The sequence below is a fragment of the Felis catus genome, chromosome A2 (genome assembly GCF_018350175.1).
Source record: "Felis catus isolate Fca126 chromosome A2, F.catus_Fca126_mat1.0, whole genome shotgun sequence".
Lineage (NCBI taxonomy): Eukaryota > Metazoa > Chordata > Mammalia > Carnivora > Felidae > Felis > Felis catus.
Genome location: NC_058369.1, coordinates 116,597,948 through 116,661,413, shown reverse-complemented (window position 1 = coordinate 116,661,413; position 63,466 = coordinate 116,597,948). Strand labels below are relative to the sequence as shown.

Sequence of the window (63,466 nt, the reverse complement as noted above, 5' to 3'; positions counted from 1 at the left end):
TTGTTGCATCATCTCCTCCCACTTCCTAAGTAAAAATATTTCCACTAAGAAGGAAGAGATTTTTGAGGGAGACAGTGTAGAAAAAGAGACCGTTGCTTCTCTCAAGAATGTCATGACCCTTAGGACTCTATCTTCAGTGCTTCCACATCTGTATCTACAGTTCTACCCTCCCCTGAGGCATGTTTTCAACTTCCTGTTGAATGTCTCCATCTGGATAAGCCATTCATGCTCAAATTAACATGTCTAAAATAAAATGCATTGCTTCTGCCTCCCTACTCAATCCACTCCCTGTGGGTTTCTCTTACACCTCCCTTTCTTCACCTCTCTTTACCTTCTCCAGAACAGACACAGTCCGCACCCAGGTCCCTTGAAGTTCTTCTTCTCAATGTCACTGCCATAGATTCTCTTGGCCATTTCCTCTGACACTACAGAGTTGTCTTGCCCAATCTCATGTGCAACTGAATGCTAGCCATATCATCCCAGCCTCCTGTGGGACTCCTTTCACAAGGTCATTCACAGCGATCTTCAAGGCTCCCCATCTGCAGATAGTATACATCCATCATATTTTGCACCTTCATATTTTCACCCCTCTGTTTTTTGCAGGAATGCCTTCCCTCATCTCTGCTGGTCAAACAGAAACTTTTATGCCCCTCTCACATCCCCCTCTTCCATTAAACCTTTCCTGCCCCACCCCAAAAAAAGGCAATTGCTTTTTTTAAAATTTCTGTAACTTTTTGATTATTTCTCATGGCCCTTTTCCTATTCTGCTTCATAATAGCATCATTTATGTTTCTGAATATCTACCTTAGCACTCTTTTTCACCACCATCGGTAGTCTCTTCTTGTTTGCAAATAAGAATCCAGCATACTGTGTACAGGAATGCCTGTGGAACTTGGCACAATATTGCGCATAGTAGCGGCTCATTTATGGAGACAGATAAATTCATTAGTTGGTGAGCTTCTAAAATTAAAGAAAATTAAGTGGCAAAAATGTTGCTAATTAGAATTGAACTCTTGTTCTTTAATAGGCAAGTTATGGCTCTATGCAGGGACAATTCGATTTCAGGAAGGGACCCTAACACAGCTACTTTATCCTATCAGTAGCTAACCTCTACATAGGGTTTAATTAACCCTATGGGGTTCTCCTTTAAAATTAACCTGTAAATTGCATGTGTCCAATTTATATATGAGCTGAGAAAAAATAGCCCTCGTACTCAGGTATCAAAAGAAGATTTAGAAAGATATGAAAACAGGGGAAAAAATTAAATATATGTAAACATGTAAACACACACACACACACACGTGTCTTCACTAGAGAAGCAGAGGCGGCCGTTCTGAGGAGTTTTATGTCATTATAGTTAAAAAGAGTATCTGAATAGCAATTAACCACAAAAGCAAATGATAAAACTCTCTGAGTTTGATGCTCCTCCAGAAGACCAGAGAGCAGGCATGAAGGTAAAACCAAGTCATGAGCTTGCATAATAGGCACTTAAGACATTTTTTGTTATATAAATGAATGTAAGATGGTCAGGACCAGAGGAGATGGAACAAAGATACAAGCAGGTGTATATGTGTCTGCATATGGGGTGGTCAGGGCAAGCTGTTTTGGCTGTTAAAAAGTCCAAGAACTTAATGGCCCATTCTAAAGTGATGTCATCTTCATGTTAGACAGTACAGGGCACTTTAATCCTTCTTAAGATAGCAGCTGCTTACAAATACGAAAGCCCAGATCTTTAAAAAAAAAAAAATCCTGTTTCGGTAATAATAGTGAATAATGACAACTACTTATTGAGCTCACACTTTGTGGCAGATAGTGTTTTATGTCTTTTATATTCCACATGAATCATTATCACCACCACTCTATGAACGAGGAAACAAGCAAAGAAGAGTTAAGTTAACCTGCCCAAGCCTTCAGAACTAGGAAGTGTTCAAGTCAGTTCAAATGCAAAGCTCCTGATCATTCTCACACCTCATACACAGAGTGCTTTGTAACTCTCAGATCCATACAACTGGAATGAATTGTAATACAAGTCCTTACAATTAAGGGTTCTCTGTAACATGCCATTTAACTCAGATTCATCACCATGATTTTCAGACTTACCATACGTGTGTATTTGCACAATGTAGAATTTGTGGAAAGGCTATTTTTATTGTTGTTATTATAGTATAATAGAAAAGTGCAAATTTTTCTGGACTACACCTTTCAAGAAAAAAAAGAATAATAAAATCATAAATAAATGACATAATAAAAAAACTAAGAAAAGTTTCTTCTATTCATTTAGAAGTGCATAGCCATTGTTTAGCTGTCAACACATCAAAATGAAGATGGTTTTATAGTACAGGTACTTACCAAGTAAGAAAGGAAAGAGGAACATCAATTCAGCTTCACGATGTGTAAGTCCACTTCTTCATCAAGAAAGAATGACACTAGCATTAAGTGAAATACTTTTTAAACACAATTTATGTAAATTATCAATAGCAGTGCATTACAGAAACTATTACTGTAGTTTTTTTTTTTTTTTCTCATTGCCTGTTAACTTGACCATCCTTAGAGAATGCCTTGGATGTAGAGACACACTCCCCAAATCTACTTTAAGGAAAGACTTGTTACTCCAGCTGCAGTAACTGTCAGAAGAAAGGCCCCTGCTCCTGTGAGCCCTTCAGGGATCACCTGAGCTGTAGAAAGACCACATGCTCAAACTCACTGCCCAAGCCCTTTCCAGGGCGATCCACATTAAATGACTGATGGAGAGGGTAGGGGATCTAAAGGTCCATCTGTTGAGAGGCCATTTTAGCTTGAGTTCCCTATGGGGTCAGCTGAGACTGTTGTTCAGGCCTGCATTCCACATTGATTTCCCCCCTGACCCAATCTTGCTACCTTCTCCTTCCTTCCAAAGGTGTTCATCCAAGTGCACCTACCGAACTACACACTGAACTCTGTCTCCCCCTCAGGAAGTCTGCCCCTCAGGGTATGCAACAGGTGACAAAGAAAGGGCACATTTTGATTCATACATCACATTTTCTTTACCTTAAGGAGAAAACATAGTCAAGTCCTATGTGCTAATTCAATTGTTTCAAGGGAGATTCATCACTGACTTTGAATCTATTTAATTTTTTTGTATATATATATATATATATATATATACATATATATATATACATATATATGTATATATATATATATATACATGTATAATTTTTATTTATGCATTGCTTGAATATCTTCTATCCACATGGATAATTGCTTTGCTGGTTGTTATAAGGGATACAACTAAGTGAAAGAAACTTTATTGACTTAGAAGAGCTTACAATTTATGATGGATGCCTGTTATTTTTATCTAACCAATGTCCTTTTCCTTATGTTCTGACAGTTGCAGCCTCTTTTTCTTTGGGGAAATGTTTCTTCCACTACTCATTGCATTAAATTCTGGCTGCTAATCATGGTATCCTCCTCATCCTTTCAAGTCATAGGAGTGGCCATGTGACACATAGCCAATCAGAGGACTCCATTCCCTCAGCCACAGTGACTGGTGCAAGAGGTAGGCATGTAACCTAAATGAAGAAAAGTTGGAATTTTTATAAAACTACAGTAAGGATAAAGGTAATGTTTTTTCTTTCCTTTAATCAACATTTGGGAGAAATTCAGAAAAGGAAGATTTAGTCATTCCTGAGGCCAGCCCTGGACTTTTCTGGTTACACAAGTTCACAAGACCTTTTTATTTATTTATATTTATATTTATATTTATTTATTTGGGTTGGGGGAGAGAAAAAAGTGGGCGAGGAGCAGAGGGAGCGGGAGAGAATCTTAAGCAGGCTCCACACTCAGCACAGAGCCCAATGTGGGACTGAATCTCATGACCATGAGATCATGACCTGAGCTGAAATCAAGAGTCATACACTTTACTCACTGAGCCACACAGGCATCCCTCATAAGACCCTTTTTAACTTAAGCTAATTTGAATTGGATTTCTATCATTTGTCACTAACAGAGTTCTGACTTATAGACAATTTATTTGGGGGAGAAGTTATATATTTATGAAATGTTAACTCATATACAATTAAGATATTATTATATTATAGGCAATTATGAAGATACAGACATATTGCAGGTACTTAACGTTTATTTGATTAACTCATTCCAATTTTTTTAAATTAAGAAGTAACGATTAATTCATTTCATTCTAAATCAGTATATAATTCTTTCAAGTTGAATACATACTTAAAAGGCATTCAAGTGTATCATTGCAACATATGGCAGTTGCCCAATCAGAGATATCCATTTATATATTTCAGAATTAAGTCAAGATGGTATTTATATAAGGCAGGTAATATGGTACGAAAGAAGAGTTTTAGAATCAGAGAACTCTAGGTTCTCTTTAAGGATGACTTCTTATGAGTTGGGTAACCTTGGGCAAGTTATTCAATATATGAAAACCTTTCTTTTTTTCATCTGCAAAATAGGTATAATGGTCCTGCCTTGCAGGATATTTCAGGATTATAAATTAAACCTGTAAAATGCTTGCTCAGAGCAGAGAGAAATTATTGACTATTATTAGTTTCACAGTAGTTGTAAAAGGGCAAATGGCCATTTGCTAATTATCTTTAGTGCATAATTATGAGCCAAGAATGCTCTTAATTAAATAATCTTTCCTCTCCAAGAAGACTAAGTTTCCATTATATCTACTATTGTTAAACATTGATCTGGAATTTCTAGCCAGTGCAATATGATAAGACAGAGAAGAGATATGATATTAATATTGGGAAGGAGAGACAAAGTTACCATTACTTACAAATGATGAAATCGTATCTCTAGATGAATAAAGATAATCAACTAAAAGAACTAATAGAATAAAAAAGATTTGGAAGATAATCAGATCTGATCAAAATGTATAAAATGTAATTCATTTTCCATAGACATAATAATAAGATAGAAATTTCGACTGAAAAAGCAAATATCCCATTCAAAATAGCAACAAAAATGTGCCATACCAGAAACTGAAATATAAAACCAAAGTAGTTGAAACATACAGTATAGGAGAAAGAGTAGATGGATAGATTTCTAGAGCAAAACAGTCAAGAAATAGATCTATGTATATATGGAAATTTGCAAGTACAGAAGTTATTATTTATAATAACTAGAGTAAGTTTGGATACCCAAAAAGATGGTGCGAAGATAATTGGCAAAACATTTTTAAAATACTATCCAAAACATAAATTCCAGATGAAGAGTTAAATCTAAAAGATTAAACCGTTTAAGAAACTAAAGAAAATCTGCCATTATACCAGGATGGAAACCAATCAAAAGACTAAAAACTGGTTACACAAAATTATTTGGAGCAAAAGATGCCATAAGCAAAGCTTAAAATCAAACGATAAATTTAGAAATTCAAGTGAAATCCATGACAAAGTGTTGAGTTGTCATTTATAAAGAATATCTAAAAATTAGTATAAATATTAAAATGACCAGATATAGTTTAAATTAACAAATGACACATGTAAGCTTGGATTAATTGATATTCTTTAGGATTCACCTTTTACACTTGAAAATTTATGAAAGTTAGTGAAAATATCAGTAGAATCCAGTTGCTCAAATTATTCTTTAAATTTTAAACAGGGGCGCCTGGGTGACTCAACCGGTTAAGCATCCAACTTTGGCTCAGGTCATGATCTTGCAGTTCGTGAGTTCAAGCCCTATGTCGGGCTCTGTGCTCTCCCTCTCTCTCCCCCCTCTCTGTCCCTCCCCTGCTCATGCTCTGTCTCTCTCTCTCTCAAAAATAAACATTAAAATTAAAAAAAAATAAATTTAAAACAAACTATCAGGAAGTCTTTTTTTTTTTTTTTTTAAGAGAGGATTACTTGAGTGAATTTGATTCTCAAAGTATAGGCATCCTACTTGTTTTAATTAAAGCTTTTTGCATGGTACCTAGCAGGATGCTTTACACAGATGGGAGTTTAATGATGATGATGCAGTCTATAATAATGTTCACACAATATGTGAAATATTTTGTAATCATGTGGACTTCTTTATGACAGCAAACATGACTGATTAGATCAATATCATTTGCATTTCATTATGGCCTGATGGTTTTTTTATTCTCTTCTTACATTTTAATGAGGTCTTAGTATGCTTAAAGAATATTAGCAGGATTACGGCAATTTTTTCATATTGTATCCTCTCTGGGATTCTTTGGATAGACAAGGTGGTAAGGTCTTATGAGTTGTTACTATATAAACAATTTGAGTACAAATTGTTTCGAGATACTGTCCTATGATTTTTTTTTATCCCAACTAGAGTGTAGGCTACTTTTTGACAAAAGATTTGATTTCCACTTCTTTCCTCGTAGTTATTTGCACTGGGTAGGTGCTGACTAAATTAACCATTTCAACGAATATTTATTTCAAGCACCTAACATATACCTCAGATAGTATGTTAGGAACCTTAGTACAAGGGTAACTTTGTTACAAGGGTAACTAAGAAGGCATCATTTTTGTCCTCATGGAGCTCACAGTATAGACAGGAGACAATTAAACAAGCAAATGTATTAGATTCAATATAGGTGAGTCAATAGGGAAAGCCCAGCTGCTGTGGAAGCACATAACAGGGAGTACCAAGTTCACTTATTATTCTAGCACAGCAGAATTGTTTTCAAACCCTAGCAAATTATTTAAATTATGAATACCAACTATGTCCCCAGGGGAGAGGGAGAGAAATTGTAATTATCTCTAGTTTATGGGTGAGGAAGCTGTAAGTCAGATTGTTAAAGGGGTTTACTAAAGATAATATAGTGCAGTGTTAAGACATGGTGAATCTTGGCTCTGCCGTTGATGAACTGAGTGGTCAAATTTCTTTTTTTTTTTATTTAAAAAAAAGTTAAAAATATTTATTTAATTTTGAGAGAGAGACAGAGACAGAGCGCAAGCAGGGGAGGGGCAGACAGAGAGAGACACAGAATCCTAAGCAGGCTCCATCCAGGCTCTGAGTTGTCTCCAGGCTCTGAGCTGTTAGCATGGAGCCAGACTTGGGGCTCAAACTTACGAACTGCCAGATCATGACCTGAGCCAAAGTCGGGTGCTTAGCCGACTGAGCCACCTAGGTGCCCCACAAATTTTTAAATATTTTTGGGAATCAGGATTTTCCATCTATAAAAATGGAGATAATGGTGAGCATAATTGAATTAATACATATGAAAATAACTTAGTACAGTGCAAGCCACTTGGTAAAGGCTAAATAAATGGTAGCAAAAAAAAATATTGGGGCACCTGGGTGGCTCAGTCGGTTACGCATCCAACTTCAGCTCAGGTCATGTTCTCATGGTTCGTGAGTTTGAGCCCCATGTCAGGCTCTGTGCTGATAGCTCAGAGCCTGGAGCCTGCTTCAGTTTCTGTGTCTCCCTCTCTCTCTGCCCCTCCCTGACCTGTGCTCTCTCTCTCTCTTTCTCTTTCTCTCCCCCCAAAATAATAAAAACATTAATAATTATAGTAATAATAATAACTAAAAATATGAAAAGGCCACACAGTTATTTATTAAATAACCCAAACAGTTATTATTTATTTGATACCCAGTGTGTATCAGCAGAAGCATCATGTTGATTATATACTGAAAGAAAGTCCATATGGTCTACAAGCTTTTCAGGGCTATGAAAATATCTGAGAACTGAAAAACTTCATTGTTGGTTCCCCCCACCAAAAAAAAAAAAAAAAAAAGAGAGAGAGAGAGAGAGAGAGAAAGAAAAGAAAAAGCATAATGAAATTTAAAATAATAACTATTTTATGAAATATTTGCAAAATATTGATATTAATTTAGTATTTCATTTTTTAAAAATAATTTCTAGGTCAGGTTTACTATTTTGAGAGGATGGGGAGTCTGCTTAATGACTGTCTAGAAATCATAGTCCTTTAAGAATTAAACCAGTTATTTATAGCTAAATAATTTTAAAAGCAAAATTATAAAATTATTTTGTAATACCATAGCAAAAAAGTTATATGAATTATGGGATGTGAGTTTATTTTAACATATTCAGTATGAGGTGTGAAGTGTGGTACTGTCTAGAGGAGTTAGGGTGAAAAAGTTTCTATCTGTTAGGTGTTGGTCATGTCTAGTGTGGGATCTCAATCCTCAATGAACTCAGAGTCTGGTAGAGAAACAGACATACACATAATCATACTACAGTTTTATAAAGGATGTAGTTATGTTTTATACCAAGCATAGTAGTGACAAAAAAGGAGGTAAGATCAATTGTAAATAATTCAGAGAAAATTTCTTAGAGTTGGAGATGCTTTGGCTGGGCCTTAGGTAATACAGCAAGGAGTGAGGTGAACAAGGTTGGGGAAAGAAAAGGATATTTGCCATAGGGCCCAGAAATGGAAGTCAGGGAGGTATGAAGATGTGTTCTGAGGAGTGCTCAGGAAACATCTAGAAGGGGAGACAGAGAACACAAGTCTGTAAAGGCAGACAGAGGGCAATAAATGGAACACCTTCTGCAGGCTTTGTCCTATGAGCAATAGTAAGATATTAGTTGCTTTTTTAAAAAATCAGATTTCTGATCAGAAAGGATGCTTTTTTGTACCTGTTAGGAAACACTGATCAAACTAAAGAACAAAAAAATAAGTAGGGGAAGGAAACCAATATTTGTTGAAGACCTACTCAGTGGAGCACCATGCTGAGCCTCTCACACACACTATCTCATTAACACTCAAAGTATGGCTGTGAGATGGACTTGACTCCCATGTTACAGAAAAGGAATCCTATGAAATGTCAGGGAATTGTTCAATGTCAGGCCATTAATAAGTAGTGGATGTGAGTCAAGCACAGGTCCCTCTGATACCAAGTCATTGGTGTGGGTTTTTTCTGTACCATGTTGGTTTTCCAGGGGACAGATCGCAAGGGCTCAAATTAAGGCAGTGACAACAATGATGAAAAGAATGGACAGGTTTGAGAGACATTGTGATGGCATGGTGTCCCAGATTTAGTATCTGGATGGAGGGAATGGGGAAGGAGTTTGGGATGACTCCCAAATATGGGAAAAACATGGAAGGATGTAGAGGAGGGATTTCAGAAAGCATAGTGGAAATGACTGGGAGAGTAGCAGACCCTGCAAAGCAGTCTTTGAAGAGCATGTGGACTGAAGATTATGCTCTTGGGGGCTTCCATCTAGATAAGCATGATGGGGATTAGAGGCATGGGGTATTAATTGCTTTAAAGTTTGACTTGCTATAATTTCTGGTTTGAAAATAAATATAAATCTCAGAAGCGGGAATTTGGTTTGCTACTTAAAAAGAAAAAAAAAAAACAACAACAGTTTCTAGCTCAGAGGAGAGTTTGACATTCCATTCAACACAGAGGTTATCTACAAAGTAGTTACAAGCAGGAAAGAATGCCTCTCCCAGTACTAAAGCAGAATCAGACCGGGGCCAATGATTTCAGGAGCATCTTGGATGTTCAGGAAGCCATGGAGATCTTCTGAAAAACCCGGCATCTAGTCAAGGTCTTCCTTACTTTTAAGTACCCTGAAAGAAACTGAGTGGTCATTTCTGAGTGGGGGAAAAGGTATAATAGCAAAAATTTGCCCAGAGTCTTAAGCTTATCTTAATGTGTCAGATTAATGAAACTTACTACATTAGAAAAAGGGTGAATACATCCTTTAAATTGGTTGTTACATTAAGGAATTCCAGTGTTCTCATCTATTGTTATAGACTAGAGCAGCCTCAAACTGCACCTAAGAACTTGTTAGAAATGCAAATTCTTGGGACCTACCCAAGGTCACTAGATTAGACTCTGGTAGCTGTGGGGGAAGAAGAGACAGTAATATGCATGCTTCAAAGGACTACCTACCCCTCCTCTCTGTTGCTAACCTCTCTCCCCACCTTGTTCTTGCTGAAAATTGTATTACTTCTCTCAAATCTAGGAGATATTCAGAATGTGTACAAGACATTTTGTGATGTTATTCTTTAAAGTTAGAGCAAATCAGAAGGTAACAGATGTTGAGGTGGGAGAGGGCTCTCTAAGCTACAAACTAGAACAGAAGTTATAAAATGAAATTATTGATAAATATGACCACATAATATTTAAAAACTCCTCGAGGTCAAACTCAGTAAAAAAATCAAAATGCAAGTTATAAACTGTGAAAAAAAAGCTGTATCATATAGGGCAGACAATAAATCATCACATATTTTATTTAAAAGGAAAAAAAAGTCCTTAAGCAAGAGAGAAGATAACCAACCACCCTACTAGAAAAAGGGCAAAAGAATAGACATGAAAAGGCAATTCACAAAAGATGAACTACAGAGACCAATGAATACTTGGCCTCAAGAGAAATCAAAAAAACATATTAAAACAAGAAACCAATTTTCACCTACAAATTAGTTTAAACATTTTAATAATAAGTACCTAATGTTGAGGGTTTGGGAAGAGACATTATCATAAACTGCTTTTAAAAATACAAGCTGGTATACATCATTCTGGGGAACAATTTGGTAATCATCAAGTGTCTTGAAAATATGCATGATCTTTAACCCATAAAGAGAATCACATTGATCTGAAAAGAATTCATCCAAATAACCACACACACACACACAAATGTGTCTATAAAAACATTTGTCGTAGTGTGTTTATAAGAACAAAAACTGAAAACAACCTGAGCTCCAAGCAATAAGTTGAAGGTTTATTAGATATATAGATCATGTCTCTAAAATAAATTACTGCTGTGCAGCTTTTAACAACTATGGTGCGGATGAAAGTGTAATAAAATAAACTCATGTTTATAACATACTGTTAAATAAAAAGTCAACTAACAAAAGAATATATGTAGGAGTATCCCAACCTTACACAAATATGCATGTATATTTGTATATTTCTCTTTATCTCTATCATCTATAAGAATGAAGAAATAGAATGTCTTTGAAGGCAGAGGTTTCGACTACCTAATACACAGTGTAGCCCCAAAGCTTAGAATAGTTACTGGGCACTTAGCAGATACTCAAGACTATTTGACTGTCAAAATGTTGGCAGTCTTATTTCCTACTGATGAATTTAAGGTACTTAAATATTTTTCTTTATGTTTCTCTAGATTTTCAAAACTTTCCACAATAAATCTGTATTCCTTGTTCAGAGAAAGAATACAGTCTAATTTTGAGAACATGTTAATGGATAAAATTTGCTATCTACAGGCAGAACTTGAAGAGCTAATGGGGCTCATGAAATTTAAAACATCCAATTCTTTCAAGGTGAAGCAGGCAGCATGGTAGGAAGGTTGACAAATGTGTGATTATAATTTGGGAAACAGTTCTATTAAAGTGTTCCATGTTGCCCTTGGACTAGGATTTTAAAACTTTTCCACCATGTACCCTAAAAGAAAGATCTCAAGATTTTTACTTTAAGGGTGAAATTTCTTTGAGCCTTGTCCTTTACAGTTCATTCAGATTTTTCATTGTGCTTCATAGTATATCCAGTTCATTTCATGTACAATATTTGAAATTGTTTGCCATCAAATAATACCGATTCATTGGAATATTTTCTATGTTCTTCTATGGCTTATGTGCTGCCCAGTGCTCCATGGCTAACTTCAGGAGCATTGGTTAGGCAAGGGTGGGAAGACAGCATTAGCAAGCAGGATTAGCAGAGTCTGGTAAAGTGGAGTCAGAGAGAAAATTTATTGGCATGTGTTTACAAGAACCGTAGGTTGACTAATTGGCATCATTATGCCATCTGCCTGGCAGGTATATCTCTCTCGGCAGTGAAAAGTCTCACAGGGTGAGGATTAAATGAGATATAAAGTTTTGAGTACAATGCCTGACATGCAATAAGCTCTCAATAAATGCTAGCTGTTATTAATTATTATTACCTGAGAGAGTTTTCACACCCAGATGTCACTCCCACTTACATTATCAAACTAATTACTGTTTCTCTGATTCAATGTGTGCCAAGCCACATTCTCATGCAACTACCTGGGCAGATTTTTCCCACAAGGAGGGAATGATCAAAAGGGCTTCATGTAGCCATATTTGTCTTTCGAAATAAATAAATGAATCAGTCCTCAGATACTGGCCATCTTTTCATGGGCAGCACAATCAAATTTCTTTACCAATGAAACACAGTGATTTTCTTAAGGCATGGCTACCCCGTGAGGCATATCTGGACCATAATTCTTTCCTAATCAAAAATACAGCTTATTTCCCTACCATTGACAACAGTGTAATTTTCAAGTCAGTTCCTTGTTCCCCAAAACAGAAGATTTCATGGCTTATAGTAAAAAATAAATTTTATAATGTGACCTAGAATATACATTGAATGTTTCATGAAACAGTACCTACTCTTATTACCTTAATTACCTAAAACCAGAAATGTAGGCAAACAGCCACTGTCTTGGGATTTACAGATGAAACTGAGTATGCTTCCCCACTTAGTCTCTATTTCCTTCCCTCCCTGTTTATTTTATTGCCCAGTCTGAACTGCATTGGTCTGTGCCTTATACACATTCTCCTCCTTTGCATATGAGCTCTGGCCAGCCATCATCTCTCAACATCAAGGTGAGCTCACCTATTGCTTGTGTCTATAGCAACAGTTATTCTTGCCTGGATTTTGAAGGACAATTTTAATACTTTATTCCACGATCCCTGGCTTTGGTTTAAAATATATGTCCTTTGGCCCAAGTCTTCCTGTTTGCCATGACCCCTTAAATATTGACCTCAGCTTCACACAGAGGACTTGTAGTGACTGAGGACATTTTTTTCTATGTTAAATGTCTTCACACACTCATTTATTGTGCCAGACACTGTTCTCTAGGCCACCAGCTCTAACTTGCCCACGCTTTATCAATTCCAGCCCGCCTCCATCTCCAAATAGAACTGTCTCTGTCCATTCTTACAGGGAGTAGGCCCTTATGCTTAGTTATTACAGCGTGTGAAGGAGCTACTTTATGAAGGACTGATGAATGCTTTCCTGGCAGTCACAGACTTTCTTCTTGTTATTTTTTTCATCCTCATGATTGCTTTCCTGTAGACACAGAAAAAATAATTTCTGGAGTCAGAGAACTATGAACTGAAATCTTCATTCTACCACTTACTGGCCTTGTGAAATTGAACATTATCTCCTCATTTGTAACCTCATAAACATTTTGCAAAGATTAAATAAAACAAGATCTTATACTATTTAAATGCTTGCTGAAGCATCTAACAAATAATAGGTGGTAAATAAATGTTAATCTGTTCCAGTCACCATTTTTTTTAAGTTAGTAATACATAAAGAAAAGATACAGTGTGGTAGCAGGGTAATGTTAGCACGTCTTACACACAAACTGTGCTAAAAACTTCATGTGCCTTATCCGATCTAATCTTGGAACAACTCAATGGGATTTCTTATCATGAAGAAAGTTGAGGCTTAAGGAGATTAAGGAACATAGCCAAGGCCACAAAATTAGTAAGGTGCAGAGCTGGGTTTGAACCCCCTAATTAGAGAAGTGTTCCCTAATTTGAACCCCCTAATTAGAGTGTTCACACTCCTGACCCCATTTATGGTATAAAATCCATTGAGTGTGGGGCGGGGGGAGTCAGGTTTCTCTACAGGTTAGATTCAGATTGCTCATTGTATATACTTGAATGATTACATTCCTTGCGTCTCCCCAAGATGAGGATTGTAGGCCTCTTCCCATTACCCTCCATCCTCCATTAGGGAACATTTTCCATTGGACCATTTGGGAAAATCTTTGGCATGAAGTAGTTAGAAGAAGCAGCTAAAGCTCATGATAAAAAACATTTATGAATCACTTGACCATCTTTTTCACTCACATTTTTCACAGTTCTGTGGTTGTCAGTATTAAAGGTTCTGAATAACTGACTTAGCCCGAGGCCAAGCAATTGGGGGCTCTGTGTGGGCATTTATTCCAAAGGCGATTGGGCTAGTACATGCCTAACTGTGCTGCATCTGTTTGTTTTGGATAATAGCGAGTGCTTTTCCAGCTGTTCATTTTTCTATCTTCCTTCTTTGTTTCCCTATGGCTTGAGCTTTTGAGTTCTTAGTATTCATGATCTTTTTCAAGCCGCTAGACCAAACCTAGAATTATCATTCTAGCATTTCAGAGGACTTGGCTTTGTCCATTTTCAGACTTATGCTAAATCCTGAAAGCACAGCTTGCTATAGAGTACCCTTGGGGGGAAACACACACACACACACACACACACACACACATCAGAATTTAACACCTGGAAAAATATAGTTTTAATTACTTCCATTTAACACATGCGTCTATATATTTTCTTCTTTTCATTGAATTTTTTGAATATGTAAAACATGTACATGATTCCAAAGCAAAAAACCATATGAGAAGACAGATCCAGAGAAGTCTTACTTTCTATCCCGTCTTCTCCACCTGTTCTTTCCCTCCTTTCAGAGGGAGCATGGGGCTTCATGAATTCTTATAAACTGAAAATACCCATGTACTCACCACCCACATGCAGAAACAGAAAGTTTCTAGCACCCCAGAAATTGTCCTTTGCCCTTTCCACTGCTATGCCACTCTTCTCTGCAGAGAAAACTGCTCTCCTGAGTTCAGACACTATAGTTTTGCCAGATGTAGGACTGTATATAAGTGGAATAATACAGTATGTATTCTTTTTTTTAATGATTTTTTAAAATGTTAATTTATTTGAGAGAGAGAGAGCACACATGAGCAGGAGAAAGGGAGAGAGAGGGAGAGAGAGAATCCCAAACAGACTCCATGCTTGATCCCACGAACCTCTAGATCATGACTTGAACTGAAATCAAGAGTCAGACACTTAAGCAACTGAGTCACTCAGACATCCCATCCAGTATGGATTCTTTTGTGTTATGCTTCTTTCATTCAACAGTGCATTTATAAGAGGCATCTGTGTTATTGTGTGAAATAGAAGTGTTCACTCTTTTTCATTGCTGTTAATGTATTTTAATGTGTTGCATATACAGCATACCATCATTTATCCATTTTGCTGTTGTTGGAGATAAGGGTTTCTAGTTTGGGGCTTTAACCAATAGTGCTTCTTAGACATTCCTGTATGTGTCTTTTAATGTACATACGTATTTCTTGTGGGTATATTCCCAGGAGTAGAATTGCTGGGTCATATGGTATGTGTGTGTTCAGGCTTTAGCAGATATTGCCAAAGAGTTTCTATAAGTGGCTGTTCCAATTTACACTTCTTCCAGCAGTGTATAAAAGTTCCATTTGTTCCTCCTCTTTGCCAACACTTGACAATTTCTGTCTTAGTAATATTATCCATTATGGTAAGTATCTCACTGTGCTTTTATTTTGCTTTCCTTGATGACTAATCATTTGTACTAGCTTCTTATTCTTCAATTATTTATTTTTGCAAAAAAACAAATATATATATACATCTACATATACATGTATATATACATATACTACTTTATCACACAAACAGTAACACTATATATACTGTTTTCCGTTTTGCACATTGCTTTTTTCACTTAAATTATATATTCTGGAGATCTCTTAGAATATACAGTAGCCAGGATACAAGACACTAGCAAAATTTTTTTAAAGTGAAAAATCTTTGAAAGTAAAATTTTTGATTATCTACCATGCTATAAACTCATACACATTTTAATATTTCTCAAATATGTATATATTTAAATTGAGCTAATGTAATATATATTCTTATATATTCATATAAAATATGATTTTTAATGATAGCATATAAATCAAGGATCTTCTAGTTGTGAGTTTAAGGGGAAAAAAGGCATTTATTGATTCATATAACTGGGAAATCCAAAGGTAGTCCTGCTAACTTCAGGTTCAGTGAGATCCAGGGACTCAAACAATGGTAATAAGAATCATCCTCTCTCTTCATCTCTCACCTCTTCTTTCCTCTGGCTCCTTTATTGGCAAGCTTAGAGCTTGTTTCTCATTGCTCATACAGCTTACAGTCTTATAAAGCATGAGGCTTTCTCTTGTCAAACACTCTCATCTGTCTCTCCAACCCCCGAAAAGGATGCTGGCCCTGAATGAGTCATGAACACCAGAAACAGAATACTTCTCCTATGTTAGAGGCAGGTTTGTGTGTGATGGGGGGGAGGTGTCCTTTGAGTGACAGTACTGTCAGAGACAAACAGAAAAAAGGAAGCTGAGTGCCCAAAGGAAAGGTTGTGGAGCAGCCCCCAAAAGAACAGATATCATGTGTAGCTGTAAATTCTGTTGTCTGAATACATGGTAGTTAATTAGCCCCTTGATAGTCTCTTCGTATTTAGGCTGTTTCTAGGTCTTGCTGGTATATATTATGTTGTGATAAATATTCTTATATTCTACACTTTTATTCCTTAGGATATATCTCTGTATGTGGGGTACTGAGTGAAAGCATAGGGATATTTGACATATATGGTCAAATCTTTACAAGGTGTTTGTTGTAGTATACATTCTCAACAGCAGCTCATGAAACTGCTGTTGTACCAGACCCCAGGGAATATTATGCATTTTAATTTGATAGGGGTTATCACATTGCTTCATGCGTAATTTGCACAAAACAATAAATATGTGTTCTCTTTAGAGCAGGTATTCAATATACGGCTCTTCTCTTGATTAATATCTCGTATTTTCTGTCCTCTCCTAAAAAATTTCTACTTGTTCTTTTCCCAATTAAAAAAGTATAAAGAGAGAATGAATCTGTTAAGTATAAAAATGTCAAATTCTTAAGTTTTCTCCTTTAGATTTAGGATCTTTGAGATGACCTGAGCGATTAGCTAGGCATAGCTTATCACCAAGAGGTGGTTTGGGAGTTGGGCAACTGGTCAACATTTCTCACCCATTACAGCTTCTGCAAATAAACATGCAATCTAAAGGCAGTGTGCTTGCTATGGAAACTGGCAAGGCAAATCCCCTCTCCTTCCAACCAGATTGTTACCCATAAACTCCTTTTATATAGAAATTCTGGAGCTGTCACTAACTTTGTCCATCACCATGGTTCTCACAGTACACACACAGAACCAGCAGCCATCAGAATTACCTAAGGACTTGTTAGCAATGTAAATTCTCAGACTCCATCTCAGACCTACTATATCAGTAACTTGGCATAGAGTCTGGCAATCTGGCCATGCGTATGTGTGTGTGTTTTAATTCTAGTAAAATACACATAACATTAAATTTACCATCTTAACCAATTTAAGTGTACAGTTCAGTCGTGTTAAGTACATTCACACTGTTGTGTAACCATCACCACCATCCATTTCCAGAGCTCTTTTCATCTTGTAAAACTGAAACTGTAAACCCATTAAACAACAACTCTCCATTTTACCTCTCCTCAGCCCCTGGCGGCCACCACTCTACTTTCCGTTTTTGTAAATTTGACTGTTCCATGTACCGCATATAAGTGGAATCCTTCCAGTATTTGTCTTTTTGTGACTGGCTTAGCATGATGTCCTCAAGATTCATCCATCTGTCAGAATTTCCTTCCTTTTTAAGACTGAATAATATTCCATTGTATGTATATGCCACATTTTGTTTATCCATTCATCCATCAATGGATACTTGGATTGCTTCCACCTGGCTATGTGTGTTTTGACAACCCCTCCAGGTGATTCTCATGCACACTTAAGTTTCAGAACCCCTAGTTAATAGGAAATAAAATACAGTGATTAATGTCACCTTGAATCATCTAGAACTCTTTTTTTAGAATGTTCTAAGCTATATTTGATACAGCAAGTTAATCTGTATGAAGCATGTGACTCAGGGCAAAGAAGCACCATACCTCATTGTTTTGCACTAATCTCACAAGGCTGCAGTATGAAATGTCATGGTGCCAAATGATGAGTGTTTAGTAATATTTGAAATAAAAACTGTGTTGCATTAAAGCAAGAATATGTATGATGATAAAGTGTTATAAATCAGGCTAATCTGATCTTTGAATGATGGAAGAAACTGCACAGGAATGGGAACTTACCAAATTAAAAAGGTGAGGTAGATAAAAGAAAAAAATAGTGATGTCAAAGAGCACATGTCATAAATAACATAAAGGTGAATGGAAGCATTCTATTTTATGCTCCCTATGGAATTTAGTGAGCTGTTCATGGAGTTACTGTTATGACAATTCTGAATGAGCTGCATTTTATTGCAGTTACTAGGGAACATCTGTGGTTATGTAAACTACCATGACAAGGATAGACAAATCTCATGAAACAGAATATTAACCGATAGCCCGAGGTAGTCAGTGAGGGCCCCATGGTCATGTGCAGCATTGCATAGTGGGCTAAATAAGTTTTGGGATGGGGTGATTCAACTTTCCCATAAGAATCCCCAACTGGAGAATCCTGCTGAAAACAGAATGTAGTACTAAACAGGCTGATGATCTGATCTGATCAAAAATATTAATATTTACTCAAGAAGTGAACATATGTATTTGATTCTAATATATTTTATTTGAAGGAAATGATCCAAATGGTGGCATATCTGATGTATGGCCCAGAGTAGGTACTCATATACAGGTGATCTGAATGAAAGAATGAGTGAATAAATAAAATAATTAATTAATTTCACAGCTATTTATTGAGTACCTATAACGTGCAGGCAAAAGGGAGGCCCTAGTGGTACACAAAGATAAATAAGTTAGCGGACTCTTTTTTTTTTTTTCAACGTTTTTATTTTTGGGACAGAGAGAGACAGAGCATGAACGGGGGAGGGGCAGAGAGAGAGGGAGGCACAGAATCGGAAACAGGCTCCAGGCTCCGAGCCATCGGCCCAGAGCCTGACGCGGGGCTCGAACTCACGAACCGCGAGATCGTGACCTGGCTGAAGTCGGACACTTAACCGACTGCGCCACCCAGGCGCCCCTAGCGGACTCTTTTAAATAAATGAATAATATTCTCTATTTGTGTTGCATCTCTAGTTATCATACTAAATTAACTACATGACCTTGGGCAAGTTATGAAGGCCCTGAATGTCAGTTTATTCATCTTCAAATTGGGTGCACGGAGGTGTCATGAGATGTTAAAATGGATGATCTTTAAGCCTTATTACAGTTTTTGAATTGTTTCTTAGGCTCTATTTGGGGGGCATGGGAGGGTGCTCTTATTTATTAATACATTCAACAATGTGTATTGAGTGTATGCAAGGCACGGTGCTATAATTTTTCTATTGCTTATTAAAGTCACTTTCCTTTCTCATCACTATAAAATAGCACTGCTAAATGTCAGGGAGGAAAGTTTTCATAAATGGATCACTATAAAACTCACGCCAAATAGTAAGCACTCTTTGGATCCTGGCACAGCCCTGATCAGGAATTAGGTTCTCTCCTACCTTCCCAGATTTTCCAAATCCCAAGAAGTGATCCTCAGAACACCTGCGATTGGTGCCACCCCATCCTGATGCCCTCACAAAACATTCTTTGGTAAAAGTTCTGCACAGGTGTCTAGGCCTTTCCACTGATCAGCAATATTGTGCAAAAGGTTAAATCATTTCAGAGACATTTGGCTATTTAAAAGTGTGGGTCTTTATAAACACATTCATCCCCGAGTGATAGAGAAATGGGACTGGCAGATGTTGCTTCATTTTTCTTTTTACCTAGGGATTTCATGGTATCTGTTTTTCAATTTCCAATTAAGTATTAAATGCTTGTATAATTTAAGCGTTTCATTTAATTAAGCTTGAAAATGTATTTAAACTTTAGATCAGCCTAGATAACTTGAAAATGGAAACAATTGGGGCAATTCTGCTGGTTCAGGCTTGATCTACAGTGCATTCCATTTCAAATGAGTTAGGCATTAATAAGTACAGTTCTAGAGGTTTCTGGGCAAGTCATCTCCAAATTCTTGAGTCTGTCCAGGCTATGTTTATATTAGTGAAGCTATCACATGCTATCTCTGCTTCTCATAGTGTTAAAATTAGCCCATTTGTTGGGCCTGCAATGGGTGAGAAATGAGTCTTTGCTTAAAATTACAAACTGGTGCCCAGTCAGTAGCATGACATACCTAAAAAACATTTTTATTATAGCAGAAGAATGCCTTGACATCCACAATAAATATATTCCTAAAGTTCTGTCTACATACCTAGTTTGAACATCTTGTCCCATTTTTATGGGTTATTACTCTACCACTTGAAATATAATTGAATCTAGCAGTTTTTATTTGGCACAAATGTATAAAGTAGATTACTTATTGTTCACTATAGTGAGCGATGTCCACCAACTAGACTTAGAAGAGAAAAATAAAGTGTGGTTTACACACACATCTACACTGATGATCTTCCTCAGAGATGCTAAGGGCAAGATTTGACAATCACAGATTTGTACAGTATGAGAGTTTTTTTTAATGAACATGTGTTCCAAACAACATTTTCTCCTTATGGGACTAGTAAACTTATACTCCAAATCATATAATTATGATAGTGATGGTAATAATTTAAGACATTTAGCAATGTGTTCTTGCCTCCTGCAGAATCCAAGCAGCCTACTTCTTTCTGCTTTTCTTTCCTTTCCAAGAGGTAGGCTCTGAGAGCCTTCACAGACCCAACAGCAGGAAGTAAGAATTTACTCAAATCCTCTGTTCTCTCTTCTCCATCCCTGCCAGCTCAATGCAAGCTTTGATGAATATCTTTTTTTTAAGTTTTTATTTAAATTCCAGTTAGTTAACATACAGTATAATATTAGTTTCAGATGTAAAATTTAGTGATTCATCACTAATACATAACACCTTGTGTTCATCGTGACAAGTATACCCCTTGATTTCCCCCATCCACCTACACTCTGGTAACCCTCAGTTTGTTCTCTATATTAAGAGTCTATTTCCTGATTTTCCTCTCTTTCCACATTGCTATGTTTGTTGTTTTGTTTCTTAAATTACACATATGAGTGAAATCATATGGTATTTGTCTTTCTCTGGTCGACTTATTTTGCTTGGTATAATACTCTCTAGCTCCATTCATGTCTTTGTAAATGGCAAGATTTCATTCCTTTTTTATGGCTGAGTAATATTCCATTGTGTGTGTGTATGTGTGTGTGTGTGTGTGTGTGTGTGCATACATACATATATACCACATCTTTTTTTTCAGATAACACTTAAATTTTAATTAAAAACATAAACCTTTCAACATACTTACTGTTATATTCTTTAACACTGCTTATGCCTTAGCTGCCCAATGGTCTTCCTGAGTCAGGATTTGCTCAAGTCCACACTTCATGGACTAGAAGATCAGAAGACAGCTCTTCAGAAATGCAGATTTCTATCATGTCACAGCCCTGCATGAAATCCAAGTCGTTCTCATCACATTCAGGAGACAGTTAAAATTTCTTAGCATGTCCTTAAAGGCAGATTGTCACCTGGCCCCTCCTGTCCATGTAGCCTCATTTCCTACCCCTTGTTCACCTGTTCTCTCCTTTAGTCTTCCCTGGATCACAGTTCTCAAGTTCACTCATGTTGCTCTTTCTGCTTGGGGGACACTTTCCTAGCTTTTTTTGCTTGACATATGCAAATGAATCCCTCAGTTCTGATGGGAAGCTTCACTGATCTCCATGCTGAGTCAGGTGCCTTCTCACTCTGCTCCCACAGTCCTGGACAGTCCTCCCAATGTCCTGGACAGGACATTATTATAACACTTACCATACCTATTTATGCAACTATTCTTCTGTCTCTTCCATTAAACAAGGAGCCATATCATTTCTGTAACCACAGTCATGAAACCTTACCCCTTACATACTATGTCTCCAGAAATGACAGCAGTGCCTGATGTGTGGTTGTTTTTCAATAAAGACAGGTTGCAAGAATTAATTCATTCATTAACTCATTCATTCATATTTTGGTTAATTTTACTTTAAAGAGAATTTTGTTACCAGAGAAACTGTTTAATAATATATGATATTGATATAGTATAATATATATGTATGATATAATATATGATATTAATGATATAGTAACACTATATCTATGGTATCTGTTTCAAAATAATTCTGTGCCTAATTGGTGCCACTTATAGGATTTCATATTAGCATTAATATCCTATAACATCACTTGAGCAACAATACTTTACACAGCATGGCAGCTTATGCCAAAATATAATGATGAGAACAGATTCTGAAAGCTCAAGCAAAAATTTCAGAAAGATCCACTATATATTTAGTCACTTATAAAGCATTTCTCAAGGTCTGTCTTTTCATAGACTCTCCCACAGAATAGGCACTGTTTGAACAGGACTTACATCTGCACTGTGCAATTTAAAGGTTAAATCAAATGCTTCTACCTGCATTGTTTAAAATACAGTCTTGTTTTCCAAAGAACTTGTGCCTGTAATGTGTTCACATGAGCACTTTCTTCATTATTAGCTGGCAAGCAAAATGAAAGAGCCATCGAACCCCGGGCTGCAAACACCAGCTTTGACTTTGAAGAGTGTGTGCTTAGAAAATAGATTTTCCTAGTGTGCAAATTAGCTGTGCCCAAGGCTTATCTTTCTCTTTTTAAAGATTTCTCTTTGGCCCACACAGAACTCTGTGCTACAGTAGCTCTTATACTAGAATAGTAGTTCTCAAACAGAGCAATTTTACCCCTCAGGGCACATTTGGCAATGTTTGGAAACACTTTTGGTTGCTGTAACAGGGGGAGAGTGGTGACTAATAATAGCGTTTGGTTTGTAGAGCCTGGAGATGCTGCTAAACCTTCTACAGTGCACAGAATAGCTCCCTACACACAAAGTTATCCAGCCTGCAGTGCCCATGGCACCAAAACAGAGAAGCCTTGTACTGGGATGAAACAAGGAAAGGTGAAACTAGAAGCTGAAAGTGAGAGCTGGTGATGCCTACAGTTAGTTTTTCATCCATGGCATGCTGCTCCTTCCAAGGTGTGCTTCCTAGAGGCAGTTCACAGCCTGGTTGTTTGCTCCTTCAGGGCCAGCTGGAGAGTCTCTCTAGCTCTCATCTGCTAAAGGCTGAGCACTATGTAACATAAGTATGGGAGTGATATTCATCACCTTTGCTGTATTCTATTGATTAGAAGCAAGTCACAAGTCCCACCTGTACCAGGTGAAGGGTGTTATACAAAGGCGTGGACACCAGAGTGGGGAATCATGAGGGCCACCCTGGAATCCATCAGCACCACATATTGTTGCAGATGTGGTGTTTTGTGCTGCGTCAACCTGGTTAAGCTCATGCGGTTGGAAGGCAGAAGTGAAGGAATGGTCAGTTCTCTCTGCTGGTCATCATAGATCAGTGATGGACAGACACACAGGTGCCCGGCCAGTTCCAGCTGTTCCATGCCTAGCTCCTCTTCCCAACTGCTGACAAACAGCTGCCCCAGGCCCACCACCTGAGGCCCACCTGCAGAAGCCAGAGCTGCACAAAGGCAATGGCTTCCTGTCACCCTCCCCTCAGCTCCCCTTCTTGGCCTGGAGTCTGGGTTTCTCACACTGACTGGCTGGTGACTCCAATGCAAGACCTTCCTTTCCTAGCTCATCATAACTGTGTGAAGTCAATTCTAGAAGAAGTCCCTTCCATAATACTCAGGGAACTGTTCTCCCCTCACCAACAATGACTGGTACAGATAATGTTCCATATTATAATCAGGAGAAGTAAGCATATCCTGTGTGCCTTTTACTGTGCTAGGTGCTACAGCCAGTAAAAGCTAATATAACAATATAGTCCCATTAGAGTGTAACCTGTTTTTTTTTGTTAGTTTATTTATTTATTTTGAGAGATACAGCAAGTGCAGGGGAGGGGGCAGAGAGAGAGGGAGAGAGAGAATCCCAAGCAAGCTCTACACTGTTGGCACAGAGCCCCACGCGGGGCTCAAACTCACGAACCATGGGATCATGACCTGAGCCAAAATCAAGACTTGGACAATTCACCAACTGAGCCACCCAGGAGCCCCTAACTTGTTTTGTTTACTGAAAAAAAAATCCCAGGGTTGAGGATGGTACCTAGCATAGAGTAGATAGTCATAAATATTATCTTCATGAATGATGAATGATACTTCTATAATTTGGGTAATATACATATGTACACGTGTATAAGTATGTATACATACATGTATGTATATGTACACATACGTGTGTGTGTGTGTGTGTGTGTGTATCAAATATCCTTTTTTATTGTTTATTTTAGTATTTAGACACCTTTGGTCTCTATCTTACCCCCAACTATTTTCCTATTGGGAAAAGCAGGGTCGACTATTATCTAAGCAGTGCACCAATTTTTTTAAATTTTTATTTAAATTCCAGTTGGTTAATACATAGTGTAATATTAGTTTCAGGTGTGCAATATAGTGATTCCACATTTCTATACAATATCCAGAGTTCATCACAAGTGCACTCATTAATCCCCATCACCTATTTAATCCATCCCCCCACCCACTTCCCCTCTGGTAACCATTGGTTTGTTGTCTATAGTTAAGAGTCTGTTTCCTTGTTTGCCTCTCTCTTTTTTCCCCTATGATTATTTTGTTTCTTAAATTCCACATACAAGTGATATCATATGGTATTTGTCTTTCTCTGACTTATTTTAGCATAGTACTCTCTAGCTCCATGCACGTCATTGCAAATGGCCAGATTTCATTCTTTTTTTATGGCTGAGTAATATTCCATTGTACATGCATACCACATCTTTAAAAAATGCTTATTTATTTATTTTGAGAGAGAGAAAGTGGAGGGGGGGGGCAGAAAGGGAGAAAGAGAGAATTCTAAGTAGGCTTAGCACTGTTAGCACAGAGCCCAACATCAGGCTCGAACTTACAAATCATGAGATCATGACCTGAGCCAAGATCAAGAATCAGATGCTCAACCAGCTGAGCCACCTGGGCACCCCTATACCATATCTTCCTTATCCATTCATCAGTCGATGGATGTTTGGGCTCTTTCCATAATTTGGCTATTGTAGATAATGCTGCTATAAACATCAGGGTGCACATACCCTTTGAATTGGTATTTTTGTATTTTTTGGGTAAATACCTAGTAGTAAAATTGCTGAATTATAAGGTAATTCTATTTTTAACTTTTTGAGGAATCTCTATACTGTTTTACAAAGTGGCTGCACCAGTTTGCATTCCTACCAACAGTGTAAGAGTGTTCCCCTTTTGCCAAAACCTGTTGTTTCTCGTGTTGTTAATTTTAGTCATTCTGACAGGTGTGAAGTGGTATTTCACTGTAGTTTTAATTTGCATTTCCCTGATGATGAGTGATGTTGAGCATCTTTTAATGTGTCTGTTGGCCATCTGGATGTCTTTGGAGAAATGTCTGTTCATGTCTTCTGCCCATTTTTAAATTAGATTATTTTTGAGGGTGTGTTGAGTTTTGTAAGTCCTTAATATATTTTGGACACTAGCCCTTTATCAGATATGTCATTTGCAAATATCTTCTCCCATTATGAACGCTGCCTTTTAGTTTTGTTGATTGTTTCCTTCTCTGTGCAGAAGCTTTTTATCTTGATGAAGTCCCAATAGTTCATATTTCGCTTTGTTTCCCTTGTCTCCAGAGACATGTCTTGTAAGAAGTGCTGCAGCTGATGTCAAAGAGGTTGCTGCCTGTGTTCTCCTCTAGGATTTTAATGGTTTCCTGTCTCACATTTAAGTCTTTTATCCATTTTTAATTTATTTTTGTGTATGGTGAAATAAAGTGGTCTAGTTTCATTCTTTTGCATGCTGCTGTTTAGTTTTCCCAACACCATTCATTGAAGAGACTGTTTTTTTCCATTGGGTATTCTTTCCTTCTTTGGTGAAGATTAACTGACCATATAGTTGTGTGTTCATTTCTGGGTTTTTATTCTGTTCTATTGATCTATGTGTCTATTTTTGTGCCATGCTCTGATTTCTAATGCCCAAGGAAAGGTCTCCAAAGTTCCTATTGCCATTTGCCTAGGAGATTATCTCTATCCATCTATCTATTCATCTCCTAAGCAAAGTGGTTTCTTAGTCAAAGATTATTTTCAGAGCCCTCAGTGTATATATGTTTCACACCTCCTCCAAAGCCTCCATCACACAATCATCTATTCTGCCCGCTCTTTGTTATTTGTTTCCATCACTTCCCATTTCAGATGCTCAGTGCCTGTAACTTTAACGGTTAAAAATTATAATTAGACTTATTTTATACTTTAAAAACTATTTTTATTATATTTTCCAGTTCTAAAGGATAGCACATGATGAATTTTTCAAAAATCCATTGATTTATTATAAATTTAAAGTCAAGCATGTTTCCTGTTTGTATTCAGTGTTATCTCAGTCATTTATAAAAAAATTTCTATAATTGATAAACAAGTAAGGGACATTAGGAACCTTGGAGACTTTCTACAGCTGTTATAAATGACAATGTACTACTTAGACAGTACTCTACCTTGCTTTCCACATAGGAGGTTCTGAGTTGGGAAATGGTCAGGGGCCAAGTTAGTCACCAAAGGTATTTAAATGCTAAAATGAGCAAAAAGGAAGGGGATATAACATGTGGACTATAAGTAAATATACAAAGTTCATATAAAATGAAGATAAAAATTAGGAAAGAAGGCTAATGAGTATATTTATAGATTTTGACCATAGGCATCAAACGTAATGGGAAAGCATTAGCATATAACCTTGGGAGGGACAAAATTTTTTGTGTACATTGCTTTCTTAGGAAGAGTGTATCTATTTGGGTGCAGAAATTATCATTTGCCCTTAATTTTTTGTCACTTAAATTTAATCAGCTGACAATCTGGAAAAATTATTAGAAGACAACTTAGTGCTCACCTGGTCCCATCCTTTTATTTTGCAGCTGAAGTAACTGGGGCCCAGAGAATTTACGTACTTTTTCAGGTCATGCTAACATATAGGGTAGAATCTAGAAGCTGAAAAAAGTCTTATTATTTCTAAACATTCTCTTTGAGTCAAAATACCTGAGGTGGCCCATTCCATCTTTGATCAATTCATTAATTCATAGCCTTTTAAATTTTTGGAGCCCATTGTTAGAAGTGAAGGATGTTATCTAATAAGAAAAACTGGTCTTTCTGGTGGTTCTGTCCCTTCATTGAGTAATGTATTTGGTTTCAGTGGGACTTATTTATTCATTTTTATTATTTCTGAGAGAGAGAGTGTGCATGTGTGCTCCAGTGGGGGAGCGGCAGAGAGAGATTGGGAGACACAATCCGAAGCAGGCTCCAGGCTCTGAGCTGTCAGCACAGAGCCCGATGCAGGGCTGGAACTCACAAACCACGCAATCATGACCTGAGCCGAAGTTGGCCACTTAACCCACTGAGCCATCCAGGTGCCCCATCAGTGGGTTTTATTTTAATTTTTTATGAGAGTACACATTTTTGGACACTAAATGATCATATAACATTTTATAATAACTCTAAAACATCATTCTACTTCTTATATATACCTTGCTTTTCTTCTATACAATAGTTGAAAGCAAACAAGAAAACCAACCCATTTATAATAGCACCAAAAAATACTTAGAAATAAATTTAACACAAGAAGTATACATCTTAAATGCTGAAAACTTCAAAATATTGTTGAAATAAACTGAAGAAGACCTAAGTGGAATGACATTCCATGTTCTTAGAACAAAAGACTCAATAATTTTGTTAAGACAGCATTATTCACAAATTGATCTACACTTCTATGTCACTACTCCCACAATTCAGGATGACCTTTTGCAGAAATGAAAACAGATCCTAAGATTTACATGAAAATGCAAAGGACCCAGAATATCTAAACAATCCTGAAAAAGAAGAACAAAGCTGAAAAAAATCACACTCCCTGATTTCAAAACTTATTACAAAACTACATAGTCAAGATACTGTGATATTGGCATAAGGACAGACATACAGATTAATGGAAAAGAATAGAGAGTACTGATATAATCTCTCACATTTATGGTCAGTTTGTTTTCAACAAGTGTACCGAGACAATTCAATAGTGAAAAATAGTCCTTTCAACAAATGGTAGTAGGAGAACTGGATATCCACATGTTAAAGAATGAGGTTGTGTCCCTTCCTTACACCATACACAAAAATTAACTCAAAATGGATCAAAGACCTAAATGTAAGACTAAACAAATAGAAAACTCTTAGAAAATATAGGAGTAAAACTTTGTAACCTTGAGTCAAGCAAAATCTTCTTAAATATGACACCAAAAGCCCAAAGAAAGAATAAATTGAACTCCATCATAATTAAAATCTTTCATACTTCCAAGGATGCCATCAAGAAAGTAAAAAGAGAGGCTTCTGGGAAGATGGTGGTGTAGGAGGACGCTGGGCTCACTGTGTCCTGCGGATCACTTAGATTCCACCCACACCTGCCTAAATAACCCAGAAAACTGCCAGAAGACTAGCAGAACCGATTCTCCAGAGCCAAGCATAGACGAGAGGCCCACAAAAGAGGGTAGGAAGGGCAGAGAGGCGGTGCACACTACACGGACTGGCGGGAGGGAGCCGGGGCGGAGGGGCAACCCACTGGCAAAGCAGAGCCCGGAGTCTGGCTTGCAAAAGTGGAGGGGCCGGATGGAGTGTGTTTGGACAGCAAGTGGGACTTAACATCTGGAAGGTTATAAGTTAACAGATCTGCTCGGAGAGCGGGAGGGCTGGAGGACAATGGGAGGGAGAGTTGTTGAGCCCCGGGATGACAGAGCTCAGCTTGGCGGGGAACAAAGGCACTCGCCAGCACCATCTCCCTCGCCCATCCCCCAGCCAAAATCCCAAAGGGAACCAGTTCCTGTCAGGGAACTTGCTTGCACCGTGCAAACACCCAATGCTGTGCTTCTGCTGATCCATCCCTCCGGTGGCAGGTCTGACTCCCTCCTGAAACAAATCACTGAAGGATAAGTGAGCTGAGCCTGCCCCTCCCACCCCTGTGCACCTTGCTGATCCACCCCAGCTAATATGCCAGATCCCCAGCACCACAAGCCTGGCAGTATGCAAGTAGCCCAGATGGGCCACGCCACTCCACAGTGAATCCCGCCCTGAGAAGAGGGGAAGAGAAGGCACACACCAGTCTGACTGTGGCCCCAGCGGTGGGCTGGGGGCAGACATCAGGTCAGACTGCAGCCCCGCCCACCAACGCAAGTTATTCAAGACAGCACAGGGAAATGACCTGCAGTTCTGCACCACTCCAGGGACTATCCAAAATGACAAAACGGAAGAATTCCCCTCAAAAAAACCTCCAGGAAATAACGACAACTAACGAACTGATCAAAAACACTTTAAACAACATAACAGAAAGTGAATTTAGAATAATAGTCATAAAATTAATCGCTGGGCTTGAAAACAGTATAAAGGACAGCAGAGAATCTCTTGCTACAGAGATCAAGGGACTAAGGAACAGCCAGGAGGAGCTAAAAAATGCTATTAATGAACTGCAAAATAAAATGGAGACGACCACATCTCGGATTGAAGAGGTGGAGGAGAGAATAGGTGAACTAGAAGATAAAATTATGGAAAATGAAGAAGCTGAGAAAAAGACAGATAAAAAAATCCAGGATTATGAGGGGAAAATTAGAGAACTAAGTGATGCACTAAAGAGAAATAATCTACGCATAATTGGTATTCCAGAGGAGGAAGAGAGAGGGAAAGGTGCTGAAGGTATACTTGAAGAAATAATAGCTGAGAACTTCCTGGATCTGGGGGAGGAAAAAGGCATTGAAATCCAAGAGGCACAGAGAACTCCCTTCAGATGTAAGTAACTTGAATCGATCTTCTGCACAACCTATCATAGTGGAACTGGCAAAATACAAGGATAAAGAGAAAATTCTGAAAGCAGCTAGGGATAAACGTGCTCTAACATATTAAGGGAGACCGATAAGACTTGTGACAGATCTCTCTACTGAAATTTGGCAGGCCAGAAAGGAATGGCAGGAAATCTTCAATGTGATGAACAGAAAAAAATATGCAGCCAAGAATCCTCTATCCAGCAAGTCTGTCATTTAGAATAAAAGGAGAGATAAAGGTCTTCCCAAACAAACAAAAACTGAAGGAATTCGTCACCACTAAACCAGCCCTACAAGAGATCCTAAGGGGGATCCTGTGAGACAGGGTACCAGAGACATCGCTACAAGCATGAAACCTACGGACATCACAATTACTCTAAACCCATATCTTTCTATAATAACACTGAATGTAAATGGACTAAATGCGCCAACCAAAAGACATAGGGTATCAGAATGGATAAAAAAACAAGATCCATCTATTTGCTGTCTACAAGAGACTCATTTTAGACCTGAGGACACTTTCAGATTGAAAGTGAGGGGATGGAGAACTATTTATCATGCTACTGGAAGTCAAGAGAGAGCTGGAGTAGCCACACTTATATCATACAAACTAGACTTTAAATTATAGGCTGTAATAAGAGATAAAGAAGAGCATTATATAATAATTACAGGGTCTATCCATCAAGAAGAACTAACAATTATAAATGTCTATGCAGCAAATACGGGAGCCCCCAAATACATAAAACAATTACTCACAAACATAAGCAACCTTATTGACAAGAATGTGGTAATTGCAGGGGACTTTAATACCCCACTTACAACAATGGATAGATCATCTAGACACATGGTCAATAAAGAAACAAGGGCCATGAATGATACATTGGATCAGATGGACTTGACAGATATATTTAGAACTCTGCATCCCAAAGCAACAGAATATACTTTCTTCCTGAGTGCACATGGAACATTCTCCAAGATAGATCACATACTGGGCCACAAAACAGCCCTTCATAAGTATACAAGAATTGAGATCATACCATGCATACTTTTGGACCACAATGCGATGAAGCTTGAAATCAACCACAGGAAAAAGTCTGGAAAACCTCCAAAAGCATGGAGGTTAAAGAACACCCTACTAAAGAATGAATGGGTCAACCAGGCAATTAGAGAAGAAATTAAAAATTATATGGAAACAAACGAAAATGAAAATACAACAATCCAAACGCTTTGGGATGCAGCAAAGGCAGTCCGGAGAGGAAAATACATTGCAATCCAGGCCTATCTCAAGAAACAAGAAAAATCCCAAATACAAAATCTAACAGCACACCTAAAGGAAATAGAAGCAGAGCAGCAAAGATACCCTAAACCCAGCAGAAGAAGAGAAATAATAAAGATCAGAGCAGAAGTAAACAATATAGAATCTAAAAAATCTATAGAGCAGATCAATGAAACCAAGAGTTGGTTTTTTGAAAAAATAAACAAAATTGATAAACCTCTAGCCAGGCTTCTCAAAAAGAAAAGGGAGATGACCCAAATAGATAAAATCATGACTGAAAATGGAATTTTTACAACCAATCCCTCAGAAATACAAGCAATTATTAGGGAATAGTATGAAAAATTATATGCCAACAAACTGGACAACCTGGAAGAAATGGGCAAATTCCTAAACACCCACACACTTCCAAAACTCAAATAGGAGGAAATAGAAAGCTTGAACAGACCCATGACCAGCGAAGAAATTGAATCAGTTATCAAAAATCTCCCAACAAATAAGAGTCCAGGACCAGATGGCTTCCCAGGGGAGTTCTACCAGGCATTTAAAGCAGAGATAATACCTATCCTTCTCAAGCTATTCCAAAAAATAAAAAGGGAAGGAAAACTTCCAGACTCATTCTATGAAGCCAGTATTACTTTGATTCCTAAACCAGACAGAGACCCAGTAAAAAAAGAGAACTACAGGCCAATATCCCTGATGAATACGGATGCAAAATTTCTCAATAAGATACTAGCAAGTCGAATTCAACAGCTTATAAAAAGAATTATTCACCATGATCAAGTGGGATTCATTCCTGGGAGGCAGGGCTGGTTCAGCATTCACAAATCAATCAACGTGATACATCACATTAATAAAAGAAAATATAAGAACCATATGATCCTGTCAATCGATGCAGAAAAAGCATTTGACAAAATTCAGCATCGTTGCTTAATAAAAACCCTTGAGAAAGTCGGGATAGAAGGAACATACTTAAACATCATAAAAGCCATTTATGAAAAGCCCTCAGCTAACATCATCCTCAATGGGGAAAAACTGACAGCTTTCCCCCTGAGATCAGTAACACGACAGGGATGTCCACTCTCACCGCTGTTGTTTAACATAGTGTTGGAAGTGCTAGCATCATCAATCAGAGAACAAAAGGAAATCAAAGGCATCAAAATTGGCAAAGATGAAGTCAAGCTTTCACTTTTTGTAGGTGACATGATAATATACATGGAGAACCCGATAGACTCCACCAAAAGTCTGCTAGAACTGATACATGAATTCAGCAAAGTTGCAGGATACAAAATCAATGTACAGAAATCAGTTGCATTCTTATACACTAATAATGAGGCAACAGAAAGACAAATAAAGAAACTGATCCCATTCACAATTGCACCAAGAAACATAAAATGCCTAGGAATAAATCTAACCAAAGATGTACAAGATCTGTATGCTGAAAACTATAGAAAGCTTATGAAGGAAATTGAAGAAGATATAAAGAAATGGAAAAACATTCCATGCTCATGGGTTGGAAGAATAAATATTGTTAAAATGTCAACACTACCCAAAGCTATCTACACATTCAATGCAATCCCAATCAAAATTGCACCAGCATTCTTCTCAAAGCTAGAACAAGCAATCCTAAAATTCATATGGAACCACAAAAGGCCCTGAATAGCCAAAGTAATTTTGAAGAAGAAGACCAAAGCAGGAGGCATCGCAATCCCAGACTTTAGCCTCTACTACAAAGCTGTAATCATCAAGACAGCATGGTATTGGCACAAAAACAGACACATAGACCAATGGAATAGAATAGAAACCCCAGAATTAGACCCACAAAAGTATGGCCAACTAATCTTTGACAAAGCAGGAAAGGATATCCAATGGAAAAAAGACAGTCTCTTTAACAAATGGTGCTGGGAGAACTGGACAGCAACATGCAGAAGAATGAAACTAGACCACTTTCTCACACCATTCACAAAAATAAACTCAAAATGGATAAAGGACCTGAATGTGAGACAGGAAACCATCAAAACCCTAGAGGAGAAAGAAGGAAAAGACCTCTCTGACCTCAACTGCAGCAATTTCTTACTTGACACATCCCCAAAGGCAAGGGAATTAAAAGCAAAAATGAACTGTTGGGACCTCATGAAGATAAAAAGCTTCTGCAATGCAAAGGAAACAATCAACAAAACTAAAAGGCAACCAACGGAATGGGAAAAGATATTTGCAAATGACATATCGGTCAAAGGGCTAGTATCCAAAATCTATAAAGAGCTCACCAAACTCCACACCCCCCAAAAAACAAATAATCCAGTGAAGAAATGGGCAGAAAACATGAATGGACACTTCTCTAAAGAAGACATCTGGATGGCCAACAGGCACATGAAAAGATGCTCAACATCACTCCTCATCAGAGAAATACAAATCAAAACCACACTCAGATATCATCTCATGCCAGTCAGAGTGGCCAAAATGAACAAATCAGGAGACTATAGATGCTGGAGAGGATGTGGAGAAACGGGAACCCTCTTGCATGGTTGGTGGGAATGCAAACTGGTGCAGATGCTCTGGAAAACAGTGTGGAGGTTCCTCAGAAAATTAAAAATAGACTTACCTTATGACCCAGCAGTAGCACTGCTAGGAATTTACCGAAGGGATACAGAAGTACTGATGCATAGGGGCACTTGTACCCCAATGTTTATAGCAGCACTCTCAACAGTAGCCAAATTGTGGAAAAAGCCTAAATGTCTATCAACTGATGAATGGATAAAGAAATTGTGGTTTATATACACAATGGAGTACTACATGGCAATGAGAAGGAATGAAATATGGCCCTTTGTAGCAACGTGGATGGAACTGGAGAGTGTGATGCTAAGTGAAATAAGACATACAGAGAAAGACAGATACCATATGTTTTCACTCTTATGTGGATCCTGAGAAACTTAACAGAAACCCATGGGGGAGGGGAAGGAAAAAAAATAAGGTTAGAGTGGGAGAGAGCCAAAGCATAAGAGACTCTTAAAAACTGAGAACAAACTGAGGGTTGATTGGAGGGTGGGAGGGAGCGAAGGGTAGGTGATGGGCATTGAAGAGGGTATCTTTTGGGATGAGCACTGGGTGTTTTATGGAAACCAATTTGACAATAAATTTCATATATTAAAAAAAAAGAAAAAAAAGAAAGTAAAAAGAATGGAAGAAAATATTTGCAAATAATGTAGCTGATAAGGGACCTGTATTCAGAATAAAGAACTCTTACATCTCAATAATGCAAAACAAACAAACAAAACTCTATATAATTGAATAGGCAATGAATCTGAACAGATATTTCTCCCAAAAGATATGCAAATGGCCGATAAACAAATTAAAAGATGTTCAACATTGTTAGCCATCTAGAGGAAAAACTAATCAAAACCAAAGACACCACTGTATACTTGTACTACGATGGCTATTATCAAAAGCCAACTCATACCAAATGTTGGTGAGGATGTGGAAAAACTGGAACTCTCAGGCACTGCTGGTGGGAATATAACCCTCATACAGTGCTGGTGGTTGGTGTAGTCACTTTGGAAAAGACTGGAAGTTGCTCAAAAGGTTAAGCATAAAGTTACCATATTCCCTAGCAATTCCATTCCTAGCTATATATCCAAGAGATTTTAAAATCATACAGCCATACAAAAATATGTACATTAGTGTTCAGAGCAACATTGTTCATAATAGCCAAAAAGGGGAACCACTGAAATGTCTGTAAACTGATGAAGGGACAAATATAATGTGGCATTTCCAAGCAGCGGAATATTATTCAGCTGTAAAAAGAATGCAGTTCTGATACATGCTACTGCATGGATGGACCTTGAAACATTGTGCTGAAAGAAAGCAGCCAGGCACACACACACACAAAACACATATTGTATGATTCTATTTATATGAAATGTCCAGAATGGGCAAATCTCTAGAGACAGAAAGTCAATTAATTGTTGCCTAAGGGTGGGGGATTGGAGCTTAAGGGGGAGTGGCCACTAATCTATACAGGGTTGCTGTGTAGGATGATGAAAATGTTCCAAAATTGTGGTAGTGGTTGCACGACTCTATGAAGATATTGAAGACTTAAAATTATATATTTTTATTTTTATTTTTTTATTAAAAATTTTAATGTTTATTATTTATTTTTGAGATAGAGAGAGTGAGCACAATCAGGGGAGGGGCAGAGAGAGAGAGAGGAAGACACAGAACCTGAAGCAGGCTCCAGCCTCTGAGCTGTGAGCACAGAGCTCAATGCAAGGCTTGAACCCACAAACTGTGAGATCATGACCTGAGCTGAAGTTGGATGCTTAACCAACTGAGCCATCCAGGAGACCCTCAAATTATATACTTTAAATAGATGAATTGTATCTTGATAAAGCTGTTACTTTATCTATATAGGGTATACATATACATATGTATGCTTTATATATACTTTAATTACACAAATTATACATATTTTTATATTAAAAACTGATGCACAGTAAAGTACAGTAAAAAACGGTCCTGAAACAATTGCCATGTGCTTGCTGGATAGTCATATGAATATAAAGACCATACGTCCCAACCCTTTCTGCTTTGGAATGCACAGTTTCGTGAGCGGATTCACAGCTTTTTATGAGAGCTGTAGGTGAAGCCATATGCAACAAAGACCCGTGGCTGCTGTATCCCCAGCATACCTAGCAATCTTGTGCTAGAGGTGAATCAGACTCAACATTTACCTTGAAGTGCCTTACTTTCCTCCTTTACTCCTTTTATCTGTACCATATTGAAATATGGTACAGACCGCAAGGTTTCCCTTGCTATCCCAAAGTTTATGCTCCTTCACTTTTACAAAAGAACTACATTAGTACCTTTTTCCTACCACTAACTGAAAGAAATCCCAAGAAGATTTTCGCTTTTACAAAATGGTAATTGTTTCTTCATTTAAACCATTCTGTCTTGTGAAAGTTTTCATAGGAACACTCCGCTTTTGGATGGTGGGGGAAACCTGCATATTAAGTGGCTAAGCTCATCATAAACTTAAAAAAAAAAAAGAGCAAACAAATAAAAAGCAATGCTGAAGTCTATGATTCTCAGCAGTAAACATAGGTAAAATTTTTGTAAAAGGAGGAATTTGTTCTTTTATTCTGGCTAGTTTTCTTCACAGCCTTTTGGTCAATGTGACACTAAACATTGAGTCATGAACAGATGAAAAATATTATTTAGTCCTAATCCATAATTTAGATCTAGATTAAAAAAAGATATGTCATAGTTGAACCCTGCTTGTTTCTTGTATGGCATCTTCAATAATACTGTCTCATTCATTGTTACAGAAGTATGTGCTGAGCACTGTGCTGGAGTTAAAGATCCACTAAAGAGCCCAATCCCTGGTCTCAGAGAATGTCCAACTAAGTGAGGAAGAAAGACATTTTAGAAGTTACTGTGAAGAAAAATTGCTAGATGCTGTGGGAACTGCCAACCTATAGAAGCAAAAGTATCTTATGTGAGGAAATAACTTTTACGTTGAAAACTGGATGTTGAGTAGTTGGGTGAAGGTATGAAGAGGGTGTTGGGGGTGGTAAAGGTAAGGTATTGTTGGCTGGAGAGAAGTGTTGCAGGCTGGGGAGGAGCATGTGAGATGATTTTACTGGAGGAAAGTCTAAAAGCAGAACTTTTTTATGTCTAGCTGTGAGGACTGAGGAGAAAGGGTATAAGATGAGACCAATGAATTTGTCAGGCAAGGCTTTAAAGATTGGGTTGAGAGGTTCAGAGTTTATTGTAGGCCAAATGGGAAACCATTGAAAAGTTTTAAGCAGTGTAGCTGTGATCAGATTTTTAAACAGATCCCTGTGGCTGCTGTGTGAAAAACTTCTCAAATCTGCATATCATGACAAAAAATTTTTTAACTCAATTACACATCTTCACTCCAAAATTTTCTTAATTTCCAAAACTCAGAGGAAGCTTAAGATCTTTTGTGAGAAATGACAAGTAAAACACCATATTCAAATGATCCTATTCAATCATCGGGTTATTCAGGGACAAAGCATAGAAAGTTTGTTTTCAGCAGTATTTTTCCTCATTCCAAACATTTGAATTTTAAAATCCAATAAAAACACGAACAAAGACACTTCTTAATTTCTAAGACAAATGCCACAAAAACAAACGAATGGGGTATCAAAGAAATTATTTGAACCCAATGAGTAGGGTGGGCAGTGGATGGCAGTTTGTAGGTGTTGGTATGTGGAAAATCCAAGCCCTTCTCTGCTGGCTTTGAGATAAACTGAGCAGGACTTAATGCCTAAGTCCTAGTGGATGTGTGGCAACACCTCAGAAAATCACCAACTCTAGGCAAATGCAAAATTAGAATAGTGTTAGAAAAAAAGAGAAGATTAATTTCTCTGAGTGGCTTAAAGACATTACTCCTGAATTCCAGTCTTCTAATTAATTCAACAGATACTTAACTGAAAAGTCTGGGTGTTTTTTTTTTTTTTTTTGTAAGGAACGGTACTAAGTGCTGAGGGATATAGGCAATGATGATGAGCAACAGTTGTCTGTAGATATTTCATCAGTTCCACATAAGTCACTTTTTAAAAAAGTTTTTTTTTTTTTTTTTTTTTGAGAGAGACAGAGACAGCACGGGTGGGGAGGGGCAGAGAGAGGGAGAGAGAATCCTAAGCAGGCTTTGCACTGTCAGCACAGAGCCCAACTCCGGGCTGGAGCCTACAAACTGTGAGATCATGACCTGAGCCCAAATCAAAAGTCAGATGCCACCCAGCGCCCCAAGTCCCTTTTGAAAAAAGTTCAGAGAGAGGGAGGGAGGGAGAGCATGTGAGTGGGGGAGGGGCAGAGAGAGAGAGGGACAGAGTATCTGACGTGGGCTCTGTGGTGACAGCAGAGAGTCAGCTGCAGGGCTCAACCTCAGGGACCACAAAATCATGACCTGAACTTAAGTTGGATGCTTAACCAACTGAGCCACCCAAGCACTTCCCACATAAGACACTTATTACAGAGAAGTCCCATAGGTTATTTGGAGGACTTAATAGAACATCTCTAATCTTATTCTCCTAAAAAACAAAAAACCAAGACAATATTCTTCATAAGTTATTAATATAACAATTAGTCTATAACTCCTGTAAACCGTGTTCTCAGAAATGAAATTTAGGACGTATGGTATAAAAGATATATTCATGGGACAATAGGACAAAATATTTGAAATCACAACCATCCCTGGAAATTTGAGGATGCATTGTCATTTATCTGAATGACTATATTATTAGCATTACAAAAGTACTCTGTTGTGATTTGCTAAAGACAGAGTGACTCTGAGACACACAACTTTGATCTACACAGCACATGTCTGTCTACCCACCCATCAATCACCTCCTGCATTCAAGAAACGAAGTGACACATGCTACATATGGAAACTGATTTTCACTTTCTATTACAATTTATATTATTAAAAAAATTTTTTTTAATAATCTTTACACCCATTAGTGGGGCTTGAACTCACAACCCTGAGATCAAGAGTCACATGCTCTACCAACTGAGCCAGCCAGGTGTCTCTATGATTTATATTATTCCCATTCCACTGTAGTTTCTTTGGAAGAGTTGGTTAATACTTGTATTTTCTGCCAATTAAATTTTGCTCCTTTCCTTACCCTTTCCTCATGTCTCAACTACAGTAGAGAACAAAAATAGAAGTTTCAACATAAAAAAAAAGATCACAGAATATATGACCTTTAATCAACACTGTAATCATATGCTTCTTTTTAAAATAAGGTTTATAACTGACAAATGTCAATAAATCCAGTAATTTGTATTTTTTCCTTGTATAAATAAAATTTGAGAAATTCATTGAAACTGAAGATGATTAAGATTTGATAAAACTTATTAAATTTCTTTAAAGTAAATGACTAAACCTAGAGTGCTGGGATACCTCAGTAAGTTAAGCATCCAGCTTCAGCTCAGGTCCTGATCTCATGGTTCGTGGGTTTGAGCCTTATGTCAGGTTCTCACTTCAGATCCTCTGTCCCCCTCTCTCTGTCCCTCCCCTGATTGCTCTCTCTCTTTCTCTCAAATATAGAGAAACATAAAATTTTTTTTAAGTAAATGACTAAATCTTAAGATTAACTCAAGATATTCATTGAATTCAAAGCATCCATTTTGATTAAACCTTATTTCAATAATATTGGACCTCAATATATTTCTGACTTACAGACTTCTTTTTTCTTTAAATGGGAATTTTATTTTTTAATTTTTTTAATGTTTATTTATTTTTGAGAAGGGACAGACAGAGTGCAAGTGGGGGAGGGGCAGAGAGAGAGGGAGACACAGAATCCAAAGCTGGCTCCAGGCTCTGAGCTGTTGGCACAGAGCCCGACATGGGGCTCAAACTCACGACCATGAGATCATGACCTGAGCCGAAGTCGGACGCTTAACTGAGCCACTCAGGCGCCCCCCCATTCCTTGTTTTTAATAGGAAGCAAGCATTTAACAGGTGTTTGTTAGGTGCCAGGTACAGCTTTACATTCTGAAATACAAAGTTAGAAAGTCACTTTTTGTTTTAAGAAGCTTGCTTTTTAGTGAGGGAAGTAGCATGTTAAAAAAAAAAAAAAAGAGCCAGTAAAGATGTGGAAAGTGCTAACATATAATGAAAATAGAGTAGGAATTCTGAAGATAGTATCTTGAGGAAGTAACATTGAGCCGGTACCCTTACTAGATAAAAAGGAATTTGTGAGGTGAAGGAGGAAAGGGGAAACATTTCAGGTAGAAGAAACAGCATGTGCAAGTGTCCATGAAAAGGCCTGGTGTCTTGGAGAATGTTGGCTTGAGCACAAGGTTCAGAGGGAATGCAAATGGGCTCACAGTAAACAGTACAAGACAGTAAGTGAAAAGTCACAACACCCCACTGAATTCTTCCAGACATTTGCTATGCATATTCAAATGATCTTCCTTCCTCCTTCCCTCCCTCCCTCCCTCTCTTCTTTCTTCCTTTCTTTTTTTTCTTTCTTCTTTCTTTTTTTCTTTCTTTCTTTATTTCTTTCTTTCTTTCTTCTTTTCTTTCTTTCTTTTCTTCTACCTCCCTACCAACTGATCTACCTTCTACCTTCCTACCTACCTATCTACCTACCTACTATCTTCTATCTATCTATCTATCTATCTATCTATCATCATCATCTCTTCACCTGTCTTTCTCTTCAAGTCGTATCTCACTATACATAGCTATTCTGCAACTTACCTTTTCTTAGTACATCTTGAATACAATACAAATCAGCAGATGAAGATTAGGATGCTTGCAGTTCTTTGCTATTGCAAATGATGCTGCTCAAACACCCTTATGCATCTATTTGCATAGATGTAAGGGAATACATCTATAGGATAATTGATGGTCATAGAGCATGGCAAAGATTTGACTGATATTGCCAAATGTCTTTTAAGTTATAGGAGAATGTTGTTTCCTCATCCTTCACCAAAACTCACACAGTATTATGTTGATCACAGTAGTACTTAACTTATTTTTATGAAATTTCTTATATAAGCAATTATGGTTTTGAAGAAAAAATTAGAAAATGAAAATAGAAAATTAGAAAAGAATTATCACCCTAAATCTCATTGCCCAGGGGCATCTTTCATTACCATTTGGTCTGTAGCCTTTATACTCTTCACTGTGTCCTGGTTAGACCATAACTAAGCTCTAGACACAGCTGATGGGTGAAACAGAGAGATTTCTCTCTACTCCAAATTTCTGGTATTCAGCTCTATTGAGATAAGGGGGCTAGGGAGACTGCTAGGGAAAGAATTCAAAGGGTTTCTACAATGGCATTCAGATACATCCTGTGTGGTAGACCAAAAAAAAAAAAAAAAAAAAAAAAAAAAAAAAAAAAAAAAGAAAAGAAAAAAAAGAAAAAAGAAAAAGGTAATCTAAAGCCAAATCAAAATAAGTGACTGAAGTTCCCTGAGAAAGAGTCACTTGATGGTAGAAGAAAGGAATGTCTAGACCCCACTGTGGATTCTAAATATTAGAGTCCACTCCTTTTGGGGACATAATGGTAGCTGTTAGTTGAAACTTTTCTGACCCAGCCACTGTGTGGTGGGAAGGTTTCCCAGGGACAGAATGGCTATGTGTGCCAACAAAGAAAGCAGTCTTACTAAACTCTGACATCTTTGCCCAGGCCACCCAACACATAACACATAGGGGAGAACTCTTCTTTCTTATTTCACAATACTGTCCAGCAAAAGAGATACTGTAATGTTGAATGCATCATACCTTTATATATTCAACAGGGATGTGTGACCCAGAGCAGATGGTAACATTTACAGATCTTTAGCACAGTTGCCAGCAACCATGGGGGGGCCTCAACATGGCAGAGGCTAGTAATGGTGGCAAAAGCAAGTGATAAACTGTACCCAGCCATGTCGCCCTATTCAATATACTTGAAAAATCCTTGGGTGTCAGTAGGAGAGGAGGTTCTGTTTTTCAGAATCTGTAACTATGTGGATACAGGGGTACTTAGTGCTAATGAAAACTTTTTAATGGTTTCTCATTGCCATAGAATAAAATCCCAATTCCTTGATGGTTTTCAAGAATTTTTATGATCAGGACCCTTCTTATATTGCCAAATGTTTGCTTGCTGTTCTGTGAATGAGCCTCCTGGCCTTTGTGTCAATAGACCTCTCTTTCTGCAACACAGCTACTGCACTCCACCTGCATAACTCTTCTCATTCCTTGCAATTCGGTTTGCATATTTTCTGCTACAGACTTTTCTGATCATCCAAGACGAGGTTCATTGTCTTCCCCCATACTATAGTTATCTTGTTCATATTCCCATTTTGTAACACTTACGTTTTATTGTACTACACAGCACCATTGTCTGGCTCCATCACAATGCTAGAAGAATCTTGAAGGCAGTATCCACATCTTGTTGATTATTGTATCCCCATTGTCTCCTACGGTGTCCATCACATAGTGCACACTCACTATATATTTGCTGAATAGATAATGAATGAATTAGTCTCCTTATCAAACAAGATGGAGAATAACAAGAAGTACAAATTTGTAGGAAAAGATCATGTGCCTAATTGTGGGCCTCTTCAATTTAAATATCTGTAGATATCTGAGAGGCTATGTCCAGTTGTGAACATTGAAAGAGTCTGAGGGGAAAGTAAGACTGAAGATATAAATTTAGAATCACTAAACTCCATTATTTTTCTTTCTCCACTTTCCTATTTGTTATTTTTTCCTAAAATTCAGTGACATTTTTCTGACTTTAAAAATAGAAAATTTTGGAAATGCAGAAAAGTATATACAGAACAAATTACTAACAATATCATTCTTCTGCCTTCCCCAGATGTTAACATATGTGGATATTTCCTTCTGGTTTTCTTAACCACCCCCCTCTCTCAACACAACTTGATCATGTATTTATGTACTCCTTTTTAAGTTCATCATTATATCATAAGCCATTTTCCTTGCTTCCAAATATTCTTCAAATATCTGACTTTTAGTAGCCTTAAAGTGTTTTATGTCATCAGTAATTATTTTAATCATCCTTATTATTGGGTACTCAGGCTGTTTCATTCTTTCACATTAAGTATGATATATATCTCTGGGTGTTCCATAGATGTCCTTTGTCAGGTTGTAGAGGTTCCCTTCTACTTCTTTTTTTTTTTTTTTAATTTTTTTTTCAACGCTTATTTATTTTTGGGACAGAGAGAGACAGAGCATGAACGGGGGAGGGACAGAGAGAGAGGGAGACACAGAATCGGAAACAGGCTCCAGGCTCTGAGCCATCAGCCCAGAGCCTGACGCGGGGCTCGAACTCACGGACCGCGAGATCGTGACCTGGCTGAAGTCGGACGCTTAACCGACTGCGCCACCCAGGCGCCCCGGTTCCCTTCTACTTCTAATTTGCAGAGAGTTTTTATCAGAAATGAGTTTTGGATTTTGTCCATATGTTTGTTCCACATATTTTGAGATAATTTAAAAATATTTAAGTTTGTTAATATGGTGAATTACACTTATTTTTTTAAAAATGTTAAGCCAACCTAGCATACCTGGGATAAGCCCCATTGGGTCATGACCTATTATCCTTTTTTTAATACTGTTGAATTTAATTTACTAAACTTTTGCTTCTATGTTCATGAGGGATATTGGCCTATAGCTTTCTTTTCTTGTACTGTATTTGATTTTGGTATTAATGCAATGTTTTCTGGAAGAGTTTCTGTAGAATTAGTATTATTTCTTCCTTAAATGTTTGGTAAATATCACCAGGGAAGCCATCTGGGCTTAAAGTTTTCTTTATGGGAATTTTTTTGTTTTTGTTTTTGTTTTTTAATTTTTAAAAATATTTATGTATTTTTGAAAGAGAGAGACAGAGCTCAAGCAGGGGACGGGCAGAGAGAGAGGGAGACACAAAATCTGAAGCAGGCTCCAGGCTCTGAGCTGTCAGCACAGAGCAGTGGGCCAGAACCCACAGAGCCGAAGTCAGGTGCTTAACTAACTGAGCCACCCAGGTGTCCCATGTGGGAATATTTTTAAACTACAATTTCAGTTTCTTTCACAGATACAGAGCAATTCAGTTCATCTATTTCTTCCTGAGTAAGCTTTGATAGTTTGTGTCTATCAAGGAATTTGTCTATTTAAACTAAGTTATTGAATTTGTTGGTATAAAATTGTTCATTATTTTCTCCTATTATTCTTAGTATTTGTAGAATTTGTAGAGTAATGCCACCCTTCTCATTCTGGATATGAGAAATTTGTAACTTCTGTGTTTTTTCTGATCAGCCTGGCTAGGGATTAATCAGTTATTGATCTCAAATAACTAGCTTTTAGTTTTATTGTTTTATCACTATTATTTTTCCACTTTTTATTTCATTAATTTCTGCTTTGATATTTATTATTTCCTTTCTTTTTCTTGCTTTGGGTTACATTTGCACTTTTTCTTGTTGCTTAAGGTTGAAGCTAAGGTCACTGACGTGAGACATTTCTTTTCTAGATACAGGTATAAACTTTCCCTAAACATTACTACCAATCGTCAACTTCTGCTTTAGTGGCATCTCACAAATTCTGGAAGGTTGTATTTTCATTTTCATTCAGTTGAAAATACTTATGTAGTTTCCTTTTGATTTCTTATTTGGCCCAATGAATTCTTTAGAAGTTAGTTGTCTAGTTTCCATGTACTGTATTTGGAGATTTTCCAGGGATGTATTGTTGTTTTCTAATTTAATTCCCTTGTGGCCAGAGAATGAAGTATGACTTGAGCTCTTCTAAACTTGTTAAGATTTTTTTTATGGTCTAGAAAATGGTATAATTTGGAAGATTTTGGAATCAAATTTGGAAAAATTTGTTTTTGTATTTGTTCTTGTTACATGAAGTATTTTCTAAATGTCAGTTAGCTCAAGTTGGTTGACAGTATTGTTCAAATCTTTCATATTCTTACTGATTTTCTTTAACTTACCACAGGCTAAATTCAAGTGATATTATGACCCTTCAGATAGAGGGTGAGAAACAATATTATTGTTCTATTTTTTCCCTTCCAACCTTTGTGTTATTGTTGTCATACATTTTACCTGTACAGATGGGATAAAACCATGCTGCATTGTTACCATTTTTGTTTAAACAGCCTATATCTTTTAAAGACATTTAAATATTGAAAACAGTCCCTTACATTTATCCACATAGTTCCCATTTTGGATTTCCTCATTCTATTGTGTTCCAGTTTGATATTACTTTTTGTCTGAGGACTTTCATAACTTTTATTGTAGTTATTTACTGCTGCCACCGATTAATTCCTTTTGCTTTTGTGTCTTTTGCATGTCTAGAACAGCCTTTCATTTGCTTTCATTTTTGAAAGATATTTTCCCTGGGTATAGAGTTCTAGGTTAACAATATTTTTCTTTCAGTATTTTGAAGGTGTCCTACTCCCTTCCACTAGCATTTTTTCCCAGTGACCTGTCTGCTGTCATACTAAATTTTTTTCTTCTGCATGTGACATATATTCTTTCTCTGGCTGATATTAAACATTTTTTTCTTTATCACTGGTTTTGGACAACTTTATTATGATATGCCTCATTGTAACTTTATATTTCTTGTGTTGGGGGTTAGTTGGTGTTCTTAGATCTGTAGGTTTATAGTCATCAAGTTTGAAAAAAAATTTAATGATTGTTCCAACAAATATTTTCCTGCCTCTCCCTCCTCCTTAAGGGACTCCAGTCTCAGGTATATTTGGCCCCTTGAAGTTGTCCCTTAGTTCTCTGGTGTTCTGTTTATTTTTCTGATTCTTTTTTCTCTCAGTATATGTGAGATAGTTTCTATTGCTGTATCTTCAAATTCACTAATATTTTTCTTCTGCAATGTCTAATTTGCCATTAGTTCTCATCCAGTGTATTTTTAGTCCTACCTATTGTAGTTTTCATCTTCAAGTTTGATGTGAGTCTTTTATCCATGTCTTCTATGTCTCTAACTTTTAAAATATATGGAGTATATTTATACAATAACTGCTGTATTGTCTTTAGTTGCTAATTCTAACACTATTTTTTTTATTAAAAATTTTTTTTAATGTTTACTTATTTTTGACAGAGAGAGAGACAGAGCATGAGTGGGGGAGGGGCAGGGAGAGCGAGAGAGAGACACAGAATCCAAAGCAGGCTCCAGGCTCTGAGCTGTCCGCACAGAGCCCGACGTGGGGCTCGAACTCACAGACTGCGAGATAATGCCCTGAGCCGAAGTCGGACGCTCAACCGACTGAGCCACCCAGGAGCTCTGCTAATTCTAACACTATTAATCACCAGTGTGATTGATTTATTTCCTTGTTGTGTCTTATTTTCTTTTTAAGTTTATTTTATTTTATTTTATTTTATTTTATTTTATTTTTTGAGAGAGAGAGGGAGTACAAGTTAGGGAGGGACAGAGAGAGCGGGAGAGAGAGAATCCCAAGCAGACTCCATGCTGTCAGAGCAGAGCCCAATGAGGGGCTCAATCCCATGAACTGTGAGATCATGACCTGAGCCAAAATCAAGAGTTGGATGCTTAACTAACTGAGCCACCCTTATTTTCTTTCTTTTTCATGAGCCTGTTTGATTTTTCTTTGGATTCCAGTCATTGTGAATCTTACCTTGTTGGGTGCTGAATACTTTTCTTTTTTTTTTTTTTTTTTTTTTTTGTCACCTGGGCTGTGTTCTGGGATGCAGATAAATTATTTGGAAACAGCTCGATCCTTTTGGTTCTACGCTTTTAGGATTTGTTAGGTGGGATCACTGTTCATTCAAGGACCAATTTCCTGCGAGTGAGGTAAGATTCTTTTGAGTATTCCACCATGAACCCACCTGTGAATCATGAGATTTTTCAGTCTGGCTGGTAGGACAGGCCCTGAGTGAGTGCCAGGCAGTGTCTACCTCAATCCTCCTGGGGGTTCTTTCCCTGGACTCTGGTGCTTTCCTCACATGCATGTGCTGATCAGTTCTCAGTCAAAGATTGAACAGGGACGTCCCCGTCTGCAGATTTCTGGGGTTCTATGTGCAGTTTTTTCCTTCTCAATCTTCTATCCTGCAAATTTTAGATACCTTGGTCTCCCTGGACTCTCTGCTCCATCTTTTCAACTCAGGGAGCCCCCCTGGGCTCTGCCTGAGTCCCCTTCCTGTGCCACAGCCTGGAAAGTGTCTCAAGGCAGAAGCTGGGCAATCCATGTAGCTCACCTCCTTTTTTCCCCCATCTTTCAGGAATCAATTTCCTTATTGACTGATGTCTGGTGTCTTGCAAATCACTATTTCTTACAGTTTGTTTAGTTGTCAGTTGTTTCAGTGTGAGGACAAATCTGGTCATTGTTAATCCATTTGGTTGGAAGCAGAAGTCAAGTCCACGCTGAAATTTTACCCTATTCAGTTCCTAGTCAGGTTGAAACCCCCATCCCAATATTTGTTAATGACTTTAATTTCTCCTATGAATTGTCTGTTATTGTTGTTTATTTTTATTAGAAATGTAATATTGTTCCTTAACAATTTGTTAGAGCACATTATGTATTGTTTCTTGGCCCACATTATTCAGTCTAGACAGTGAGACAACAACTTGCTATTAGAAATTTATTTTGCTGTGAAAGCCTCACATGAAGGGTTATATAAATCCGTGTTTGGTTCTTATTCTTTTCTTGGCCCTAATTCATTTGAAAGGTACAATCCACTCTCATTGGTAACAGTGGCTCCAGCAGTAATTCTCCAGAGAGGAAAGCCACCCTCTTTTACCTGCCCCTGCTCAGAAGGTGTACCAGTTTCTCCGCAGGGGCTCGAGGAAGTGCATAGCTTGACTCCCCTGAGGGGGTTTTGATAAACCTGATTAAGGTGGTTGCCTCCTCCCTGTTAAGATACACTGATATAAACACTAATTATTAGAGTCATGATTCCTTATTAGAACCCAGGAAGGTAGCAGTGCAGGTGCCTAAGCTATTTGCAGTGTCTCTAAAAGCCTAATGCATTTTTAGTGTTTTTAAATGTCTAAAGGCATTTATAGATGAAAAAACTGACAGATAAATGTGAACATCAATTCTTTGCTTTTACCTGGAATTATATCAACTAGAGTGGTAACACTGACCACCTCATGCTAATCAGAGGTACAGATGCACAGGTATATATGCATTTTATAGCTGTTTAGTAGAAAGTAGGGAATGCACTCGTTGTATTTAACAAGGGCCATTTGTTTGATATTGTTTAATAGATAGTACCTTTCAAAACATGCAATCCCTGAAGGAAAATAATAAATAAATGTGTTCTTGTTGGTGACAAAGCTGGAAACTACCGTACCGGCCACATCCTTGGATTTCTTAAGCACAGAATTGCACGGGGAGTGACATTCTCCAAGCATCCAACCTTTGAGAAATTTCGTGGAGAATCAAGGACAACCCCTTTCTTGTAAAGACCGGAAGTGGTTGTTTTCTGTTATTTCTTAGATTCTCTTTTTCTTGCTTGCAAAGTCATGTCACACACAACCTGAGTTTCATTCCTTCCCCAGACCCTGGGTTCCAAATCTCCTTGCCAGAAAGAATCTCCACAGCATCGCACTGCTGTGCTTTTCAAGAGCATCTCACAAGCAGAGTGAAGCTTCTCCCATTTCTTAAATATCTCGGTTGCATAAAGTGGTTAAGCTCTTTCAGTTCTGGGGAACACATGTTTTGTATTAAATTTTTGTGTGTGTGGTAAGATACATAATGTGAAATTGACCATTGTAACCATTTTATTTTATTTTATTTTATTTATTTATTTATTTATTTATTTTTATATATGAAATTTATTGACAAATTGGTTTTCATACAACACCCAGTGCTCATCCCAAAGGGTGCCCTCCTCAATACCCATCACCCACCCTCTCCTCCCTCCCACCCCCCCATCAACCTTCAGTTTGTTCTCAGTTTTTAACAGTCTCTTATGCTTTGGCTCTCTCCCACTCTAACCTCCTTTTTTTTTTTTTCCTTCCCCTCCCCCATGGGTTCCTGTTAAGTTTCTCAGGATCCACATAAGAGTGAAACCATATGGTATCTGTCTTTCTCTGTATGGCTTATTTCACTTAGCATCACACTCTCCAGTTCCATCCACGTTGCTACAAAAGGCCATATTTCATTTTTTCTCATTGCCACATAGTACTCCATTGTGTATATAAACCACAATTTCTTTATCCATTCATCAGTTGATGGACATTTAGGCTCTTTCCATAATTTGGCTATTGTTGAGAGTGCTGCTATGAACATTGGGGTACAAGTGGCCCTATGCATCAGTACTCCTGTATCCCTTGGATAAATTCCTAGCAGTGCTATTGCTGGGTCATAGGGTAGGTCTATTTTTAATTTTCTGAGGAACCTCCACACTGCTTTCCAGAGCGGCTGCACCAATTTGCATTCCCACCAACAGTGCAAGAGGGTTCCCGTTTCTCCACATCCTCTCCAGCATCTATAGTCTCCTGATTTGTTCATTTTGGCCACTCTGACTGGCGTGAGGTGATACCTGAGTGTGGTTTTGATTTGTATTTCCCTGATAAGGAGCGACGCTGAACATTTTCTCATGTGCCTGTTGGCCATCCGGATGTCTTCTTTAGAGAAGTGTCTATTCATGTTTCCTGCCCATTTCTTCACTGGGTTATTTGTTTTTCGGGTGTGGAGTTTGGTGAGCTCTTTATAGATTTTGGATACTAGCCCTTTGTCCGATATGTCATTTGCGAATATCTTTTCCCATTCCGTTGGTTGCCTTTTAGTTTTGTTGGTTGTTTCCTTTGCTGTGCAGAAGCTTTTTATCTTCATAAGGTCCCAGTAATTCACTTTTGCTTTTAATTCCCTTGCCTTTGGGGATGTGTCGAGTAAGAGATTGCTACGGCTGAGGTCAGAGAGGTCTTTTCCTGCTTTCTCCTCTAAGGTTTTGATGGTTTCCTGTCTCACATTTAGGTCCTTTATCCATTTTGAGTTTATTTTTGTGAATGGTGTGAGAAAGTGTTCTAGTTTCAACCTTCTGCATGTTGCTGTCCAGTTCTCCCAGCACCATTTGTTAAAGAGGCTGTCTTTTTTCCATTGGATGTTCTTTCCTGCTTTGTCAAAGATGAGTTGGCCATACTTTTGTGGGTCTAGTTCTGGGGTTTCTATTCTATTCCATTGGTCTATGTGTCTGTTTTTGTGCCACATTGTAACCATTTTAAAGTATACAATTCAGTGCCATTAAGTACATTCACAATGTTGTGCAACCATCAACACTATCTAATTCCAGAACATTTTTATCATCCCAGATGGAAACCGTGTGTGCTACAGTTTTGAAGTTAAAAGATGCATAAGTGGTCTTTAGAGAGGTTTTTAGAGAGTCTCTGTAATTCTTCCCCCTTAAGGAGGAAGGGGGTTTTTATCTTCTTCTTCTTTTTTCTTTTTTGCTATTTTCAGCCACAGTGTTCAGAGGCATCCCATCTGAAAACATATATTGTCTTTCTCAAAATTTGAAATCAATCTGATGAAATAATTCTAATGAAATTAATGGGTTACGATTTAAAGTATTAAAATACTAATATAAACACCAAATTGAATACAGTCCAATAATACTTCATACACACTCATGCTCTGTTTTCTTTTCTATTGATAGAATGCCATTTTGAATACTTGTGTGACCTCTTAAAAATCAAATAGCTGAGTGGTGCTGTTGGAAGCGCTGTCTGTAAAGCACTTCTGGTCACGTTTTCCCTCTCTCAGGGAATGGAGCTGCTCACTAGACCAAGACAGGAACCTGAGTGATGGCCTCCACCCACTTAGCCTTATTCATTGGACACAGATATTTACTGAGTGTTTTACTATTGGCATCAGCCAATGTTCATCAATACAGTGAAGAGCCAGATGCATTAAGAGCCTGTCCTTTCTCCCAATTCTTTCCCCTCATTTACAGCCGATTTCCAAGTTACTCTGAGCACTCAAGACTCAAATCCATGCTTTCTTTCTACCTCTTCAGTTCCAGACACACCTTTTAACTATCTTCCTGCTATCATTCATTTATTTTAAAAAATTTTTAATGTTTATTTGTTTATTTATTTGAGAGAGACAGAGACAGAATGAGAGTGGGTTAGGGGCAGAGAGAGAGGAAGACACAGAATCTGAAGCAGGCTCCAGGCTCCGAGCTGTCAGCACAGAGACCGATGTGGGGCTCGAACCAACAAGCTGGGAGATCATGACCTGAGCCGAAGTCGGACGCTCAACCAGCTGAGCCACCCAGGTGCCCCTAATTCATTTATTTAATATACAGTTCTTCCTCAACTTATGATAGGGTTACATCCTGATAAATCCATCATAAATTGAAATTATCATAAGTCAAAATTACATTTAATACATCTAATGTACTGACCATCATAACTTAGCCTAGCTTACCTTAAACATGCTCAGAACACTTACATTAGGCTACAGTTGAACAAAGTTATCTAACACAAAGTCTATTTTATAACAAGGTATTGAACATCTCATGTAACCTATTTAATATTGATTGTACTGAAAGGGGAAAACAGTATGGTTGTATGCAAATAGAATGGCTGTAAGTGTGTCCATCATCTATCCTTGTGATCATGTGAGCTCTGGCTCACTGCTGCTGCTCAGAATTACAAGAGGATATTCTACCACTTGCTCCCAAAAGATCAAAATTTAGAATTTGAAATGTGGTGTCTACTGAATGTGTATGCTTTTGCGTTTTTGTGAAGTAGAAAAATCCTAAGTCAAACCATCATCAGTTGGGGACTTTTTTTCCCCCAAAGTTTATTTATTTATTTTGAGAGAGAGCATATGTGAGTGGGGGAGAGGGAGGGCAGAGAGAGATGGAGAGAGAGAGAAGCCAAGCAGGCTCTGTGCTGTCAGTAATGCAGCCTGATGTGGGGCTCAATCACATGAAACATGAGATCATGACCTGAGCTGAAGTCAAGAGTTGGACCCTGGATGCTTAACTGACTGAGCCACCCAGGCACCACTAGTTGGGGGCTTTCTGTATAATGATTCAGTGATACACTGAGCCAGTATTGTACTAGGTCATGGGGAACCATGACTAGCAAGAGAGGTGGGAAGGAGAAGTTGAGTCTAGTGGGAAATGTTGGCATTCTATAAGCATCTTCAATAAAGTAAAATGAGAAGAGAGGTACAAGGTGTAATGAAGGTGTCTAGTGTGTGGTGAGGGGCTTAACTTATTTAAAAAGATAAAGCACCACATCCCTGAGAAAATGAAGGTTAGGCTGAAATATGGATGAAAGTCATAAATTAGCCAGAGACAAATGAGTCCCATGTTCTAGGCAGAAAAAACAGTCCCTTTGAAGTTCCAGAACAAGTGGGAACAAAAGCTTGGTCCCTTGGAAGAACTGGAAGAAAACCCACCATGACTGGAACTGAAAGACCAAAAGAAGAAAAGATGGGGTGAAACTGGGTGGGAACTTTGGACCTAATTGAGCAAGGACTTGTGAAACCTATTATGAATTTTGGATTTTTTTATAAGGACAATGGGCTACCAAAACAATGTTTCAGTGGAGAGTGATCTGATGATATGCATTTTTAGTTGGCTGGTGAGAATGGATGGAGAGGAGAATGGAGGTGGTGACTTGAATGTGGTGATAGGATGAGAAGATGGAGGAAAGGTTGGATTTCATTCCATCCCCAGACCATGTTCTGAACCGTAGTTAGGGTGAGTTTTCCAAGTTACCAGCATATCCTACTGCTGCCCTGCTTAAAACTGTTCCATGATTCCTCATTACTTTTATTTTTTCTCAATATTTATTCACTTTTGAGAGACATAGAGACAGAGCATGAGCAGGGGAGGGACAGAGAGAGAGGGAGACACAGAATCCGAAGCAGGCTCCAGGCTCCGAGCTGTCAGCACAGAGCCCGATGCGGGGCTCGAACCCACAAACTGTGAGATGGTGAGCTGAGCCGAAGTTGGATGTTCAACCGACTGAGCCACCCAGGTGCCCAGATTCCTCATTACTTTAAAAAATTTTTTTTTCAACGTTTATTTATTTTTGGAACAGAGAGAGACAGAGCATGAACGGGGGAGGGTCAGAGAGAGAGGGAGACACAGAATCGGAAACAGGCTCCAGGCTCCAGGCTCTGAGCCATCAGCCCAGAGCCTGACGCGGGGCTCGAACTCCCGGACCGCGAGATCGTGACCTGGCTGAAGTCGGACGCTTAACCGACTGCGCCACCCAGGCGCCCCTCCTCATTACTTTTAGATGAACCATAAGCTTCTTGAAATTTTAGGCTTTTCCTAGGCTATTATCAACTTACCTCTCCAGAAGCCTTTTCACTTTCTATTGTCTACAGTAAGCTTATTGAATTGCCTTGCTGTTCACTGAATGTTCCTTACGCTCTCTTGGACCAGATTCTCTCTTTCTTGGAGTGCTCTTGCACCCAAATCTGTGCTTAAGGTCTTGGCTTATTCATAACCTCTCTTCTGTGACTCTTCAAGACTGGGCAGGGGTCCTTCTTATATGTTCCCATAGTGTCCTGTCCTTACTCTATAGTAGCACTTTGTCGATGTTCTTATATCTTTCCCAATATAGTGTAAGCTCTCAAGGCCAAGGATTTGTCCACATTTGAATCACCAGCACAGAACACAAGACTTGAATGTCATGCAAGATCAATATGGAAGGGATGTGTGAATAACTGAATGAATGACAGCACTCTCAAAGACCTGTTGTCATAATTAAACATGGGATCTTAGAACATTTCAGTAAGAGGGCTCTGCCAATTTTCAAGGACCCCCAAACTCAGGATATATTGGAGGGCATACTTAATTAACATCAGTTCTCAGGCAATTAAACTGCAGATATCCGTAACTCCAACATTGTTCTGTAGAGTGCTGATCTCCACGGTGATTTGGAATATATAGCATAAATATTCGGACATCAGATCAAATGAGCAATTTTTTTAAGGCTAGTAAAAATTTAAAGTTTTAAATAAGCATCCCCTTTATTAAAGCAAAGAAAGATTATTTAAATCTGTAGTGGTCAAACATGTTTTACTGCTGACAGATTCCAGAAAGTTTTCTGTTAAAGGGGAGTTAAAACAAACTGGAGAGTCACATTTTATCACCTAAAAACAATTAAGTAGGGGGAATCAGGGCAAAGTTGGCCTAGCTATAGTTTTGGGAACATCTGTAAGTGCTTAAGGTTCTTTTATTATTTTTTTTTAATGTTTACTTAATTTTGAGGGGCAGAGAGACAGGGAGACACAGAATCCAAAGCAGCTCCAGGCTCTGAGCTGTCAGCACAGAGCCTGATGCAGGGCTTGAATTCACAAACTGTGAGATCATGACTTGAGCGTAAGTCAGGTGCTTACCCAGCTGAGCCACCCAGGTGCCCCTGCCTTCGGGTTCTTAATGGTTTGCAATAATTTTGGTTTTTATATTTCCTTCAAAATAATATCTGGATCCTTTTATGTAAAATGTAGATATTGAATTAGTGTCATTTAGATGGACTTTGAGTAATATTCTATCAATACCCTAGAAGCTCCCCTCCTAATTCTAGAAGTTTCCATGGCAAGGGTTATGCCTAGTGCTAGGCATAATGCAGCAAAATGCAGAAGGTCAGGAGCCTTGTGCATTTTTTGACTCTTCCTTTTTCACATTTTTGACTCTTCTTTTTTCACAACCCACATTTAATCCATCAGGAACTCTGTTGGCTCTAACTTCAAAGTATATCCATGGGGCACCTGGGTGGCTCAGTCGGTTGAGCGCCCAACTTCGGCTCAGGTCATGATCTCACTGTCCATGAGTTTGAGGCTGTGCCGGGCTGTGTGCTGACAGCTCAGAGCCAGGAGCCTGCTTCGGATTCTGTGTCTCCTTCTCTCTCTGCCCCTTCCCTGCTCATGCTCTGTCTCTTTCTGTCTCTCAAAAAATGAATAAACATTAAAAAAAAATTTAAAGCATATCTAGAGGACCATATACCACTTCTCAGAGCCTTTACCAGCCCCATGTGGGTCCAAGCCATCACCATCTCTCACTTGGATTATTGAGATTGCTTCCTGTTTTCTCTACATCCACTGTTACTACTCATTCCCTCACACTCTATTCTCAGCACAGTGCTAAGAACAAGCCTTTACAAAGACAAGTCAGACCATTTTACTCTTCTGCCCCAAACCTCCAATTGCTTTCCATCTCACTCAGAGCAAAAGCTAGAGACCCAAAGATGGTGCAGGTAGCCAGCCTCCCAGATGGCTGTCATTGATTCTCACATTCTGATTTTCTAGCTTTTGTAACGTTTTTGCACGCAGAATCAGTGTGTTACTAGCAAATTTAGGGCTTAAGAGTCACCGCAGTTTTCTCAGTCTTGTAGTGCTTTCTCTGAGGGAAGCCAATGAATGTGCAGAACCCTCCAGCAGCTCCCTGGAGAGAGCACATGGAGAGGAACTGAGTGTTCTAGGCAACCGTCAATACCAACTTGCTAGGTGTGTGCTAGCCATCCTAAAAGTGGATCTCCCAGCCCTCATCAAGTCTTTAAATGACTGCGGGCCCTGCTGACATCTGACAGAACCTCAGGAGGAACTCCAAGCCACAGCTGCCCAGCTGAGCCACTCCCAAATTCCTCATACATAGAAACTGGTGGGGGGACATAGGTAGTTATTGTCTTTAAGTAGTTATTGGCTTTAAGCCAGCAATTTTTTTGGATGATTTGTTACACAGCAAAAGATAGCTAATACACTTTTCTCCTGGTGTGAACTTCTGTACCTTTCTAGTCTCACTTGCAACTTCTCTTTCCCTGTCTCACTCATCCAGCTTCACCATACAAGCATGCTCCACATTGGAATATTTCTTTGCACTAACTTCCTTCTTCCTTGACTGTGTTATTCCCTTAGGTGTCCCCATAACTTGTGACCCCATTTCCTTCAGGTTTCTGCTTAAATGGCCACTGCCTTGCATAGTTTTTCTTCTCTTCTCCTTTTTGTCCACCTCAATTTTTTCATTATACTTACCACCACCTGACATACTACATATTTATTTATTTATGTACATGTTTTCTGACTCCTAGAAGGTAAACTCCATGAGGAGAGGAACTTTTTACATCTTATTCTATATTGAGTCCCCAATACCTATATATTGCTTGTTACTTAGAGGCACTTAATGAATATTTGTTGGAAATATTGAATGCAGGCAAGAATAAAGGGATGAATGGGGGAAATATTATCATTTCAGAAGAGCTGTAGAAAATTCTTATGGGTAACAAGGATTTTTTTGTTCTATCCCAATCCTACCCCTATGGCTAAGGTATACTGATGTCACATGCCAATTTCTCTGTTATATATTTATGTCAATAAATACTGGGGGGCTCAGTCAGTTAAGTGTCTCACTCTTGGTTTTAGTTCAGGTCATGATGTCACAGTTTGTGAAATCGAGCCCTACAGCAGGTTCCATACTCACAGCTCTGAGGCTGTTTGGGATTCTCTCTCTCCCCCTCTCTCTGCCCTTCCCCCTCTCTCAAAATAATAAATAAACTTAAAAAAAAAAGAAATACTAGTTTACTATAATAATTGTAAAAATATTGTAAAAATTGTCATCCTCAAAGTGTTACTTGCAAAAAATGTTCTGTGGCTAAATAATACTTGGAAACGCTATGAATTGTACCTTCCTCTAAAGGATTCACAGTGTGCACTGGCATATAAAACGTATCTAGAAGTCCTGCAACAAAGAAACTTATTTATTACTGTTTTTCTTAGTGTTTCCCATATTTACTTGCCTAAAGAATGCTTTCTTCTTTTTTTAAAAATTTTTTTTCAACTTTTTTAAATTTATTTTTTGGGACAGAGAGAGAGAGAGAGAGCATGAACGGGGGAGGGGCAGAGAGAGAGGGAGACACAGAATCGGAAACAGGCTCCAGGCTCCGAGCCATCAGCCCAGAGCCTGACGCGGGGCTCGAACTCATGGACCGCGAGATCGTGACCTGGCTGAAGTCGGACGCTTAACCGACTGTGCCACCCAGGCGCCCCAAGAATGCTTTCTTCTTAATATGGAACCGGAGATCTAATTTATAGCCAATATTCACCAATTTCTTCCCACATGTCAGGTCCTATACCTGTCACATCCGCTCAATAACCCTATGAGGTGACTGTTACTATGATCATCCCCATTTTACAGAGAGTAAACTGAGGCACAGAGAGATTAAATAAATTGCTCAGGGTAAACAGTTAAGTGGCAGGGACAGGATTCACAGCCAGATATTGGTATGACCACTACTGTGAATAATTTTGAGCTCCTTAACTACTGATACTACTTTGAAAGTTTGCCTTTTCTATTAGCACTAAGAGCAATCATTAACTTTGCCCTTCATCTACAGAAAACAAATCTCAGTATGCTTTTCTCTATAATAAGGAATTTGTGCCACTCTCCTATTAAGCCTATTCTCAAATACTTTGATTACTGATAAGAACCTAACTTATTATGTTTCTAAATTTATCTATTGTTTAACAGGAGAATGTCTTTAGATACAGAAGTCTCCAGTGGTAAAAATTCACACAATACCAGAATATGGAAGCCTATGTGGGCTTTGGGACCAGAGTTCATGCAGAGTGAGATCTCCAGAACAGCAGCATTAGCATCACCAGGAACTCCAGAGAAATGCACTTTCTTAGCCCTACCCTGGGCTTATGGACGCAGGAACTGTGTGGATAAGGCCTAGCAATAAGTGGTTTAATAAGCTTTCCAGGTGACTCAGACACACTGCCAAGTTTTAGGTGGTTCTTTTGTGCACTTGTATATAATTCAGCCCTGTTAAAATGAGGGGGGGGGGCGGGTCAGCACTCTCTTTTCATGTGTGTGTTTGTGCCTCAATATACTAATTCATGAATTTAATGGGACTTTTATTGAATCTTTAAAATATATTTAGTCATACATCCAGTCTACTCTCCTTAAGTGATTTTCTCAGGTGGCAAAATAAAAAGAACACTTTGAAATTTCCTTGGCTTTTAAACAGAATCTATTTAAGGTAACAGATAAAGGGCCTTCTTTAGAATCCAAAAGAAATGCATTTAATTCATGGTTCAACTTTATTACAGCTAATAAGGTAGTTATGTTTCCTCTGTCTGGCAAAGTGATAATTGCCTTTTAATATCTTGCTTTCCTGTGTCATAAAACACTCAAAAGAATACACACTGTAAAACATGCAGTGGTGTGCCAGAGCTGACTGGATTGGCTAGTGAGCGTGGCTTGCACATACATCGTCCTACCTCTGCCTACGGTGCTATCATACTAGTAGCTTGTAATCCAATAGTGGGAGTATTTACACCATGGAAACTGGCAAATATTATAAAGCAGGACTGCTTTTTTTTTTTTTTAACTCAGAGAGCCAACTGTTAAAAGACTTATCAGCATACTCCTGAAAACATGTAAAAAAATGCTCATTGAAACCTTATTTGTGATAGAGAAAAATAGGAGGGATAAGTGGTTATCTATCTGTGATTATAGGGTACTACTGATGTCAAAAGAATACTATACAATCATTAAAAAAAGGATCAGGGGCGCCTGGGTGGCTCAGTTGGTTAGGCCTCCGACTTCAGTTCAGGTCGTGATCTTGCAATTTGTGAGTTCGAGCCCTGCCTTGGGCTCTGTGCTGACAGCTTGGGGTCTGGAGCCTGTTTCCAGTTCTGTGTGGCTCTCTCTCTGCTCCCCCCTGCTCATGCTCTGTCTCTCTGTCTGTCTCTTTCAAAAATAAACAAACATTCAAAATAAGTTTTTAAAGAATCAGGTATATCATCAAAAGACATTATTGTTGAGTGGGAAAAAATTGCAGAATGATATGTATAAAATGATGCTATCTTTTGTAAAAAGTAAGCAAACATATGTGTGTGTGTATATATACACATATGTTACCTGTTAACATGTTACTCTTACTAAATAAGAATCATGGAGGCAGACTTCAGGGACTTTTCACTATTTACTTATATACTTCTCTAATGTCTAGGTTATTAAAAAATATATGCACCATATGCATATATATCCTTTGTGATGAATAACGTTTGGCTTTGCGTGATTAAGTTTTAAAAAACTGTTATTTTTTTATTTTTTTTTAAATTTTTTTTTCAACGTTTATTTATTTTTGGGACAGAAAGAGACAGAGCATGAACGGGTGAGGGGCAGAGAGAGAGAGGGAGACACAGAATCGGAAACAGGCTCCAGGCTCTGAGCCATCAGCCCAGAGCCCGACGCGGGGCTCGAACTCACAGACCGTGAGATCGTGACCTGGCTGAAGTCGGACGCTTAACCGACTGCGCCACCCAGGCGCCCCAAAAAACTGTTATTTTTGATGGAGTGATTATTGTTGGTATATGCTTATCTTTGGCTCTCCCACTAGAGGGTAAATTGCTGAAGGACAGGGCTCTGTTTTTCACTTCTTCCTGCCTCCCACCCCATCTGTGTATACAGAAAGAATATAATAAACGCAAGTTGCTAAGTGGAAAAATAGATAAATCTTTAATATTTGCGATAAGGTTTTTTTGGTTAGCTCTGCACAGCTCATTTGCAGAAATAAATCATTTTTATGTAGTGCAGTACCAGCTTGGGATGTAAGATCCAGAAAGACAGATCTAACTGGAGAATGGAGATTGGTGGGACCTCATCAGAACAGCCCCTGACAATAGCTGCAAGATTTTAGTTTGCTTAAGTGGGCAAGGAGAAACCATAGTGTGTAAAGACAAGAGGCAGGGAGACAGGCAGGGAGAAACACAGCACTTGTGGAAAAATACAGACATGAGGTGGTGAGTACTTGGACGAAGGGAGGCATGGTATCCACCCCCCTCCTTTTGTAATTATAGAGAAAAGATACATTTTTGAGAACTTTCAAAGGGAAGAAGACTGTTGTTGCTGAATAAATAGGGAGGAGAGAAAAAATTAAAGATGATTCTGAGATTTTTGGCCTGGGCATTTACACACTGTCAAGAACTTCCACAGTTGGAAGGAAAAGCAGTTCCGGAAGATGAAGCCATAAATGTTGCTTAGACGCTCTGAATTGTAGATGAGTTAGGGGCATACAGGTAGGTCTGATTAATTTAAGCCAATTATGATAACCCCCTACTTTTTCCACCCCCTTGAAAATTACTGGCTCAAGGTTGGGCAAACTGATGCCAGTCTGAACCAATGTGGTGTAAAGGAAGAATCATCCTCACTTTTGAGAGACAGAACCATGGAAACCCCATCTCTTCCACTGGATATAATGGAGAAAGTGAATACTCTACTCCAATGAGTAGGGGAGTGTCAGATTTGGGAATAGGTATCATAGATAGTAGAGCAGAGAAACAGAAACTGCTTCCTTGGTGACATCATTGACCTGCTGGTTCAACTGACACTGACACCTGTTCCGCTACTGGAATTCCGACTTTTAAGTCATTAATTTCCACACTGTTTAAGGCAGTTGGGCTTTCTGTTTCTTGCAGCTAAAGTCATCCTGGTTGATACACATGGGCCTCAGACTGGGTTTGATCCAGGCTCTCGCTGTGTGTCCTCTATAATTGTCTTGGCCCTGCTCTCTCTGTGTGTTTGCTTTTCTCCCTGGTGATAGGTGTGCTAGTCAGGGTTCTCCACAGGAACAAAACCAATGGAGAGATCTATTTACCTCTCTATCCCTATACCTATCTCTATCTTTCTCTATATAGATGTATCTCTATTTATCTATCTATCCTATCTATCTACCTATCTATCTATCTATCATCTATCATCTATCAAAATAATTTAAGGATTTGGCTTACACAATTGTAGGTGCTGGTAAATCCAAAATTTGCAGGACAGGCCAGCAAGCTGTAGACTCAGGAAAGAGGTGATGCTGTAGTCTTAAATTCAAAGACAGTCTGGAGACAAAATTCCTTCCTCTCTGGAATATCTCAGCCCTTTCTGTTAAGGCCTTCAATATTATGGAGGATAATTCACTTTATTCAAAGTCTACTGATTTAAAGGTTTGTCACTTCTAAAAAATACATTCATAGGAATATCCAGATGTTTGACCATGCAGCTGGGCACAATAGTCTTCATGTGTTGACATATAAACTTAACCATCATAATAGCAATCTGGCTTCCAGCAGTCTCTAAGAACTACATGCTTCCTTCATCATTAAGAATGAGAACATCTCTGTCCCAGTTTTCTAAGAGAGACTTTTGAATTTCCCTTAGATTACACTGGTTTAGATCACTTGCCAACATTTAAACCAATCACTATGGCTCTGGTCAAATGTGAAGATTAGCTTAAGATAGTCAGGGCCCACCTAGAGTTAGAGGTGGGGTCAGTTAGCCCAGAAGTGCAAGGACTGCATGGTGGTAGGATAGGTAACCAAATTGAAAACAGGTTTACTGATTGGAGGGGGAAATGGGAAATGGATGCTGGATAAACCACCACAAGTGTCCACTATACTGACCAAACACAAAGACGACAGATCCATCAATCATAATGCCAGCTTAATCATTTATGGAAAAAATAGAAATGTAACCAGACTAGAAAGCTTGTGTCAGCTAATCAGTACATTTTATGCTCATAAGAAAGATTCACAGGAAGCCAAATTATGATCAGAAAGTTGCTTGGTGAGCATGGAATCAAATTTAATCCAATTCACTGCAAACAAATATTTATTGAATGTCTACTAGGAAGGATGAAATCAACAGCTGATGTCATGAGTTATGATAGATGAATATATTCAGTTATACTGTTGGGCTGCACCTCCAAATCTGGAAGCTGGTACTGAAGACATACTGCTAAATGCTCACTTTCTGCTCCTACTGTTTTAGCCCCCAGGCTGACAAGCTTTTGTAGGAATGCAGTCTTTCTTCAAACTGAGTATAACACAATTGCAAAGATTGCAACTTTTGTGCATTGCAATCACCTTCATTGATTAGGAATTACAGGACTCTTCAGTCATCCCTCATACATTTCAAAACCTTGGCATCAAGATGTAGAGGCACTTTGTTGCCCCAAAGAAATTCTTCCCTGTGACTGTCATAACCGTTAATCTCCAAGCCAATTCTATACACAGCATCCAGGGTGAATCTATTTTTATTTTTAACAGATTTTTTTTTAGAGAAGTCTTAGGTTTATAGAAAAATTGAGTGGAAGGCACAGAGATTTCCCACATGTATAGCCTCCACACATGTATAGCCTCCCCAACTACCAATGTCCCTGCCTCCCAACCACCACCACCAGAATGGTACATTTGTCACAACTGATGAACCTACCATGGCACATTATTCTCATCCAAGGTCCAGAGTTCAATTAGTGTATACTCTTGGCATTGTATGTTGTATGGATTTGGAAAGATTTATAGTGGCATGTATCCAACACTATAGTGTCATACAGACTAGTTGCACTCTTCTAGGAATCCACCATGCTCTTCTCATTTATCCCCTTCTCCTCCCTAACTCCCAGCAACCATTGATCTTTCTACTGTCCCCATAGTTTTGCTTTCTGTAAAATGCCATACAGTTGTTATACAGAATGTAGCCTTTTCATACTGGCTCCTGTCACTTAGTAACATGCATTTAAGCTTCAGCCATGTCTTTTCATAGCTTGATAGCTCATGTCTTTTTAGTGTGGAGTAATATTCCATTGTCTGGATGTGTCACAGTTTATTAATCCATTCACCTACTGAAGGACATCCTCATTGCTTTCAGGTTTTGGAAATTATGAATAAAGTACCATAAACATCCATGTGCAGGTTTTTGTGTGGATATAAATTTTCAGCTTCTTTAGGTAAATACCAATGAATGCGATTGCTGGATTATATTTTAAGAACATTGTAAGAGTTTTGTAAGAAACTGCCAAACTATCTTCCAAAGTGGCTGTACCACTTTTCACTCCCACCAGCAATGAATGAGAGTTCCTGTTGCTCCACATCTTTGCTAACATTTGGTATTGTCAGTATTCCAGATTTTGGCCATTTTAATAGGTGTTTATGGTATCTAACTGTTGTTTTAATTTACATTTTTCTGATGACATATGATATGGAGCCAGACTAACTCTTTAAAATACAAAATCAGATCCTGTCTTTCAATGGCTTCCTTCATATAAAGTTTTTCAATGGTTATCCAAAGGTTTTTCAATGGTTATCCTTCATATGAAATTCAACACCTGCACATCGCTAGAGGCCCTTGGTTTCCTTTTTCTTGCCCCTTGCAGTGTGAGCACCCACCTCACATTTATTTTCTCATCTCTCAGCCACATGCTATTTCCTCTGCCTAGAACACTTCATCTTCATTTGTTTAGCTTATACTCATTCCTTAGGTGTTTATTTAATTGTCATCTCCTCCAGGAAGCCTCTCTGACCACCTCATTCCCTCTGGTTATTTGCTCCTGCTATGCCTCCCCAGCCCCTAGTTCCCATACATCTACCATGCCAGCACTCAGCCCTCCTTCTATGGTCTGAGTTACTGCTAGACTATAAGCTTCTTGAAAGCAGGGGGATACGTATATTGCTTACATTTTACTCCCAGTGTCCAACTGGGTACCCACCATAAAAAGATATTCAATGAGTATCTGTGGAATAGTGAAGTAGGTGAGTGAATATAAAGATGAGTGGCTCATTATTACTGATTATTAAGTGTCTAAGTGTTAGGCCACTGGAGGTACAGAAATATTGGATTAGCTCCTATGGATAACCTAGTTAGTAAAATGTGAAAAACATATAATTCATAGGACACCTGGGTGGCTCAGTAGGTTGACCGTCTGACTCTTGATTTCAGCTCAAGTCATGATCTGAGGGTCATGGGATCAAACCCTGCATCGGGCTCTGTGCTGACTGTGGAGTCTGCTTAAGATTCTCTCTCCCTCTGCCCCTCTCCCCCGCTCATGCTCCCTCTCTTTCTCTCTCTCTAAAACAAACAACAAATAAACAAACATGTGAAAAACAATTCACAGCAGAAGACCGTCAATTTTAAGCATGGAGTATAATATGTAGATCAATCATATAGAAAAATCATGTAGAGAATTTCTCAACCTCATCATCACTATTGACATTTTAGTCTGGATACCTGCCTGGTTCATTGTTGGAATATTCAGCAGCACCCCTGGCCTCTACCCACTGGATGACAGTAGCACCCCCTGCCCCCAGTTTTGACAACCAGAAATGTCTCCAGCCACTGACAAATGT

General features: G+C 38.3%; 1 long non-coding RNA gene across 1 annotated transcript; it reads left to right on the top strand.

Moving 5' to 3' along the window:
• The first annotated feature begins 3,299 nt into the window (after window positions 1-3,299).
• Window positions 3,300-57,121, top strand: LOC123383906. Its single transcript, XR_006594280.1, has 3 exons — window positions 3,300-3,538; window positions 36,215-36,384; window positions 56,817-57,121. It is a non-coding gene; the product is annotated as an uncharacterized LOC123383906 (long non-coding RNA).
• The last annotated feature ends 6,345 nt before the right edge of the window (window positions 57,122-63,466 follow it).